General features: G+C 45.2%; 1 long non-coding RNA gene across 1 annotated transcript; it reads right to left on the bottom strand.

Moving 5' to 3' along the window:
- Positions 1–31,401: 31,401 nt before the first annotated feature.
- LOC137524896 (uncharacterized) lies at positions 31,402–37,556 on the bottom strand. The gene is made up of 4 exons (XR_011022803.1): positions 37,475–37,556; positions 36,920–37,289; positions 31,704–31,813; positions 31,402–31,518 (listed from the first exon to the last, which is right to left on the bottom strand). It is a non-coding gene; the product is annotated as an uncharacterized lncRNA (long non-coding RNA).
- Between the last annotated feature and the right edge of the window lie 34,533 nt (positions 37,557–72,089).

Raw genomic sequence — 72,089 nt, forward strand, 5'->3', positions numbered from 1 at the left:
GCTTAAAATTCTTACTACATTTGTTTTGAAAAGGAAAATGATTTTTACTTCCTGGCAGTATGAGAAACAGAGTGGCCTGTTTCTTAGTATATGTCCTATTCCACGTGTGATTATTTAGCTTTAGATTGTAAGCCCTTGGTAAGGGCCCTCCCTCCTTATCTATCCTACTCTATCACGCACTCTGTCCACAGAATAGTGTAAACTTGTACTTTTGGGACTACTACTCCAGTGTATGATCTGGCATTCTGTGTTTTACTGCTGATTACTAGAGTTGGGCCGAACCTCCGATTTTAGGTTCGCGAACCGGGTTCGCGAACTTCCGCGGAAGGTTCGGTTCGCGTTAAAGTTTGCGAACCGCATGGGGCGTGGCCTGAAGCTCATGGCGTGAGGACGTGTGGTGGCAGAGCTCCCGTCCAGCGGCACATCTACAAGCATCCTGACCATCTCTAAGTGCACCGTTTTGGCCCCCAAAGTGACCGTTTTCCCTCCCGAAGCACTGAGCCTGGATATGGCAGCCTCTCGCAGGCAGCAGCCAAACTGGAAAAGTTCCCCCGAGACCACGACAGCAAGAGCCAAGATGGCGTCACAGCATCAGATCCACAGGCCTCAGCTGACAATACCCCTCCAGAACAACCCGAACCCACTCTCGCACAAGTCCTGCGGGCAATCTCCGACTGCCAATCGTCCCTGACCTCCATCACTTCCACCTTGGAGTCTGTGAAGACAGACGTCACTTTCCTCCGCCAAGACCTACGTGCTTTGAAAGACCGGGTAGGTCAAACAGAGCACCGCATCAGTGAACTGGAAGACTCTGTACGACCCCTACAAAAGGAAATGGGACAGAACCAAAAAGGTATAAAGTCCATTGCCAATAGGCAGGAAGACCAAGAAAACCGCCAACGCCGCTCCAATGTACGGATCGTGGGCCTCCCCGAAAAGACCGAAGGCACCGCACCGGAGCAATTCACAGAGAACCTACTTAAGACTCTGTTCGGTGAGCATACCTTTTCCCGCGTCTTCGTTATTGAACGCGCACACCGAATCTCTCCTAATGTCCCCTCACCAGGTCAACCGCCACGCACTTTCATCTTCAAACTTTTGAATTACAGGGATCGAGATGCCGTGCTCCGTGCAGCGCGCGAAAAAGGCCCCATCTCCTACGAAAACACCACCATTTCCTTCTACCCAGACTTCACTGCGGAGGTGCAGAAACAGCGTGCCAAGTTTATTAATGTCAAGCGTAAACTTCATGATGCACACCTCAAGTATGCAATGCTATACCCCGCACGCCTCAAGATACTAACCGATGAAAAATCCTTTTTTTTCACTGAACCTGAGGACATTAGCACCTGGCTTGAAACCCGCGCCCGGAGATCTGTTCGCTCCTCACCTCAACACTGAACTCCCACCTGGTCCGTCTGGTAACTATTACTTTAAACAACGACATACATACATCCCCCACAGTATGTCTGAGTTACTTTTTCCACTACTACCACCCTATACTGCAGGTATACTGGTGCAAGTTTTATCACGCACTATGGGGAAAACTACTAGATGGGCTGATCTGCTCATCTCTGAACCGTGAACAGTTATGCTTCTGCTCCATACCTATTGATAACCCCCTGCAACACGTTTGTAGACTCTGAGCCATGTTTCTAGCCTTTTCAAGGCTCGACTGGGGGAGTTTCTTTTACTTATATACCCCTGTTTAGTACAGCTACGTTATATGCTTTGTGGGTTTTATGTTGTTCTATGCTTATTTTCATAATACGAACTTGTCTGCTGACACTTGTATTTGAAATACCACTCTGAATGCACGCCAAGCTTGATTCTTGGTCTCCCCTGTAACTATACCAGCTTTAATTTACGGATCTGCCCTGCAGCGCCCTTCTATTTCCCCTAATGTATACCCTGATTAGATATCAACGTACCCGTGCTCTGTAAAATACCACTCTATATGACGGCTGCCATATATGCTAATTTGACTTCAGGTCACAAGTGTAAGGTCTTTTTACTCCCCTTAACATGCTGGACGGCGCTGCCTCCTATCGTCCTGTCACCACCCCACCCACACTCTCCAACGTTTCTTAGAGTTTGTCCCCGCACCGACTAGTCTGCTTTTGAGTGTTCTGGATGAGCCTTAGGCCCTAGATCACTTACCTGTTTACTATGTGTTTTGATTGGGTAAAGGCTTCACTTATCTGTTACAGTGAAGCAGGGTGTTTACTGGGTTTTTTGTTGTTACATTTTACGTTACTCATTGACCATACTGCTTACTGTACAATCCTTTTACATGTACCCAATACCTTACCCCCCCCCCCCCTGGGACATGTGCACAAACCAACCTCCTCTGCACTTTTTGATCTATATACTCCCAAATGGCATCCACAGTTGCTGCTCTTAAAATAATCTGTTGGAACGTAAGGGGACTTAATGACACGATAAAGAGATCAATCATTCTCAACCATATGAACAAGCATAAACCAGATATACTGGTACTGCTTGAAACTCACATCACTGGCAGTAAATCCAAGTCTCTTATGCGTCACTGGGTAGGCAAAGCTTTTCATTCAGACTTCACCCAATACTCCCGGGGTGTTTCCGTACTTATCAGGAAATCTATCCCATTTCACCTAATCAACTCCCAAATTGACCAATTTGGTCGCTATATCTTCTTGCACGGCCTTCTATACGATAAGCCAATCTCTATGCTGGCTTTCTACATCCCTCCCCCCTACTCCTCATCCCTCCTTAAAGAGGGCCTACGTTTTATCTCTATTCTCCCTCGGTGGCCAGGCATATGGATGGGAGACTTCAATATGGTATGTAACCCCTCTTTAGATCGCCACCCCGCGGCCATTAATAAACCCACTGCCTTCTCCCTCCTGATGACTGAGATGTCACTACATGACACCTGGCGTCTCCTTAATCCATATGCCCAACAATTTACCTGCTTTTCAGCAACTTACAACTCCCTCTCCAGACTGGATCACTTTTTTGTGACTAGTAATTTACTGCCACTGCTGAATAACGTTGCATTTCTACCCCGAATTGTCTCGGATCACTCCCCAATATGTCTGTCCCTGGCAGCTGATAATTTTCCGACGTGTTCTGTCCCAAGGCAGCTGATAAATTGCCCCCACATCGTCCTTTTGATTGTCCCATTGATCTCCGTTCAGGTTGTGTTCCCCCCCGGGGTCACTTGTACAATCTATCAGGGCCCAAAAAATTGGCCATGCAGGAGTACATCCGTGAAAATTTGGCCAAGGGTTTCATTCGCCCGTCCCGGTCACCTGCTAGAGCAGGGTTCTTTTTTGTCAAAAAGAAAGATGGAGGCCTGCGACCCTGCATCGATTATCGCGGTCTCAACAAGATTACTATAAAGAATCGCTATCCGTTGCCACTGATAGATGATTTGTTCACTCAGGTTACTGACGCTTAGAAGGGAGTCGGATAGATTTTTTTCTAAGCTAGATTTGCGGGGCGCGTACAATCTGATACGTATAAGAAGGGGCGATGAGTGGAAGACGGCCTTTAATACACCAGACGGGCATTATGAGTACCTGGTGATGCCCTTCGGGTTATGTAATGCTCCGGCCGTTTTTCAGGAACTCATTAACGAGGTATTCCAGGAGGTGTTGGGGAAATTTGTACTAGTTTATCTTGATGATATTCTTATCTTCTCCAACAACCTCACTGAACATAGAAACCATGTGAGGTTTGTGTTAAATCAGTTAAGGCAGAACTCGTTATACGCAAAGCTTAAGAAGTGCATCTTCGAAGTAACATCTGTCGCGTTCTTGGGGTACATAATTTCCACCACAGGCCTGTCTATGGATCCTGCCAAGGTCTCCGCTGTTCTGGAGTGGCCACAGCCGGTTGGGTTGAAATCCCTTCAGCGCTTTCTTGGCTTCGCCAACTACTATAGACGGTTTATAAAGGGGTACTCCACGGTCATTGCTCCCCTTACCTGCCTCACTAAGAAGGGGGCAGATACCACTCACTGGTCTCCTGAGGCTTTACATGCTTTTGCCACCCTGAAGGGCCTATTCTGTTCAGCACCCATCCTCAGACATGTGGATGCCTCTTTCCCGTTCATTGTGGAGGTGGATGCCTCGGAGGTTGGGGTGGGGGCTGTGCTGTCTCAGCGGTCAGGCTTGCAGGGTAGAATGCACCCGTGTGCGTATTTCTCTCGCAGGTTCTCCCCTGCAGAGAGGAATTACGATATTGGCAACAGAGAGCTCTTGGCCATCAAATTGGCTTTCGAGGAATGGCGACACTGGTTAGAGGGAGCTGAGCATACCATCACGGTTTACACCGATCACAAAAACCTAGAGTACATCGAGGGGGCTAAGAGGTTGAGCCCTCGCCAGGCTCGATGGTCGTTGTTCTTCTCCAGGTTTAGTTTCATTATTACGTACACCCCAGGGAGCAAGAATGTTAAGGCGGATGCTCTATCCAGATGTTTTGAGTCAGAGACAGCACAGCCCTCCATTCCAGAGACCATTATTCCCCAGAAATTATTACTGGCAGCCACTGGAACTTGGGAGGATTGGAGGGAGACGTTGGCTCCCTTTCAGCAAGACATTCCGGAAGGGAAGCCCGCAGGGGTCCTGTTCGTTCCTCTGCCTTTTCGCCTGCAGGTTCTTGAGATGTTCCATGCACATAAGAACGCAGGGCATCCTGGGGCATCCAGAACACAGGATCTGATAGCCAGATGCGCCTGGTGGCCTTCCTTGGCAGCGGATTGTAAGGAATACGTAAAAGAGTGTTTGATATGTGCCAAGAGTAAACCCTCGGTACGTTGCAGCCTTTGCCCACCCCGAATGAGCCGTGGACCCACCTGTCCATGGATTTTGTGGGCGAGCTTCCCAGGTCTGAAGGTATGGCGGTCATTTGGGTGATAGTCGACCGCTTTAGTAAGATGGCCCACTTTGTGCCTTTGAAAGGACTCCCCTCGGCTCAGGAATTGGCCGAGTTGTTTATCACTCATGTATTCCGTTTACACGGCATTCCCGAAGACATAGTTTCAGACAGGGGAGTCCAATTCGTCTCACGGTTTTGGAAAGCTTTTTGCCACCTCATGGGCATAAAGCTGTCTTTTTCATCGGGCTATCACCCACAGACCAATGGCCAGACTGAGAGAATAAATCAGTCTTTAGAGCAATTTTTAAGGTGTTATGTGGCAGAGGCGCAGGACAATTGGGTCAGATTTCTGCCCTTCGCAGAGTTTGCCCAGAATAATTTAAAAAACTCGTCCTCCGGATTCTCTCCCTTTCAGGTGGTGACGGGGAGATCACCCAAATTTTCCCCATTACCTATAGCCTCCACTCCTTTCCCAGCCCTGGAGGCCTGGCAAAAGTCATTGAAGGACCTTTGGGGGACGGTTAGAAGTAACCTGGAGAAGGCCTTTTTGAGTCAGAAGGGTCAAGCTGACAAAAGACGGTCGCTGGAGTGGAAGTTCCGACCAGGAGACTTGGTCTGGGTGTCCACACGTCACTTGACCCTAAGACAACCTTCGAATAAGCTTGGTCCCAGGTTTGTGGGTCCATTCCCGGTTGTCAGGAAAGTCAATGATGTTACTTACACCGTTGATCTTCCCTCTAGCATGCGGGGGGTGAGGTCTTTCCACGTGTCCCTTCTTAAGCCAGCAGTCCAGGTGGGTCCCACTCCTCCTCCTCCTGTCTTGGTAGATGCCCAACACGAATATGAGGTGGAGAAGATTCTAGATTCACGCTCTGTACAAAACTCGGTACAATACCTTGTGCACTGGAAAGGGTACGGCATTGAGGAGAGGCAATGGGTACCAGGGACGCGCATGCAAGCAGACGAATTAAAAAGGGAGTTTCATGCCTTACACCCCGAGAAACCTGGTGGGAGTTGTCCGGAGTCCACTCCTCGGGGGGGGGGTACTGTAAGGAAACGTGGAAAAGCCGCCGTCTCTCGAAGTGAGGCGGCTGTTTCCGCGTCCAGCATGGCGTCACAACGTGGAAAAAACGCCGCATGCCGCACGCGCGCGAGCACAGAGGCAGTGTTTAAATAGCAGTTAGAAGGGAGTCGGCTGACCAGCTGGGTCAGCTGACAAATTCCGCTGCTCCCATTGGACCAGCAATTAGGGAGGTCCTGGAAAGGTCCTAGAGTATATATACTGCTGGTTGTTCACTTGCTCTTTGTCTGGCGTGCGATCACATACGTGGGAGCACCCAGATCCGTAGTCAGATCCGTTAGTGTGGCGGGACCAGCTGGAGCTGTAATCCTACACTAAGCTAGATTCTGTTGATAGCTTAAAGTACTAGTTTGATTGTGATTATCTGTTATGACCTTTGCCTGCCTTGACTATCCTTCTGAACTCTGATCTTGTACCTCGATATTCCTGACACTCTGTTGCCGACCCCCGGCTCGTTTCTAGACTCCGCCTCAGCCTCCTGATTCTGTACCTAGATATTTCTGATACCCCGTTGCCGAACCCTGCTTGTACTTAGACTCCGCCTTTGTCTCCTGATCTTGTACTTTATCTGTCTGTGTGTGTACGACCTGGCTTGTCCGACCTCGAGAACCGACCTTACCGTTAGAGGCGGTTCCTCGCTCTGTTAGCGACCCTTCCTCCTGAGGGTCACTTCCAGACATCCTTCCTACTGTCAGTCTGACTCCTCCCGTCTTGGAGAGCTCAGGTCTGCGGAAGGAATCTGTGCAGTACTCCTTGCTGCACTGAGGCCTAATCCTCAAAGTGTTACTGTTACACCAAACACTACACTCTACTCAGGTGAACAGAGGTTAGCTAGTATATCGGATTATTGGTGAGACTGCAGATCACTTATAATCTGGTATTTAGCTGTATTCCCAGTGATACTGCAGATCACCGGTAATCAGATACTCTCTGTGCTCACCGATCGTTACAAGAGGATATGGAAATGTTAGATGCTCCCATCACCTTGGATGAAATAGACCTGGCTGTCCACTCTCTTCCCAATAAGAAGGCACCAGGTCTGGATGGTATCCCTAGTGAAGTACTTAAAAGATTTTCTGAAATTATCTCACCCCCCCTCCTGCAAACTTTCCAATATGCATTTGAACAAGGTACCCTCCCCTCCTCCATGCGAACGGCTTTGATCGTACTGATTCCCAAACCTGGAAAAGATCTATCACTCTGCGATTCATATCGCCCGATTTCCCTACTCCCCACAGATGTCAAAGTTCTTGCTAAAATTCTTGCCACAAGGCTAAACAAAGCTATTTTGTCTCTCGTACACGGAGACCAGACTGGCTTTATGCCAGGGAAAAAAACATCACTTAATATTCGTCGACTGTTCGCTAATATTCAAGCCCCCCACGATAACCGTGGTAATCGTATAGTTGTCTCTCTAGATGCTGCTAAAGCATTCGATGCAGTTGAATGGCCCTTCCTATTTGCTACTCTTTCCAGGTTTGGATTCGGAGATAACTTTATCCGTTGGGTACAAATCCTTTATAAAAACCCTTTAGCCCAAGTCTGCACGAACTCTAACATTTCTGACCCATTCCCTATAGGAAGAGGGACAAGGCAAGGCTGTCCCCTTTCTCCCCTACTGTATGCACTCTCTGCTGAACCGCTCACTTGTAAAATACGTCAACACCCCAATATTATTGGATTTAAAATTGGAGATCTAGAAGAGAAAATAAGTCAATATGCTGATGATACCATCCTATACTTAGCAGATCCGCATAGCTCCCTAACCACCGCATTTAATCTTATTTCGGAAATGGGCGAATACTCAGGCCTATCCATTAACTGGAACAAGTCTGCTATCTTATGCTTGGATGGGCTTGAGATCTCGGCGTCCTCACTTCCCTGACCTTTGCAATCTGTAACTTCTTTTAAATATCTTGGTGTTGTGGTTCGGGCCTCCCCTTCTAATTACTACCTAGATAATGTGGCTCCTCTTATCCAATACACCCGAGACAAACTCTCTTCCTGGTCAAAACTCCCCCTTTCGGTTATGGGGCGTGTTAACTTAATTAAAATGGTTTTAATGCCCAAAATTCTTTATATACTCCACAACTCCCCTATATACCTGCCCACCGCCTTCTTTAAGCAGTTAAGATCTTTGATGCTTTCTATTGTTTGGATTAAATCCCGCGCTAAACTCAAATACACTATATTACAATGCCCCACTACGCTGGGAGGCGTGGCTTTACCCTCTCCCTTCCTATACTATTTGGCATCCCAACTAGAGCAAATTTCCCATTGGTTTACATCCAACTCACTACAATCCCCCGAACTGTTGGGGTTCTCTGCCACAGAACTAGCAAATAACTTACCATTTGCCCTTCTTAAAGGCACCCTCACTCACAAAAATCCCACTAACACTATCTTGATCCAAGCCATGCGTGTTTGGCATGCAATAAACAAACTACTCAGTTTGTCCACATGGGAACATTTCACGCCCCTATGGCAAAACCCTAAACTACCAGAACTATCCAAACTTACCAACACCTCACGCTGGACTGACAAAGGGATACAATACCTTGGCCAAATTCTCCACAATAGACGTCTCCTCCCCTTTGAAGTTCTATCCACTAAATTCTCCCTCCCCCACCACTTCCAATACATGTACTTTCAATTACAGCACGCCTTACAGGCCCAATTTCCCTTAGGCTTCCCTCTAACAGGTACCTCCCTTATTATGGAAGCTATTAAGGACGGACCACTAAATCACCACATTGGTACTCTATACTCTATACTATCAGAACACCTGGCTAGCCTAATGGTAGAACAATCTAAAAATAAATGGGTACAACAGGGAATTCAAATAGATGATGAGGAATGGGAGGACAGTCTTTTAGCTGTTAAGCAAGTATCTCCATGTATTAAAGATCGCCTTACCCAACTGTACATTACTCACCAAAGCTACCTTACCCCTAGCCGCATCTCTAAATTTATGTAGTACATATGAGGCGGTCCGTGCACTGCGTCTTTAAATCACATTTATTATCCAAGGTTATCACCAGCAGACATTGACATTGTATACGTGTTCACAACGTGCATGAAGCGGAACAATCTGACCTGTGTCCAAGACGGATGCGGGGGTGTGACCAGGGGATGAGAGGACGGCACAACAGCCGTTTCACGCCGGTGTGGCGCTTGCTCACGTGCGTGTGTCCTTGGGCAATGGCGGCGCGTTCGGACCTCTGTGATGTAGACAAGAGGCCCCGCCCACCGCGTTCGCCATTGGTCCGCGGAACTGTGATGCGATAGTGACTGGGCTAAAGGGGAGGGGCCGTGTCATGTGACGTGTCATGTGTGTCCTGTGAGTGACAGGGGAAACTCTTCTACTTTGGACCAATGGTTGTGCAGGGGGGAGGATCGCCTTAATACGGCGAATACAACAGGACTGCGTTACGTAAACACCATTGTGCACACTGCAATAAACATTTGCCAAGGAACATTGGCGTGTTAAAAACTGTGCTAACACATTATTAACTTAAAATAAAGCTTTAAACCATGTGATATTGAGAAAAGTGATCCATTATAAAAGGGTAAAGTCCATCCCATCTATACACATTCCTATGATTGCACCTATACCCCATGATTCTTTTGATGCCTGCTGACATAAGAACCCTCTTTGTTTACCTTTATTAAATACTATAGATTAAAAAGGAACAAGACCACCTCAATTCCCATTCTAAAATCAACATGCAGTTTGGGAGGCACATGGAGAGAAGGACACAAAAAATCAGGGGGGGACCCCCGAAAACAAAAGGGCTGCCTAAAACCCACCCAAACCTAAAAGCCCTATCAAGGGCTATTTTGTCCCCTACCCTTGTGTTTAATCCTACTCTAACCCCGGTACCCTGGTAGGATTAAACACAAGGGTAGGGGACAAAATAGCCCTTGATAGGGCTTTTAGGTTTGGGTGGGTTTTAGGCAGCCCTTTTGTTTTCGGGGGTCCCCCCCTGATTTTTTGTGTCCTTCTCTCCATGTGCCTCCCAAACTGCATGTTGATTTTAGAATGGGAATTGAGGTGGTCTTGTTCCTTTTTAATCTATAGTATTTAATAAAGGTAAACAAAGAGGGTTCTTATGTCAGCAGGCATCAAAAGAATCATGGGGTATAGGTGCAATCATAGGAATGTGTATAGATGGGATGGACTTTACCCTTTTATAATGGATCACTTTTCTCAATATCACATGGTTTAAAGCTTTATTTTAAGTTAATAATGTGTTAGCACAGTTTTTAACACGCCAATGTTCCTTGGCAAATGTTTATTGCAGTGTGCACAATGGTGTTTACGTAACGCAGTCCTGTTGTATTCGCCGTATTAAGGCGATCCTCCCCCCTGCACAACCATTGGTCCAAAGTAGAAGAGTTTCCCCTGTCACTCACAGGACACACATGACACGTCACATGACACGGCCCCTCCCCTTTAGCCCAGTCACTATCGCATCACAGTTCCGCGGACCAATGGCGAACGCGGTGGGCGGGGCCTCTTGTCTACATCACAGAGGTCCGAACGCGCCGCCATTGCCCAAGGACACACGCACGTGAGCAAGCGCCACACCGGCGTGAAACGGCTGTTGTGCCGTCCTCTCATCCCCTGGTCACACCCCCGCATCCGTCTTGGACACAGGTCAGATTGTTCCGCTTCATGCACGTTGTGAACACGTATACAATGTCAATGTCTGCTGGTGATAACCTTGGATAATAAATGTGATTTAAAGACGCAGTGCACGGACCGCCTCATATGTACTACATATCTTCAGTTGCCCATGTTGGCCCGGATGCACGCCTCTACACATATTGCTGAGCAGTGAAGCTTAATAGACGGAGTTACTTTTTAAAAGGTGCAGGGACCAATTTCCACCCCCACTACTGAGTGCCAGGCACATCTACTTCTGTTGTGCATCTCTAAATTTAACCCTAATACCTCTAACCATTGTCCTAAATGTAACACCCTTAACCCCACCTTTATGCATCTTCTGTGGCAGTGCCCCCCAGTAGCGGATCTCTGGAAACAGGTGATCGACGTTCTTCACGATGTGATGGGATCACCAATCGCTCTAGATATTAAGAGATGTATACTCAATATCTATGACGAGGATATTAATACATTTGATAAGACCTTTCTAATAGAAACTACCTTTATGCTTAAACAATGTATAGCGTTCAGGTGGCTCTCCCCAACCTCGCCCACATTCACTGATTGGCGTAGCAGGGTCAAAAACTCCTTACCTCTTAAAAAATTGTTATACCACCACAGAGGTTGCCCCTCGAAATTTAACAAGATCTGGGACCGCTGGACCGACAATCCAGGCACCTAACACAGTGTAATTCACAAACGTTTAGGCCATTGCTTGCTTTCTTATTATTATGATCTCTAATTACTTGGATATCTTTCCCCTGTCCCCTTCCTCATCCTCCCCCCTCTCTTTCCACGCTTATACCTATGTTTGGATGCCCTTTCCTAACGTTCTTTATCCTTTTCCTTACCTCCCTTGCCCCTTCCATATTCTCTACAAATGTCATGGATATAATGGTACTAATGTATAAATACTACTCTTATACTGCCTGTAATACATATTTACTGTCCAATTCTATACAAAGACTTAACACTGTACCCTTTTGTACCACCCTTGTTTTATATTTCAATAAAACTTTTGGTCAATGAAAAAAAAAAAGTTCGCGAACCGCAATAGACTTCAATGGGGATGCGAACTTTTAAAAAAAAAATGTATGCTGGCCACAAAAGTGATGGAAAAGATGTTTCAAGGGGTCTAACACCTGGAGGGGGGCATGGCGGAGTGGGATACATGCCAAAAGTCCCCGGGAAAAATCTGGATTTGACGCAAAGCAGCGTTTTAAGGGCAGAAATCATATTGAATGCTAAATGACAGGCCTAAAGTGCTTTAAAACATCTTGCATGTGTATACATCAATCAGGTAGTGTAATTAAGGTACTGCTTCACACTGACACACCAAACTGTTCACTGAACAGAACAGGTATGCAGTGGCGGGTTCACTGAACAGAACAGGTATACAGTGGCGGGTTCACTGAACAGAACAGGTATGCAGTGCCGGGTTCACTGAACAGAACAGGTATGCAGTGGCGGGTTCACTGAACAGAACAGGTATGCAGTGGTGGGTTCACAGTACAGGTATGCAGTGGTGGGTTTACAGTACAGGTATGCAGTGGTGGGTTCACAGAACAGGTATGCAGTGGTGGGTTCACAGAACAGGTATGCAGTGGTGGGTTCACAGAACAGGTATGCAGTGGCGGGTTCACTGAACATGTATGCAGTGGTGGGTTCACAGAACAGGTATGCAGTGGTGGGTTCACAGAACAGGTATGCAGTGGTGGGTTCACTGAACAGGTATGCAGTGGTGGGTTCACAGTACAGGTATGCAGTGGTGGGTTTACAGAACAGGTATACAGTGGTGGGTTCACTGAACAGGTATGCAGTGGTGGGTTCACAGTACAGGTATGCAGTGGTGGGTTCACAGAACAGGTATGCAGTGGTGGGTTCACAGAACAGGTATGCAGCCAGGGACAAGCTAAGCCTAACTAATCTTTCCCTATGAGAGAGAGTGTGCAGCAGCTCGCCCTACTCTCACTAATGCAGGCACACGAGTGACCGTAATGGTCGCCGCTGCCTGCCTTTTAGTAGGGGGGAGTGGCTCCAGGGGCTAGTGTAGCCTAATTGGCTACACTGTGCCTGCTGACTGTGATGTAGAGGGTCAAAGTTGACCCTACACGGTGCATTATGGGGTGAACCGAACTTCCGCAAAGGTTCGCCTGCGGGACGCGAACGCGAACCACGGAAGTTCGCATGGAACCGTTCGCAGGCGAACCGTTCGGCCCAACTCTACTGATTACCTGTATGTTGTCTGTCACCACTATTATCATTGTTTGTAAACGTATTTATTGTAAAGCGATACGTAATATGTTGGTACTATATAAATACAATAAATAATAACAATATAAACAGTGGAAACTTTGGTATACTCCTAAACAGAGATTTTTTTTCTTTCTTGATGTATCTTTATGGCAGCCTAACTCATTGGTGCTATCTAGCAAAAGAAAGAGAATCCCAGGAAATCTGAAAAACCTATGCTAGTTTGACCTTGCACACAGTGGCGTAGCTAAGGAGCTGTGGGCCCCGATGCAAGTTTTACAATGGGGCCCCCCAAGTACTCTATACATAACAATTGATACGGCGCACCAAAACCTGCCAATGGCAACTACAGTGTCAGAGGTGCAAGAAGTGGATGGGGAACAGTTTGTTAATGATTATCACTATTCAAAGTATCTAAACTGTAGTTGAGGGAGGGCCATTCAGGGCCCCGATGCGGTCGTAACCTCTGCACTCCCTATTGTGACTCCCCTGCTTGCACAGTAATGGCTTGTTCTAAATCCTGATAAAACCATCAAACCATAAACCCTAACCCCTTATAACTCTGTTCTCAATCCTGATAGGACCATCAAACCATAAACCCTAACTCCTTATAAGCCCCACTAGTTCTTGTAATTATGTATTAAACTCCTGAAGGGACAAAAGGTAGGTATTCATGCTGCAATGGAGATGCATGTATAAGTGAGCATTTAGTTTTTCTGTTTCCTGGTGCCTTCATGGCAGCCTAACTAACAGATGTAAACTAGCAAAAAAAAAAAAAAGGAGAATGTCATGAAATCAAAAAGAACCTATCATATTCTTACCATGCATAGTTTACTAGAGCACATTCAAATTGTGTACTGGAAAAATACATTGGATCAGTTTTGTAGTAATAAATAAAGGTATTTTTGGAAGTCCAGTTTTCAGTTTTGCAGATAGCTGCTGAAGACACACCAGCATATGCCACCCAGGAAGCTGAGATGCTGTTGGTAGAATGATTTAGGATCTGAAAAAGAGGCTCCTAAGGGAAATTGCTAGAATGCAAAGCTCACCCTAATAAAGAAGGCCACAATGTACGATTCCTATTCCTAACACGCCTCGCCAGCTTTATCGGGTGACATCCTATCACCACTATTTAAGGTCTCCTCTTTAAAACTTTTAGATAGGATACCAAACTACCTAGGTGTTGTCTGATCCATTACTTTCAAAAACATGCTGTGCACAAATGATCAGTCCAGAACATTCTATCCCTTAAAGAGACTCTGAAGCGAGAATAAATCTCGCTTCAGAGCTCAAAGTTAGCAGGGGCACGTGTGCCCCTGCTAAACCGCCGCTATCGCGCCGCACAAAGGGGGTCCCTTCACCCCCAAACCCACCCCAGCATGACTTGGTCGTGCATTTGGTTGCTCCTGGAGGCAGGGCTAACGGCTGCAGCCCTGCGTCCAGTCGCGTCTATCAGCGGCGCATCGCCGCCTCTCCCCCGCCCCTCTCAGTGAAGGAAGACTGAGAGGGGCGGGGGAGAGGCGGAGATACGCGCTGACAGACGCGCGTAGGGGAAGGGCTGCAGCGGTTAGCCCTGTCCCAATGCGGAAGCGCTCCCCCGCATTACGGAGGGGATTTGGGGGGACAGGGACCCTTGTGCAGCCGCGGGATAGCGGCGTTTTAGCAGGGGCACAAATGCCCCTGCTATTTAGGAGGTCTGAAGCGAGATTTATTCTCGCTTCAGACTCTCTTTAAAGGGAATATAAGCAATAAGAAAAAAAAGACAGTTCAACTACCTTTCCTTCAACTGAAGGTCACCCCACTTCCTCCTTCTGTGAGACACCACCACCACACCCCAAGCATTGGGCACTCACCGTTATTCAATGACCCTCAGCTAGATGGGTGCACAGTGCCTATGGGGTTGTATGATTCATTGTCCTCGTGTCTGTGGGTCCAGATGTGATCACCATGGAGAGAAAATTGCCAACAGCTGATGCTGTGATAGTGGGTCAGCATGATTCCAGTACTGTAGACGCGTACATGAAAAGGGCACAAGGAAATTTGGGTGCCCAATTTTGGCTAGTAAAATATCTGTAAAATTTACAGATATTCTATGTTTTAAAAGTGTAAATTACCGTAGTAAAATATTGGAAAATAATACCAATGTTTAACTACAATTAACCTAACATTGATGCCTAACCTTAACCGTCCCTGCTCCCCACGCCTACCCATTAAAAACCTCCACCTCATGCCTAAGATGTACCCCACTCCCACGCCTAACCACTAAAAATAAGTACATATTATCCCAGCGACAGGCAGATTGGCGAAGGGCGAGCCAAATGATGGCTTCGACGCTCAGCGACGCACCAAAATGAACTGCTATGATTAAAAACACGCCCCTACACACCTAATCTTAAGTAGTACCCCCTCCTCACACCTAACCTTAACTGACCCCTGCAGTAATTACAATAATGTTGGTGTGCTGCCATAGGCGCCTATATAAATTACAGCTATAGTTTGAAATTTGGGCACCCGGACACCCAAAATTCACACTATAGCAACAATTTATAATGACACCTATGGCGGAGCCCAAGTTTATCCCAATAGAGGGCCCCCAAATTTCCTGCTTTGCTGTAGACATCAGGATACAGGCAGCCTGTTCAGTGTTTATAGTCACAAAAATTGAGTAACCAATAGGAGAGAATGGAGGGGGCTTTGGGGATTAAAGGGAACATTATTTTAGGTTAGGTAAGGAAAGTGGAAGGGGTTTGTTTAAAAATAAAAAAGTTGTTATCCTCATATCTATTGATGCCATCTTTGCACTTCTTCAATGGTGTTTTTTTTATAATTTTAAAACTATATTTTTAGTACTGCCTGAAATGACTTATGTCATGTTACTGTTATGTTACTGGAACTGTAAAGTGTTTACCGACTACTACTGAAAGCTGTCAGCGCATGGTAAGTCATATTCACACTAATAGTCAGCACGGTGGCGTAGTGGTTAGCTCTCTCGCATTGCAGCGCTGGGTCCCTGGTTCGAATCCCAGCCAGGGCACTATCTGCAAAGAGTTTGTATGTTCTCTCCGTGTCTGCGTGGGTTTCCTCCGGGCACTCCGGTTTCCTCCCACATTCCAAAAACATACAGATAAGTTAATTGGCTCCCCCTAAAAATTGGCCCTAGACTACAGTACTTACACTACATAATATAGACATATGGCAATGGTAGGGATTAGATTGTGAGCTCCTTTGAGGGACAGTTAGTGACAAGACAATATATATATATATATATATATATATACATACATTGTACAGCGCTGCGTAATATGTTGGCGCTATATAAATACTTAATAATAATAATAATAATAATAAAAATAGTCGTTTAACCTGCTGCTATCTTCAATTACTGCTTCGCTCGGAATGTGTCAAGGTGCTAAATGTTAACTAATGAATGTCATTACTTTTTTTTTTTTTTTTTTATACTAAAGTTGTGTCTTATAGTACACATTGTAAAAGATCAAAGAAAGTTGTCTGCTGTTTGTGTGTTTTTCCTCTGTCACAACGAACTGAACGGTTGAAACAAATGCAATGTTTTTTTAAAGAGAGAGAGAGAGAAGGGGAAAGTACACCACAAATGTTTACGCTTGTGTCTATGGACATTTACCATACTCTCTCACTTTAGTTTGTGACTTCACATTTCATGAGTGTCTTCTCTTTTAAGAGCTGCAGGAATCAATAAATGTCAAACCTCAAATTTGTGGTTTTGTCCTCACTCTCTTTGAGGAGGAAGAAAAAAGTTAGACAACTTCTCGTACAGCCACGATGTGTGAGACAGATAGTTGTCTAACTTATCGTCGGTTAACAGGCCAGGCAATAGAGATGGTATCTTTATTTATGAAATTTTTTGTCTTTATAGTTTTTTCCATCATAGGTACACTACTACTATTTTACCCTTTATGTATAATGTGCCAGAGTGCTGCATAGCTCTGTATGTTAAAGGGGCACTATGGCGAAAAATAGTACAATTTTAAATAAGTGCAAACATATACAAATAAGAAGTACGTTTTTCGAGAGTAAAATGAGCCATAAATTACTTTGCTCCTATGTTGCTGTCACTTACAGTAGGTAGTAGAAATCTGACAGAAGGGACAGGTTTTGGACTAGTTTGGACAGGTTTGCACATATTTTTCACCATTGTGCCCCTTTAAATAATATAAATGAGTATACTTCTGAATTTCATTATAAAAAGTGTAAATAAAAGTTTTAGTTTATCAAAAAGGTTCTTCAGTGAGCTACTGTACATCTCCATTAGACCACCAGTATGAGAAAAGGGATCTCTTGTAATGTACCAGTCCTATGGATACTGCGCTTTCATTAAGGATATATTTCCAATTTTCAAACTTCTGTGTCTTTATTCACTCCACCCAACATAAAAATAAAGAGAAAACAAACATAGCGTGACTCTGTAAAATTATTTTGCACAACACCACATGTCTTTTTATCTTGTGTGATCTCCCCACACAGACGAGAATCACAGATCCTCACCCTTTATAGTGACTGTCTAATCACCGACAGCACACACATTTTATAACCAGTGACCGAATTCCTTCACTCCACACTGCCTCCACCAAGATGCTGCATCACACATACTGGAGCCTAAAGACGTGGACTGCTGTCGGCAAATGTATTTTATATATATAAGTGGATCATGTGGGTGCACTATTTTTCATTTTGTATTAAAGTAATTGGTTTACACCATTTTTTTTAAATAAATAACTTCTTTAACTGTTAATAGTATTTGAAGTTCAACTTTTTTTGTGAAGAAACCCTGATTATTACTTAATTCCTGACAGTGTTTAAAATGAAGGGCTGGTTCACACAGACGATTTCCCGGGTTTTAACGCATACATGTCAAACTCCGACCTGTGGGCCAAATCTGGCTCTCAGAGCCATCAGATTTGGCCCTCAGATGAATTCCCAACTTTGCATCATGTTTGGTGCACTCTAGACCACCAGAGAAGCTATATTGAAGGTGAAGCCCTAGAACACCAGGAAAGCCATATAAGGAGGGGGACAGCACTAGATACCAGGGAACTGTATAGGACAGGGAAGGGCAGTACTAGACACCAGGGAACTGTATAGGGAAAGGAGGGGCCACTTAACACCAGGAAACTGTATAGGGGAGGAAGGGCCACTAAACATCAGGGAACTGTATAGGGGAGGGAGGACCACTAAACATCAGGGAACTTTATAAGCGAGGGAGAAGGGGCACTAGACATTGAGGTCAGCCCGCGATTTGGTCCCAGAGCTCAATTTGGTCCCACTTTGTATTTGAGTTTGACACCCCTGTTTTTCGGAATCTACCACAGTCCCATTCAAGTGAATGGGAGCATTCGGAACAAGCTTTCATAATAGCCTGGTGATGGATCCCGACATCGCGTCTCATCTCGAAAGCAACATGCAGCTTTCAGAGGCGGTAAACTATGGGGAACCAGTGTAGGGACCCGATCCGCTAGCCTTGAAGGCTTCCCAAAAGCCTTCAAAAGCTAGCGTCTAAACGCAGCGCCGAGAAAAAGCTAGTCAGACTTCCGTCTGAACCAGCTCTTAACCCTCTGGAGGCTAATCCCGAGCTGAGCTCGGGGTAAGCCGCCACAGAGGATTTCTCAGGCCCTGGTGGGCCGATTTGCATAATTTTTTTTTGTTGCACGCAGCTAGCACTTTGCTAGCTGCGTGTATATACCGATCGCCGCCGCTCCGCGCTGATTCGCCGCTACCCGCCGTGCCGAGCCGCTCCCCACCCCCAAGACCCCGTGCGCAGCCTGGCCAATCAGTGCCAGGCAGCGCTGAGGGGTGGATCGAGACTCCCTCTGACGTCACGACATCGTTGACGTCGATGACGTCATCCCGATCGTCACCATGGCGACGGGGGAAGCCAAACAGGAAATCCCGTTCTGAACGGGATTTCCTGTTTGCTTTGATTGCCGGAGGCGATCGGAGGGGGTGGGGGGATGCCGCTGCACAGCGGCTATAATGTAGCGAGCCCTGGGCTCGCTACATGATTTAAAAATAAAAAAAATTAAAAAATAGTGCTGCGCCACCTCCTGGGCGATATAATTGTAACCCCCAGGAGGTTAATCCAGAGATTCATTTTATGGATTTATCTGCTCGCATGTATTTCTACAAAGCCATGAATATATATATATGTGTGTGTGTGTGTGTGTGTATATATATATATATATATACATATACAGTGGGTTGAACTTTTCCACATTTTGTCATATTACTGCCACAAACATGGATCAATTTTATTGGAATTCCACCTGAAAGACCAATGCAAAGTGGTGTACACGTGAGAAGTGGAACAAAAATCATACATGATTCCAAACATTGTTTACAAATAAATAACTGCAACGTGGTGTGTGCATAATTATTCGGCCCCCTTTGATCTGAGTGCAGTCAGTTGCCTATAGGCATTGCCTGATGAGTGCTAATGACTAAATAGAGTGCACCTGTGTGTAATCTAATGTCAGTACAAATACAGCTCCTCTGTGAGGGCCACAGAGGTTGTCTAAGAGAATATTGGGAGCAACAACACCGTGAAGTCCAAAGAACACACAAGACAGGTCAGGGGATCAAGGTATTTAGAAATTTAAAGCAGGCTTAGGCTACAAAAAGATTTCCAAAGCCTTGAACATTCCACTGAGCACTGTTCAAGCCATCATTCAGAAATGGAAGGAGTATGGCACAACTGTAAACCTACCAAGACAAGGCCATCCACCTAAACTCACAGGCCGAACAAGGAGAGCGCTGATCAGAAATGCAGTCAAGAGGCCCATGGTGACTCTGGACGAGCTGCAGAGATCTACAGCTCAGGTGGGAGACTCTGTCCATAGGATAACTATTAGTCATGCACTGTACAAAGTTGGCCTTTATGGAGGAGTGGCAAGAAGAAAGGCATTGTTAACAGAAAGCATAAGAAGTCCCGTTTGTAGTTTGCCACAAGCCATGTGGGGGACACAGCAACCATGTGGAAGAAGGTGCTCTGGTCAGATGAGACCAAAATGGAGCTTTTTGGCCAAAATGCAAAACGCTGTGTGTGGCGGAAAACTAACACTGCACATCACTCTGAACACACCATCCCCACTGTCAAATATGGTGGTGGCAGCATCATGCTTGGGGGGTGCATCTCTTCAGCAGGGACAGGGAAGCTGGTCAGAGTTGATGGGAAGATGGATGGAGCCAAATACAGGGCAAACTTGGAAGAAAACCTCTTGGAGACTGCAAAAGACTTGAGCCTGGGGCGGAGGTTCACCTTCCAGCAGGACAATGACCCTAAACATAAAGCCAGGGCAACAATGGAATGGTTTAAAAAAAGCATATCCATGTGTTAGAATGGCCCAGTCAAAGTCCAGATCTAAATCCAATCGAGAATCTGTGGCAAGATCTTAAAACTGCTGTCTACAAACGCTGTCCATCTAATCTGACTGAGCTGGAGCTGTTTTGCAAAGAAGAATGGGCAAGGATTTCAGTCTCTAGATGTGCAAAGCTGGTAGAGACATACCCTAAAAGACTGGCAGCTGTAATTGCAGCAAAAGGTGGTTCTACAAAGTATTGACTCAGGGGGCCGAATAATTACGCACACCCCACTTTGCAGTTATTTATTTGTAAAAAAATGTTTGGAATGATGTATGATTTTCAATCCACTTCTCACATGTACACCACTTTGTATTGGTATTTCATGTGGAATTCCAATAAAATTGATGCATACAGTATTTGTGGCAGTAATGTGACAAAATGTGGAAAACTTCAAGGGGGCCGAATACTTTTGCAACCCATTGTATATGCAGTGAGATGCGAAACTTTGGGCGACCTTGTTAATTGTCAGGATTTACCTGTATAAATCGTTGGTTGTTACGATAATACATGTCAGTTAAATATATCATATAGGAGACACACACAGTGATATTTGAGAAGTGAAATGAAGTTTATTGGATTTACAGAAAGTGTGCAATAATTGTTTAAACAAAATTAGGCAGGTGCATAACTTTGGGCACCACAAAAAAGAAATAAAATCAATATTTAGTAGATCTCCTTTTGCACTTTTGCAAAAATTACAGCCTCTAAACGCTTCCTCTAGGTTCCAATGAGAGTCTGGATTCTGGTTGAAGGTATTTTGGACCATTCCTCCTTGAAAAACATCTCGGGCTTGATTCACAAAGCGGTGCAAACTGTTAGCACGCCTGTGAAAACTCCCTTAGCACGTCTAAACGAGCTTTTAGCGCACAAAACTTTACGCGTGCAAAACTTTATGCATGTAAAACTTTACGCGCGCAGTGCACAGAGCGCAGGGCGCTCCGCGCGAAGTGCCCATTAAAGCCTATGGGACTTCGTGCGCACAGGACTTTGCACGCGCAAAACTTTGCACACGGTACTTAGCGCGCGATCTGATTGATAAAACCGGTGCTAACCTACTTAGCACCCTGGTTAGCGTGCCTAAAGACTTTAGACGTGCTAAGTAGATTAGCACCGCATAGTGAATCAAGCCCCTCTAGTTTATTCAGGTTTGATGGCTTACGAACATAGACAGCTCTCTTTAACTCACACAACAGATTTTCAATTATATTCAGGTCTGGGGACTGAGATGGCTATTCCAGAACGTTGTACTTGTTCCTCTGCAAGAAAACCTTAGTGCGTTTTGAGCAGTGTTTAGGGTCGTTGCCTTGTTGAAAGATCCAGCCCCGGTGCAGCTTCAGCTTTGTCACTGATTCCTGGACATTGGTCTCCAGAAATTGCTGATACTGTGTGGAATCCATGCGTCTTTGAACTTTGACTAAATTCCCAGTCCCTGCATTGGCCACACAACCCCACAGCACCATATTAGCCACCATATTTTACTGTAGGTAGCAGGTGTTTTTCTTGGAATGCGGTGTTGTTTTTCCTCTATGCATAACGCCCCATTGTTATGCCCAAATAACTCAATTTTAGTTTCATCAGACCTTATTCCAAAATAAAGCTGGCTTGTCCAAATGTGCTTTAGCATACCTTGAGTGGCTGTGTTTGTGCTGCGGCTTCCTCTGCAACACTCGCACATACAGCATCTCCTTGTGTAAAGTGTGCCAAATGGTTGAACCATGCACAGTGACTCAATCTGCAGCAAGATGATGTTGTAGGTCTTTGGTGCTGGTCTGTGTGGGTTGACTCTCACCATTCGTCGCTTCTGTAATTTTTCTTGGTCTGCCACTTCGAGCCTTAACTTGAACTGAGTCTGTGGTCTTCCATTTCCTCAATGTTCCTAACTGTGAAAACAGACAACTGAAATCTCTGAGACAGCTTTCTGTACCCTTCCCCTAAACCATGATGGTGAATAAACTTTGTCTTCAGGTCATTTGAGAGTTGTTTTGAGACCCCCATGTTGCTACTCTTCAGAGAAAATTAAAAGAGGAGGGAAACTTACATTTGACCCCCTTAAATATTTATAATTAGATTAACCTGTGTATGCAGGTCAGGGGTCACTGAGCTTACCAAGCCAATCTGAGTTCCAATAATTAGTTCTAAAAGTTTTGGAATCAATAACATGACAACAGTGCCCAAATTTATGCACCTGCCTAATTTTATTGCAACTATTGCGCACTTTCTGTCAATCTTTTCAATATAGGTGGGCAGCAGTGGTGGGTAGCAGTGGTGGGTAGTTGGGCAGCAGTGGTGGGTAGGTGGTGGGTAGGTGGGCAGCAGCGGTGGGTAGGTGGGCAGCAGCGGTGGGTAGGTGGGCCGGTGCACCTGTAAAAGAAAAAAAAAACATTCACTTACCTGCAGATGAAACCTCTCTTCCGAATCCCAGGCAGCCTCTCTCTCCGCAGCTCCTCTTGAATGTCCCGCGCCGTCTCCCGCTGCGTCATCAGTGCAGGGCTACGGGAAGATGGCCGCCGAAGCCCACACTGGAGACAAAAATAGACGGCAAGATGGCGTCGGCGGCCATCTTGCCGTCTATTTTTGTCTCCAGTGCGGGCGTCGGCGGCCATCTTCCCGTAGCCCTGCTCGGGTAAACTGAGGGCGGCTATCAGCCGCCCTGTCAGTGCCCGTTGCCGGCGCCTGTGGAGGGGAAGCGCCGAAGGAGGGGACCCAGGTGAGGGAGATGTGGGGGGGTATTTTCCCCCTCCCCGCCGACGCTGCCACCCCTCCTTCAGCGCTGCTTCCCCTCCTGTGTCATCAAGGCTTCTGGGGAGGCCCCTGGAGCTGACACCCGGAGCGGAGCGCTCCTGGCCGCCCCATGGTAGCGACGCCACTGGTGTAACCAGTATAGATAGTCAGGAAAAGGTGTAGCCAGTACAGATAGTCAGGAATAGGTAGCCAGGAATAGGTGTAGCTAGTATAGATAGTCAGGAATAGGTGCAGCCCAGAAATAGGTAGTCAGGAATAGGTGTAGCCAGTATAGATAGCCAGGAATAGGTGCAGCCAGGAACAGGTAGTCAGGAATAGGTTTAGCCAGTATAGTAAGCCAGGAATAGGTGCAGTCAGCAATAGGAAGTTAGGAATAGGTGTAGCCAATATAGATAGTCAAGAATAGGTGCAGCCAAGTATAGGTAGCCAGGAATCAGTAGTCAGGACTCAGGAATAGGTGTAGCCAGTCTAGATAGTCAGGAATGGGTAGCCAGGAATAGGTAGTCAGGAATACTTACTGGCTGGCCTGGAATAGCGGCAGGCTGCAGGCAATGTGGTATTTGGCGAAGGTGGCGGCGGGGTTATGCAGGAAGGCAGCGCAGATCCACATTCCCTCACAGAATGACATGGCCGGCCATGAAGAGGAAGGACTGGAAAGCAAAAATCGGCCACGGAGTACCATGCGGCTCTGTTATGGGATGATTTCGGCCTGAACCGTGCCGAACTGCGCATGCGCAGGACTCTCATGCCGGCCGGCATGATGACGCGTAGCCCGCTGGCGTGATGTCGCAAAGTGACAAAGGGGGAAGTCGTCCCATAACGGAGCTGCCAGCTGGGACTGGGAGAGGAGCCAGGAGGATGCCAGGGGACCTTGCGGCCTACGTTGGGCTGAAGGAAGCCCCAGGTAAGTCACTATTTCATTTTTAGCAAGTGCTCAGTGTTACTTTAATTTCCCCCTCCCTCCCACCCACCATCGCCCAAAGGGGGCGGCCTGTCTTCATTTCCCCCCTCGCTCTGTTTAATTCTTTGCAGAGATTCCTACAGCAAAGGCCAGTACTCACAATCAGCGGGCGCAGCGTTCCCCGATCCATCTGGCCAAATCTGCAAGAGTCGTTTGCAGCGTCGGAAACGAACAATCATGTAAACGATTGTTTACAGAATTGCGGCAAAACCCGTTCAAGTCAATGAGGATCTGAACGATCCTCCTCAACTTAATCAAACATGGTGGTTGTTCAAAAGCACAGATCGCTGCAGGTGCCGGTTACATACAGACTATGGGCTTGATTCACAAAGCGGTGCTAACTGTTAGCACGCCTGTGAAAACCCCCTTAGCACGTCTAAACAAGCTTTTCGCGTATAAAACTTTATGCCCGCAAAACTTTATGCGCATAAAACTTTACGCGCGAAGTGCCCATTAAAGCCTATAGGACTTAGCGCGCGTAAAACTTTGCGCGCATAAAGTTAGCGCGCGATCTGATTGAGAAATCCGGTGCTAACCTACTTAGCACCCTGGTTAGCGCGTCTAAAGACTTTAGACGTGCTAAGTAGGTTAGCACCCCTTTGTGAATCAAGCCCAATGTAGTCAGCAAATAAACATTGTTTAACTAATAAGCAGAATTGTATTTTGAAGTTCAGGTTTGCTTTGACATGCAAAATTTTGACTAGAGTTCTACACTTCACTTGCCACATTAAAATGGAGAAACAACACCAAGTAAGTGTAAAACTGGAACTATTATGTTCTAAACTATTGCTGGCAAATGTCAGCAATTGAAAAAGTTTTGTTTTTCACTTGAAGTTATTTATTTATTTATTTATTTAGTTTTGAGCAACCTAGCAACAAGGTTTGTTAGTGCTCTGATAAATGCATATGAATTATTAAAACTGCTATCACAATCTTTTTTGGATCATTATAAAGCTAATCTGAATTCGTAGCCGGTATTCAGAACATTGTTTTTTGTTGTTGTTTTGGTCTTCTAAATTAATCAATGTACAATTTGCTGAATTTATTTTTTGTGGCAGTAAAAATTTCAGCTGGAGAGCAGTAAAGAAAAAATATGTCTCTGGCACTATTTGGGTGGGGGAAAAATATTTATTTATTTATTTCGGTATTGTGCTGATGCATTAAAATGCTTCAGTAGTTTAGTTTTAACAATTGCTGTTTGTCGCTCAACTCCTTGCAGAACTTCAGTTGTGATTTTGTTACATTTTTTTATGGTATTTGTTAAAGGAAGGGAACAGAACAAAAAAAAAAAAAGAAAGAAAATTAAAATGTTAAGCATAGTACTACATTGCCATCTGCTGTTATTAACGGAGACTGCAGACACTGGAAGTCAGAGAAGAAAAGCAAGCAATTCAATTTCATTTTGTTTTCCTCAGTTCTCTTGAATTGACATGGTGGTGTAATATTAAGCTGGTGGTAACATACTGGCATTATCTTTTAACGCTAAACTGAAGTAAGAAGATTCCATCTTCTCGCTGGAACATTCCAGTTGTCTGCCTGTCATATCACAGGAGTAAAAATATTTTTGTTTTGTAAAGTTTTAGCAAAAGTAAGGCATTTTCTCTTTTGAATGCTATTTCAATCATTTTAACAAAACACATTAGAGTCAAAGAAAGTTAACCCACTGAACCAGTGGGCCATTTGATTTTTTTTTAATTTCAGATTGGTAGAGGTCCCCTATATGTATGTGAGACCTGGTTTAATTATACATTATGCTATTTTTGTTAAATGGTTTGACAAAATATTCATTAACCACTTCTGGGCGTTGGTAATTGAAATCGATGCCCCGCTTGGGACCTGTTATCTCTGCCAGGGCATAGAGTTAAATTACCGCGCTGTACAGTGCACTACCACTGCTACCGCCGATCATGTCGTGCATGACGTCATTCTGCAAGGGCCTGTTGCTCTCGCAGTTTGCGTCGCACTTCTGTCACTGCAGCCCACTCCCTCTGCCGTCGCTATGACAGCAGAGCCCCGTGAGCTGGTCAGGAGACGATTTAATTGGCTCCTAATTCTGTGATTACTGTGAGCCAATCACACTGGCTCACAGTGATCACAGGGTCAGGAGCCAATGAAATTGGCTTCTGACTGGCTCACGGAGCTCTGCTGTCATAGTGATGACAGAGCAAGTGAGCTTAAGTGACAGGAGAGCAGCGCAAACTGCTAGAGTGCCGGGTCCGTGCAGCTCAACGTCAGTTAACTCAGTTTTTGTACCAGAAAATGTCTGGTCCTTAAAGAGAAACTCCGACCAAGAATTGAACTTTATCCCAATCGGTAGCTGATACCCCCTTATACATGAGAAATCTATTCCTTTTCACAAACAGACCATCAGGGGGAGCTGTATGAATGATATTGTGGTGAAACCCCTCCCACAAGAAACTCTGAGGACCGTGGTACTCCTGGCAGTTTCCTGTCTGTTTACAGCTGTTTCCAACTGCCAAAAAAGCATGCAGCAGCTACATCACCTGCCAACAGTAAAAATGTCACCGTGTAATAAATGTCAGAATGTAAATCAGGGGTTTAAAATATTTTACAATGGGCAATGAAGCACTTTTTTTATTACATTATTTTTATTGTTACATTATTTTCACTGGAGTTCCTTTTTAAGGGCCCAGAGACTTCTGGTACTTAAAGGGATACTGTAGGTGGGTCGGGAGAAAATGAGCTGAACTTACCCGGGGCTTCTAATGGTCCCCCGCAGACATCCTGTGTTGGCGCAGCCACTCACCGATGCTCTGGCCCCGCCTCCAGTTCACTTCTGGAATTTCTGACTTTAAAGTCAGAAAACCACTGCGCCTGCACGCCCGTGTCCTCGCTCCCGCTGATGTCACCAGGAGTGTACTGCGCAGACACAGACCATACTGGGCCTGCGCTGGGCGCTCTTGATGACATCAGCGGGATCGAGGACACGACAACGCAGGCGCAGTGGTTTTCAGACTTTAAAGTCTGAAATTCCAGAAGTGAACCGGAGGTGGGGCCGGAGCATCGGTGAGTGGCTGCGCCAACACAGGATGTCTGCGGGGGACCATTAGAAGCCCCGGGTAAGTTCAACTCATTTTCCCCTGACCCCCCTACAGTATCCCTTTAAAGAGACATTCCGACCAAGAATTGAACTTTATCCCAATCAGTAGCTGATACCCCCTTTTACATGAGAAATCTATTCCTTTTCACAAACAAACCATCACGGGGCGCTGTATGGCTGATATTGTGATGAAACCCCTCCCACAAAGAAATTCTGAGTACTACTCTTGGCAGTTTCCTGTCTGTGAACCTTGCTGCATTGTGGGAAATAGCTGTTTACAGCTGTTTACAACTGCCAAAAAAGCATGCAGCAGCTACATCACCTGCCAACAGTAAAAATGGCACCATGTAATAAATGTCAGAATTTAAATCAGGAATTTAAAAGATTTTACAATGGGCAAACACTGACTAAATCATTTATACATAATTATTGTAAAATGAAGCACTTTTTTTATTACATTTTTTCACTGGAGTTCCTCTTTAAGTGTTTAGGGACCCAGGAAAATACACCAAATCATAGCCCATACATCTCTGAAGTAATTATTATCACATTTGTGACCTTACAGACTACTCATGACTTGAAATGAGAATCTTGACTTGCTCAGCCCAAGTGAGTGGAGCTTCAGAAAATTAGCTTATCATAAGTGGCTCTAATTTTAGCATATAACTGGTGGGAGGAGGCGCCCAGAAAAATAAAATGAATTAAAAACACTACAAAGAAAAACCAAGAGGTTAGCCTACTTCTCCTGATGAATGAGCCAGTGGCCGGCCGACTATTGAAAAGGATTTTCATTGCAGATTGCACAAAGGGAAGAAAACGCGTTTTGCAAGTTGACCCTGCTTCCTCGTGTCAGCAGTGGATTGTGCCAGGGGGAGTCTATGATCTAACGAGCACCTCTGTTTATTGTAGTACATCTCCTTTGAAACATTTCGATCACACCATGGTACTTCAAGAGATCCACAAGGTACAAAAATCCAATAGCACAATCAGTTTGAATGTAATGCATACAGCATTAGCTCCCTGTTGTCATCAGCACCAGTCAGACTGAGAACTAGGAGGAGTGTTGCTGCTGTCACCCAGCGACAGCTTTAAGCATTACAGCAAGTTTACCTGGTTCTCACTTAGCTAATTATTTACCAGGTAAGTCTGCTTTGCAGCCAAGTTTACCTAGAGCACTCTAGAGTAATGAATTAATGGCCTGGTGAGTCTGGTTTGCATCTGCGCTCTGATTGGCTGCCTGTGTTATATAAGTCTTTCCTGCCTGAGCTCCATGGTGGTTATGTTGTTCAGCTTCCTGTTCAGCAAAGGGTGTGCTTTTGTATTGCTCTGTGTGCTAACTGACCTCTGCTTTGGTTTGACTACATTACTGTCTCATTCCCTGGTTCATCTGCCTGTCTGCTAGATCCTCTGACTGGTTCCTGACTTAGAGTTTGTTTGACCCTTGGATTATGAAGTCATCTGACCTCCTGGGTATGATCTTTGGCTCTGTTCCTGGACTCTGTATTAGCTGGGTTTTTGGGTGTCGCATTTGTTACCTTGGCCTCAAATCCAATATTTATGCACAAATAAGTCCTTGGAGCAACCAAGTCGGGTAGAAATAATCACCCGTAGAAATAGTCTCCCGTTCATAGCTTGGCTATAGGTGGAGATCATGATGAAGATTGGATCTGAAAGGTAATTGGTGATCATCTGGATACATGACAGTTGCTAACCGCTAACACACAGTATGTGACAGGCATACCGGTTACATACAGACTGTAGTCAGCAAATAAGGGACTTAAAATCATATTTTGGACTTGATCAACCCAGACGACCATATGCAATTTGAGATGATAAGACGCTCAAAACCTCCAAACTTTTTATCACTTCACATTGCTAAGGATTTACCTGCAAAATCAATTGCCGGCTTAAGTTCAATTGCTGGCTGAGTGATGTCCAAGCATAAAGAGGATAACTTAGGTAAGTAGTAGCTGTTCACCTGTGTGATGCTCATGTATACCGAGCAATGGGGAGTGAGGTATTTGTGCCATGGAGCTGCCCTTCAGTACTATGGCACTGCTGCTACACTCCCCTAGGAGATGCATGTGCACATGCCTCTTTCACCTGACATCCGTCACTAGAGCCAGCAGGCTTTCTGGCACTTACCCGACTTACCCAGGGTCAGCTGTCACTCTGTGCCACCCACTGGACCTGCTGTGACCACTGCTGATACTGTCCTCTTTTCTTTACTGGAGCCCCAGTGAAAGCATCTACATAGCTCCTGATGGGGCTCCACATTAATCTACTAGGTGGACGACTGAGAATCTTCCTGATGATTCTCATTGGTCCACCCAGTGGACGAATGGGGAGCCCCGGCAGAAGCTTCAAATATGCTTTTCCCGGGGCTCCAGTGAAAAAGGAGATTAGGACAGCATCATTTGTGGTCACAGTGGATCCAGCAGATGGCGCAGAGTGACAATGCCAGCAGAGCATGGCTTGCTGCAGCGGACATCAGGTGAGCAGCAAGCAGTGGGAACCAGTGGCCAAAGGAGATTCTCAAAGTTTAAAAGAGAAGATAAAAGATATAAATAAAATACATGACAGATGAAAAACAGAAGAATACAGAAGTATTTTTTCCCCTAATAAAGTTTACTAGCTGACCCGCGGCGTAGCATACGCCGCATAAGAGGGTAGAGGGCAGGAAGGGGGTATTGGGCACAGCGGCGGGGAGGGGGGTTGGACCCCCCCCTCAACTGGGTCCCCCATGTGTGCTTTACCTCCAGCTTAAGCTCAGCAGGAACCCCCCCCCCCTCACCTGGGTCCCCCATGTGCACTCCCCCTCCAGCTTAAGCTCAGCAGGAACCCCCCCCTCACCTGGGTCCCCATGTGTGCTCTACCTCCAGCTTAAGCTCAGCAGGAACCCCCCCCTCACCTGGGTCCCCCATGTGCGCTCTCCCTTCTGCTTAAGCACAGTAGCAGCCGCCACTATTAGTAAGAGGCAGCGGGCGTGAATGAGCGGGCTCTTCCGTGTTCCATCGTGCACATTTGTCACTTCCTGCAATGCCGCACACTGTATTGGTGTAATTTGCCTTTTTAAAACAGAAGAAAATCTGCAATAATTCAGCTAGGAATAGGTAGGTGTCCCAGTAGTTAGCTAGGCATAGGTAGTAGTCCCAGTATAGGTAGGTAGGCATAGGTAGGTGCCTCAGTAGTTAGCTAGACATAGGTAGGAGACCCAGTAGTTAGCTAGGCATAGGTAGGAGACCCAGTAGAGGTAGGTAGGCATAGGTAGGTCCCCTAGTATAGGTAGGTAGGTAGGTGTGCCCGTATAGGTAAGTAGGTGCCCCAGTAGTTAGGTAGGCATAGGTAGGTGTCCCAGTATAGATAGTTAGGCAGGGCCCGGCTGGCACAGTAATAACAATTACCAAGGTCCAGCTGCAACAGATAGGGCTGTATAAATCAGTGAGCAACACACACACAAAAAAAAAACACATCAGGAAAACATTAGAGCTCTCAAAAGGGGTGCTATTTTAGCAATAACAATCAGCCAGGAGGAAGCCAAGAGCCTAACTAATCTTTCCCTAGGAGAACAAGTCTGCAGGAGCTGTCCCTAGTCTGTCTCTAGCAGGCACACGAGTGGGTGTAATGGCCGGTAAACCTGCCTTATATAAGGGGGGGTGGGGCTCCAGGGCTTAGTGTAGCCTGAATGGCTACAATGTGCTTGCTGACTGTGATGCAGAAGGTCAAAGTTGACCCTCATAGTGCATTATGGGGCAAATCGAACTTCCGCAAAAGTTCGCTTGGTCCAGGCGAACGCGAACCCCCAAAGTTCACCTGGAACCGTTCGCCGGCGAACCGTTCGCTACATCTCTAGTACCAGGCATTAAAAAACAGCTGTCAAGCAGGGCTGGGGCAAGGTTCTCCAGCACTAGAGGTGGAGAACCCACAGTGCTCCCCATCCCTCTAAACTGCCCGTCCCAGTATAGGTAGCAAACGTGCCCCAGTATTGGCTCCCTCCCCAGTACAATAGCCATCTGTGCCCCTATTCAGTATTAGGCAGCGACCCCATCAGTACAATAGCCAGATGTGCATCCATACAGTATTAGGCAACCACTCTCCCCAGTATAATAGCCACATGTGCCCCTTCCTTTCTCCACCCCCAGTATTGTAGTCAGATGCCCCCCCCCCCCCCAGTATTGTAGACAGATGTTCCTCTTCCTCCCTCTGTACTGTAGTCAGATTATACCCCTCCTTCCCACCCCCCACCCCCAGTATCGAAGTCAAATGTCCCCCCTCCCTCACCCCAGTATTGTAGTAATATATGCTCCCCTCCTGTAACTACCGCTGGTCACAAAACGAGTCCACGCTTCATACTGATGTTACAAGTTGTTAATTTATTCTTTATCATGGGTCACCATGAAATATAGTGGAACTTTGAAGCACCAAACACCTTGACATATCAGATTTAACTTCATATACTGTGGTACATCTTCAATCTTGTCACACCGTGAAAACTGCATATAAACAATAAAGGCTTTTAGTTTCAGCCATTAGATTGCTTGCTTACACTTTTAGCATGGCATTCTATCATACATGTGCAGACATCATATGCATTATGAATATATCTAAACATTTCACATTGTTCATACTTCTTTACACAGATATTTGCATCAAAACAGGAATAAAATGTGTTCTGTACCGTGTTTGCCTCTCTGACCAGCTGTAGAATAAGGGCTATCTCTGTCCAGTCTCCATTAGCATGTGCTCTCTCCTCTATGCTGACACCAGAATGAGGCTTGGCTCTATAAGCTCAAGGGATATGCAGAGATATCAGAGTGAGGCTTGGCTCTGTGGTTCACATGAGACTTGGGGAATCAACTTAGCATTAAAGGGCCCATCCACAATAAGAAGTATGGATAACTTTAGCAAACATAATACAACTCTTTTAACATACTGGAAACTGTACAATACTGCTGAACACTGCTCTAAATAAAATAATACACTGCATTGTCATAGTAGTACACGTACTGAATGTCAGCGTCAGCTACACTCCCACCAAATTACCTTGATTTATGACCCATATCTGTATACATTTGACATCAAAGGTAAAACCTCAGAAAAATAAATCAATGGTGATTTCCACTTGGTAAATATGGATTGGAGCCTACAAGAACTTTTAAACTCAAATTGGCATATTAATTATACTACCTGAATCCTGAATATAAGCTAATATTTTAACCTATATCTTAGAGATTAGTTAGCACTTTGCAATAACTATCTTATCTAGAGGTCCTTCCTAAAGCTTTAAAGAACGCTATTGATTATTTTCAACAAGAACCACCAACTTATGCATAGGACACTCTAGAATTGATGATCTCTTCAGGTGTTCACCTCTTTTGTCTATAACCCAGACTCTTGGCATATGGGAAGTGATGAATTTCAATTATCTGGATCCTTCCAAAGTCTTAAGGTGCAAGGCATTTTGGGATCCGGACTTCCTGGAGGCTTTGTAAGTCATTGAGCCACTTCTCCCACCTTGACTTCAGTTCACTTGGCAATGGTTCATACCAACTGAGGCTTATTTGGCACGTCTCTTGGAACACCTTCTTCCTCTTCAGGAAAACTGAGGCTAAAGGTCTGCATGGATCTTCCATAGACGCTATGGTTGGGGGAATTTTCTGCCTGATAGCTGGCCTCTCGTGGATCATAACTTTAAAGGAGAATGCGTCACTTTCCATGTTCCATCTTGGAACTAGAACATTCTGTACAGGAAGGTCATCATTGTTGAGATTTACATCGTTCATTGCAGGTGCACACTCCAAATCACTGATAGACTGCAACACTTGTTGATTATTTGAGACAAATTTGTGAAGGCAAAAGTTTCTTTTACTACATAATGCTTGGGCTTCTTTCATCAGTTCAATAGCTGCATCTGCAGATTCCAGGCGTATGTGGCCATCATCAACATAGCATTTTTTCCTGATGAAGTTTTCTGCAGAAGGATGCTCACTTTCATTCTGACTGGTTAGATATTTCATTCCATAGTTGGCACAGCCTGGGGATAATGTTGCACCAAAGAGATGGGCCTTCATACAATACTCTGTGGGCTCCAAGTTAGTGTCTCCTTTTCTCCACAACAACAACCTTAGGAAATTCCTATCTTCTTCATGAACAGGAAATCTGTGAAATATTTTCTCGATGTCACATTTGACTGCAATGGGGTGTTTATGGAATCTACAAAGCACTCCAGTCAATCCATTTGTAAGATCTGATCCTGTCAGCAGATGGTCATTTAGAGCAACACCCTCATACTTTGCAGAACAATCAAACACCACCCTGATTTTATCTGGCTTGTTGGGGCGATAGACTACCTGATGTGGAATGTACCACACCTTCCCTACTTCTGGTTGGTGGTCAACTTTCTTTGCATTACCATCTTGGAGGATACCTTCCATAAACCTCACATAGTCATTCTTGAGCTTTGGGTCGCTTTCTAGTTTTCTTTTTAAGTGCTTCAGTCTCACCAAGGCCAGCTTCTCGTTGTCTGGCAAATGAGGACGTACTTTGAAGGGAGGTGGCATCTCCAGGTGGCCATTCTCATTTTGCTTGATTCCTTCTTTCAGAATGTGTAGGAATGTTATATCTTCTAGGGATATAGTCTTTTCTCCCGGACTAGTATTTGCACAGTCAGACTCTCGTACTTTAATTACAGTTATTGGGGTCACAGGCGGTATTTCTTTAACAGATACACGATGGCACAAACCTTTCACTTGTTTTGGATACAAACTCTGAGAGCTTCCAATGATACTCCAACCCAGGTCTGTCTTAATAGCATATGGCTCATAGTCGTTTCCCGTGATTATCTGTCGTGGTACAAAGGCTCTGGAGCAATCATATCCAATTAGGAGCCCAACACCACAGTCCATCAGTGGGGGTACTTCATGTGATATGACTGCAAGATGATTCCACTTGTTCGCTGTTTCACAGGTAGGAATATGTGCACGTTCAAGAGGAATACAATCTTTTGAATAAGCTGGAGGTAGGTCAAAAAGAATGTCTGAGGAGAACCCTCTAACTCTTAGTCCAGTAACTCTTTGACTCTTCACAATGGAGTCTCTTCCCATCATTGTGGATAGTTTGAGCTTCACTGGCTCCATTGTGGCTTGTAACTTCTCACAGACCTCCAGGTCGACAAACGTATTGCTGCTCTGCGTGTCTAATAGTGCGTATGCAAGTGTTTCCTTTCCTGCCGTGTTATGTGAGGAGATCCATACTGGTACAATCATTGAAGTGCTGCTACTTTCACTTCCATCCACACAGCATGACAATGCAGATGCATTTTCTTCTGATTGGGGAGCTCCGTGTCTTGTAACTTTGCCCACTGAGGAACGATCTTCATGCAATGGGGTTGGGTGATGCCTTTTACATATTGCACACGTGGCTTTTCTTTTACAGTCTTTGGAATTGTGTCCTTTTCTCAGGCAAGCAAAGCACAGTTGGTTATCATACACAAACCTTTTCTTTTCTTCGACTGACTTTTCTGTTAATCTCTGACATTGGTATAAGGAGTGGTCTTCTCCACAGAAGATGCATTTTACAGGACTTGTGTTGTTTACATGCATGTTCTCTTTCTCTGGTTTATCAGAGTCTTTTGGCCTGGTTTCATTTACATCATTGCACTTGGCCATTACATCAATCACGAATGTATCTGCCTTTGCATGCCTTGTGTCTCTTGTTGGCTTTTCTTCCAAGGGCTTTATTGCATGAAGAGATGATACTGGATTGCATGCTATCTTCGCTTCTTTTGAGACAAACGCAGCAAACTCTTTAAAACTAGGATAATCTTTGTCTTGGTCTAGTTGATCTGTGACGTAACGATTCCACCTTGAAGTCACCCAATCAGGGAGTTTGAGTAGCATTTTCTGGTTTTCCTCGCAATCGTTTAGTACTTGCAGACCCTTGATGTGAGGCATAGCATTGTCACATGCTTGTAGAAAGTCGCCATACTCTCTAAGCTTAATGTACTCCTTGGAGCCTATCTTTGGCCATTTATTAAGCTTTTCTCTAAATGCACGCTGCAACACAAATGAGTGACCATACCTTGAATTCAGTTTATCCCAAGCTTGTTTGTAAGCTTCTTCATCCTTCCTATAGAAGCATCCTTCCAGAGCAAGCTTTGCTTCTCCAGTAATGTACTTTTGCAGGTAAAACAGTTTATCAGCTGGGCTTGAGCATCGACGTTCTATAAGTGATTTAAAGCTTGTACTCCACTCTACAAACTTCAGAGGATCTCCTGAAAATACTGTCGGTTCTGGAGCCGGAAGTCGAGTTAGGACCATTGTGTCATGTATTGCTTGAGCTAGAGCTGTAATACTTTGTTGATCACTCTGACCAGTGAGGGATGCAGGAGGACAGGGATCAGTCTTTCCACTGTACACAGATCGACATCTATCTTTATTTTCTTTTGTTTCCTCTTCAGCATACACTCTAAGCTTGGCCTCCATGACCTCAATGTCTCTTTGATTCTCTAGTCTTTTTAGCTGTTGTCGTTGTGCATCAATGGCAGCTTCCATTTCAATTTCAGCCTTTTTTGCAGCAAGTTGTGCTGCTGCTTCTGCTCTCTTAGCTGAAATACTTGAAGACCCCGAGTTGTGGCTGCAGCATTTGCTAGGAACTGTGGAAATTGTGGATCCATATATAGATTTAGCGTAATCCTTGTCATAAAGCATGTGTAGCCTCATCTTCTCAGTCTCTGCATTAAAGTCATCTTCAGTTAAACGTATCCTCATAAGTCCTAATAAATCTGCTGTCACTGCTATACATGCATCAATTTTTCTTCGGACGTCTTGGGAGGGTGCTGCATGCAAACGTAAATCATCATATGTTATCTTTAACTCTGACTCAAACGTCTCAATAGAATCCATCATTTCACACAAGTCATCTTCTGAGCACTCATACTTTAGCTTTGTGCGAACCTCTCTGATTAGGATTTTCCATTTTTCATACATGGAGCTGAACTTCTTTTCTTTTTGAGCAGATTCTTGTTGTTTTAGTTCCTGCATCTTTGGTGTAAATCGTTTCTCACAACTAGATTTTCTTAACTGATCTACCCCTGTCATGACTGCCTGAGACTTCTTCAGCAATGACTCTAGTTTCTCAATTCTAGAATACTGACCTTTTATAGCACACTCTATTCTTTCTATTTCTTGCTGATTGGTTTCTGTCTTTAAGATTTCTTTTAGCTCTACTACCTTTTGCTGCAGAGACTCAATCTGTCTAGTCACCTCCCCACACTGTAACATTGGATCACTATGAACTGACATTTCACTTCTAGGCATCAGATATCTAGTGACAAACAAGAAATAGAACACTTTGCATAAATGCAGAAACAATATCTTATAACTTTAAACTCTTAAGTCTCTATTACTTAAATTATTTCTTTACTTATTGTAGTAAGATCCATCCTTTGTCTGAGACCACACAAATACGATAAAACTCTTATTTTTACACTCTCGAAGTTGCACAACAGACTGTTGTACCTGAAGTCTGTTTGCAGAAAGCAAAGCAGCGCTGCATGCAGAATCAAAGGCCTTTGTAGCAGGACACTGAATTGAAAGCTTTGTAGGAAAGATTGCAGTACTGCATGCTGAATCTGTCTATCTCTGGATGAAGCACACTTTCAATAAAGCAGGGCTGCACGCTGAATCTGTAGCACACTTTCAGTAAAGCAGGGCTGCACGCTGACTCTGTAGCACACCTTCAGTAAAGCAGGCTGCACGCTGACTCTGTAGCACACTTTCTGTAAAGCAGGCTGCACGCTGACTCTGTAGCACACTTTCAGTAAAGCAGGGCTGCACGCTGACTCTGTAGCACACTTTCAGTAAAGCAGGGCTGCACGCTGACTCTGTAGCACACCTTCAGTAAAGCAGGGCTGCACGCTGACTCTGTAGCACACCTTCAGTAAAGCAGGGCTGCACGCTGACTCTGTAGCACACCTTCAGTAAAGCAGGGCTGCACGCTGACTCTGTAGCACACTTTCTGTAAAGCAGGGCTGCACGCTGCATAATGATCTCTCATCAGGATGGATTTAGCACACGTTTTCACTGTAACTACCGCTGGTCACAAAACGAGTCCACGCTTCATACTGATGTTACAAGTTGTTAATTTATTCTTTATCATGGGTCACCATGAAATATAGTGGAACTTTGAAGCACCAAACACCTTGACATATCAGATTTAACTTCATATACTGTGGTACATCTTCAATCTTGTCACACCGTGAAAACTGCATATAAACAATAAAGGCTTTTAGTTTCAGCCATTAGATTGCTTGCTTACACTTTTAGCATGGCATTCTATCATACATGTGCAGACATCATATGCATTATGAATATATCTAAACATTTCACATTGTTCATACTTCTTTACACAGATATTTGCATCAAAACAGGAATAAAATGTGTTCTGTACCGTGTTTGCCTCTCTGACCAGCTGTAGAATAAGGGCTATCTCTGTCCAGTCTCCATTAGCATGTGCTCTCTCCTCTATGCTGTAGTGTTGTCCGGATCATGAACGATTCGGATCTTTGATCCGAATCTATTTAATGAGTCGATCATCCGAATCATCAAAATGAACGATTCGGATCGCAAAAGGGGCGGGGCCAGGAGCGACACGCCCCCTCTCAGCGGGCAGCGGGGTCCTGGAAGCAGAGCTGAGATGGATCGCTCTGTTGGGTGGAAGCCAGCCGTGCAGGGAGACAGGTAGAGAGGACATGGGTGCCAATGCCAGATATGTGTAGAGCACACATACTGGCTATAACGTGCTGCTCATTACAGGCTGTCTGTTCCGTAGTGCTGCACAGTGATCACATGGGAAGCTTTTGGCTCAGCACAGCTCAGTAACTTTGCAGCCACTGTGATTGCAAGCGCAATATGATCCTCCTCCACTCGGCACTAAACAGCTGCACTTATCTTCTGGGAATGCTTTCCTTCACTGTGTGACGTTTGCATGGAAAGTACACAGATGAACATGCAGGTGAAATACATGTAGCATATGATTGCAGCATGTAGGTATTGTGTGCACAAACACTTCTGCTCTCTGCTCGTCCCTCCTCCCTTCTCTGTCCACTCCCTGCCCTCTGTCCATCTTCTCCCCTTCTCTCTGTGTGTCCACCCCCCTCCCCTTCTCCTGTCCACAGCAGGGAAAGACCTGTCCTGCTAGTCATCTCACCCCGAATGCTTCGGTAGTAAAATGATCCGAGATTCGGATCAAAGATCCGGATCTTTTCAATGATCCGATTCGAATCATCCGGATCATTGAAAAGATCCGAACTTCCCATCTCCACTATGCTGACACCAGAATGAGGCTTGGCTCTATAAGCTCAAGGGATATGCAGAGATATCAGAGTGAGGCTTGGCTCTGTGGTTCACATGAGACTTGGGGAATCAACTTAGCATTAAAGGGCCCATCCACAATAAGAAGTATGGATAACTTTAGCAAACATAATACAACTCTTTTAACATACTGGAAACTGTACAATACTGCTGAACACTGCTCTAAATAAAATAATACACTGCATTGTCATAGTAGTACACGTACTGAATGTCAGCGTCAGCTACACCTCCCTCCTTACCCCTTTCCCAGTATTGTAGTCAGATGTCCCCCCAGTATTGTAGTAAGATCTGCTTCCCTCTCCTACCCCCCCCCCCCTCTCACCCAGTAGTAGTTAGAAGTGCTGGAGGGAGGGCATCTGGCTACAATACTGGGGGAGAGGTAGGAAGGGGGTTCCTACCTATCCCCCAGTATTGTAGCCAGATGCCCTCCCCCAGTATTGTAGCCAGGTGTCCCCCTCCCTCCCCCCCAGTATTGCAGTCAGATTTCCCCCCTCCCTCACCCCCAGTTTGGTAGTGAGATGTGCCCCTCCAGAATTGTAGTAAGATGTGCCCCACTCCATCTTTCTCCTAATATTGTAGTAAGATCTGCCCCCCCCCGAGTATTGTAGTTAGATGCCCCCTCCCTCCCCCCCCCAGTATTGTAGTTAGATGTCCCCCCTCCCCCCAGTATTGTAATCAAATGACCCCCCCCCCCCCCCAGTATTGTACTAAGATGTGCTCCCCCCAGTATTGTTGTCAAATGCCTCACCCCATTTCTCCCTTCCTGTATTCTAGTTAGATAAGCCCCCCCCCCCCCCCATATTGTAGTCAGACCTCCAACTTCATCCACTCAGTATTGTAGTCAGATTTCCTATTTTTCCTCCCTTTTCCCAAGTATTGAAGTCAGGTGTGCCCTCCTACCCACCAGTATTGTAGTCAGGTGACCCCCCCCCCCCCCCCAGCATTGTAGTTAGATGTGTCTGTGGCGAACATTATGGAAAGTCGTGTGCGTAATCGCCAACGATTTTCGTATGGTCCTGCACCATCACTGTCAGTGCTGTGTGTAACTGTACAAAAAATGCCTTTCCTTTCTCTTTTCCCCCCTCTGAGAGCATTGCAGAGAGTACAGTAACCTTCCCCCCCACATCCTGTGTCAGGTCAGGAAAGAATTTCACACGTGGCTAACCCCCCTGGGCAGAGCCATTTGGCTACAGAGCTCATGTCCCAGAAGCCAGCTCGAACCAGTAAGATAAGAAGATTCCCTCCAAACTCATAGATTCAAACAAAGAGAACTTTAATTTATTAATAATTCAAAATAGGTTTGGCACAGCAAGACAAAAATTACATTTCCTGATACCTAGAAATCAGTTCTATCATTCACCTGAATTGCAATTTTCTAGCAATCAGGAATCAGTAGAGAAACCACTGTATCCGGCCTGCGTAGAGCGAATGCGATAGACTAGGCAAGTATAGCCTCGTTTTATACAGGGCCGCAGGCCGCTTATGAATATAGTCTCGGATTTGCGATGCGCCAATCTGGGGCGGAGTCAGACAGATTATTAATAAATTGGTACATTTCTTGCTCTGAGTCTGAGGGTGGCAACCTTGCTGCCAGGAGATAACCCTGCCTTAAACACACCTACTTTCCAGGTAGTGACAGCCCCAAAACTCAGGTCCTATAAAAGTGGGGCGGGACCAAACCTGCCCAGTTCTCCAAATTCCATCGACCAGGAAAGGTCCAGGCATGTGTTCCAAGGAGAACCGACGCATGCTGTGCTTAATAACTCTTAACCTGAATGCCTACTTGTAAACTGGACTCTGTTTCTTCATTCTCCAAAGGGACTGCAGCCATAACTAAGTAAGAATTTTCTGATTTAATTCCCTTTTATTTTTAAGTTCTGTGTGTATATGTTAATTGGTGTATATAACTGTATGTAATGCATTTTTGTTATTAAACGTTTTAAAAATCGTTTAGCGGTTATGACCTGATGCTGAACATACACAATCGTACCTATTCTCCTGAAATCGCTACCCTGTGTTTAATAGAAGTGTACATTTATAACCCATATGCGAGAACCCGGCCCAGATATAACGATCTTACCCAGGTTCCTGCATACTGCTAGGGGTTAATAGAGCGTTCTCCAATCCTAGTATAATTACAGTAGCGGGCTGTGTAACTTGCTTGGGGGTAGATCTTTGAATTGCATGTGTGAGGTAAATCCGTTGGCATCCGAACGCTCCCTTCGCGAGTCAGTTCATCAAATTGCGAACTCGGGTTACCCTTCGTGATGAACAAATGACCGTGTGAGAGGATTTCTGACGCTGATCGATTGACCCCATCCGCAGACCGGCCTTGCGGTCCGTGACAGTGTCCCCCCCAGTATTGTAGTTGGACGTGTCCCTCTCTTTCTACTCCAGTTTTGTAAAAAAACAGATAAGCAATTTTATTCATTACATTATTTTCAATATAGTTCCTCTTTAACTCTGCTGAGATCAGCTAACATCGATTTTTGACAACAAAGACCTTTTGTTTCTCTATATACTTGTATATGCTCTAACTCCCTAATAAAAGGAGATACCTAATCTGTGTGGGAGTGGGAAAAGCCAAAAAAGCACTTTTGAGAAGTGTGAATTCCCTTTAAGGCTGAAGGTAGTAGCCTGCTATTGCTTAACAAAGGCGATGGAGAGGTAGCCTCCCTATGGAGTCACATTTGAGTGCGGAGACAACTTGTTGCGGTTGTCTGCCGCCATGTGATACCACCACATGTCAAACAAAGACATGCATGGGGTTACAAAAGCTGTCATTAGGCACTCGTGTCTGGCTGCCAGGCTCAGTTACTCCAGAACCATGCAGGCATTAAAGAGTCTATTCAGTCTATTTAGACATTCTATGGATCCTCTTCTCATAAAAAGTTATTCTAACCGTATTTTTGGGAATATAAGTCACACTTTTTCTACCCCAAAAAGTTACTGCTCACCTATATGAACCTCTAAATAGATGAAAGCAGTGGTAGCGCGTCTCTCGCCCAATCCACCGGGGCCCTTGGTGATCAGACCTCTGTTATCTCTCATTGCTCCACTAGTGCCAGGTTCCGCTAATGACGCGATCAGCAGAAGCCGGCACTAGGAGAATAGTAATAGATAAGAGAGGTCTCTGATCGCCGTGGGCTCAGATGGATTGGGTGAGACTTGCTGCTTCCATCTATTTCATCAGAGGAGGACACAGGGGAGCGAAGGAGAAAACGGGGGGAGCGGATAACAAAGGGAGATGGGTAACAAAGGGGACAGAGGAGGAGACATGGGGACAGAAGAGAAGACATGGGGGACAGAGGAGGACTAATGGGGAAAGAGGAGAAGACATTGGGGGGCAGATAATGAGACATGGGGGACACAGGAGGACACATGGGGCACACAGGAGGACACATGGGGGACACAGGAGTTCACATGGGAGACACAAAAGGTACAAGGGTGAAACAATAATTGGGGGAGAACATCTACAAGACGCTCCAGGACCCTGGACGCACCAGTCTTATTATATTTTCCTTGGTTTTTGCCTTCTAAACCTGGGTGTATCTTATAGTCCGGAGCATCTCACTCCTTTCACCGGGATCCAGTACACATCCCTGCCCCCTTGTAGAGAACTACCATGGCACTCTCTCTGTCCAAGATAGAGTGTACCACAGAAGTGCCGCAGCATTTCTCTGCAAGGAGGCAGGGCTACATGCCAGAGACTGCGGAGTACCGTAAGTTTGAGGAAAACTACATGGCAAGTAATTATAACTTTTTAAGAATTATGAGAAGAGGATCCATAGATTTTTTTTTACACTGAATATGCCCCCTAAAGTAGTTCTCTTGTTAATTCCCACAAAATTCTATGAAGCTGAATAGAAATTGTCTATGTTCTCATAGAAATGAACAGTCTTATAGTGCTTATTCTTTAAACTGAACTAGAGGAATAGGAATTGGAAAACATTTGGTTGCTAATCAGCAATGTCTCCATTGTGTGAATGTCCATGAGCTCATTCTGATTGCATGTGAATCCAGAATGCCCATGTATATAACTGTCATAGCTCTGTAGACTATCTATCAATTAGGACAGTTGAAGCTGCATGCCAGTCAGTTTTGACACCTTTGATCAGAGCTTCAAAGGAAACATTTTTCTTTTTTTGCATGTTTTTGATTCCTTTAAGGAGCCTCCCTCAGGTTCATCTGTGCACTTAAACATCTTTACCGGCAGGAAAATGTTTTCTTGTGAAGCTAGAAGGACTGGAATTTCAGGAAGCCTGAAGAATTGTTTGTGATGGCTAAATATAATATACGTGCTGTCGGCAGTAATAGACCTTTCTTACACTTCAGAATGCAGAATGCGGTGACTTTTAACAATTTCACCACACATAAATATTCGGCAAACTAAATTTACAAACTTCTCTTTCACTTTTGCGTGGAGCGAGCCAGAAGTTACTGTTTTTTGTGTTCCTGGTAGGGGGTTACCATCCCCCATCAGACATTGAGTATGAAGTTTCAGTCAGATATTACCTTTTGTGAATTGACTATATATTTTATGCAGTGTATTAGCTGTATAACATCTATTTTATTAAGAGGAACTTTAGCCCAGGATTAAACTTTATCCCAGTCAGGAGTCGACAACCCCTTTCCCATGAGAAATCTTCACCTTTTTTCAAACTGATGATCACGTACATCTGTGTGGCTGATATTGTGGTGAAAGTCCTCCTTCAAAGTGAGGACAGGGCCATGGCCATGGCCCTGACAGTTTCCTGTCTATGAATCTCATTGCATTGTGGAAAAAATGGTTGTTTCAAACTGCCAAGCAAGCTTATATTAAAAAACAAACAATCTATCACATTGTTAGTGGGTGTGTTTCTAAATCATGGCAGTTGGGGCTGTCTTTTTTTTCAGGTCTCCCAGCAGTAAACATGATCACCTGTAGGCTCATCGAGGATCAAACAACATGAACAAACTACATGGCCAGTATCAATCATTTCTTGATATATCTTCTATTTTTTAACTTCTCACTTTGCAAAGCATTGATTTCTTTTTTTCCCATACTACTATCTTTTGGTAAATCCGACCCCAAAAATCAACACAACACTCAAAAACTTCATTAACATCGCTATTTAAACAATATCATCACAAAGAATGAGAGACATTTTATAATCAACCCTCACCCCAAAACCACTTTGTTTCTTATCTTCCAAAAATTCACAAAAACATCAATAAACCACCAGGAAAACCCATCATTTCCTGCATAGATTCAGTTACCAGCAACCTTTCTCGATTCATTGATACACACCTGCAGACATACGTACAAACATTACCTTCTTTTCTTAAAGACTCCCAACATCTCATAGAACTCCTACAGCCCATCTCCTGGCAGCCAGATTATGTCTGGCTCACCTGCGACGTCACATCTCTATAAATTTTCTCAGCTCCCAATCCCTTATGCCATCATTACAACAAACTTTCATTATACAATGCACAGAATTTAACAATAAAAATATTTTCATTTTTCAAGATAAAATTTATCATCAGAAGAGCGGAGTTGCCATGGGCAGTTCGTTCTCGCCATCCTACGCAAATCTGGCCATGGGATATCTCGAACAACTCAAAATGACCCAAGATAATCCGTTCACCAATAACATTCTGTTCTATAAAAGGTACATAGACGATCTTATCTTTATCTGGAAAGGAGACACTGCCACCATCCCCAGATTGCTAGAATTCCTCAACTCCAACGCAGCTGGTGTACAATTCACATCACACCACGATCCCACCTCCATAGAATTTTTAGACCTCACATTGTTCATAGACCCCAACCAAATAAAAACCAGGACCTACTTCAAACCTGTCGATGCAAATAATTACATTCATTTCAAAAGTTTCAACCACCGCCCTTGGACCAAAAACACACCATATAGCCAATACAGGGAAATTTACAAAAACTGCACCGACACCGAAGATTATAAAAGTCAATCCAATATCTTAACTCAAAAATTTCTCGACAGAAAGTATCTAAAAAAACTACTTAAAGATGCCAACTACAAAGCCAAAACAGTAAACAATCCCCCAATCACCGACAAGTCCAAAAATAATGAAACCCTACCCAGATTCATTACAAAATAAAGCTCACAACATCAAAACATATGAAAAATCCACACCAACAGATGGGAAATCCACTTACAGGACCCACATCTCCGGTCCATCATTCCCACCACACCAGCCATCACCTATCGACGGGCACCAAACCTCCGTAGTATTCTGGCCCCCAGTCGCTTACGAATTACCCCCCAAAATGCTAATCCTGATCCAGTCAGCAATACACTAGGTTGCCCGGCTTGCAATCACTCTAGATGTCTAGCTTGTAAGTTCATCACTCACACCAATACATTCCACTCTCATACCACACAACTTACCTACCCTATCAAGGACACCATCACATGTGATTCCAGGTTCGTTATATATATCATCTCCTGCCATCTTCAGTATGTGGGTAAAACCACCCAGCTGGCAAGAAGCAGAATCAGCCAACATAAACACAATATTCTCAATAAATACCCATTACACAGCGTATCACGACACTTCACCACGGTACACAACAGTGACCCAGACTTATTCCAGATCACCCTCATTGAAACCATACCACAAAACCGTTCAAACTCCTTTGATCTGCTAAAAAAGCGAGAAATGTTCTGGATACAGATGTTGAAAACTTTAGTTCCAGAAGGTCTGAATGAACAGCTGGAAAAATCCACTAATATCCTACTATTAACAGTGTCTTTTAATTGTCCTCTCTTTTTAGCAGGTTTTATCATTTTTTTAGAATATTCCTATAATTTCTTGTCATTTTTATAATTTTTATGATGTTTTTACATTTATGTATTTATATATTTATACATCGTACATATTTCTGTGTCTACTCTTATTTAGCCAGAACAATGTGTTTCCATACGATCTCAAACGTGTACCAAGATACTGTAAATAATATTACTACATACACTGTTTGTAAAACATGTAAATAGCCATACAAATGCTTTTTTCCAGCGATTTGCTAAGTAGACACTAGATGGCAGCACTATGCGCACTAAATGTAACACGAATGGTTTTTGCTATGTATTTATATTTATTTATATATATCATTAATAATTTTATCTTTTAGGCTTGAAACTTTTAATAATAACTAGCGGACCCGTGGCATAGCATACGCCGCATAAGAGGGTAGCAGGCAGGAAGGGGGTATTGGGCACAGCGGCAGGGAGGGGGGTCGGACCCCATCCCTCCCTCGCCTGGGTCCCCCATCTGCGCTCCCCCTCCAGCTTAAGCGGCGGGGAGGGGGTCGGACCCCCCCTCCCTCACCTGGGTCCCCATCTGCGCTCCCCCTCTAGCTTAACTTTAGCCATATCTACCTATCTAAGAAGTAGTCCCCTGCACCCAAAGCCGGTGCTAGACTTTTTTGCCGCCCCCCCCCCCCCGCCCAGCCATGGGTGGGGGACCACCGAGCTGGAGGGGGTAGCGTGCAGGAAGGGGGTATTGGGCAGAGTGGCGGGTAGGGGGTCAGACCCCCCTCCCTCACCTCGGTCCCCCATCTGCGTTCCCCCTCTAGCTTAACTTCAGCTGCAGCCGCTGCTATTACTAAGTGGTAATGGGTGAGGATGACTCACCTCTTCCGCGTTCCAGCGTGCGGTCCACTGTCGTCACTTTCTGTAATGCCGCCCACTGTATTGTAAGTGGACGGCATTGCAGGAAGTGATGACAGTGGAACGTGGAAGAGGTGAGTCATCCCCGCCCACTGCCTCTTAGTAATAGTGACAGCTGCAGCTAAAGTTAAGCTAGAGGGGGAGCGCAGATGGGGGACCCAGGTGAGGGAGCGGACCCCCCTCCCCGCTGCTATGCCCAATACCCCCTTCCTGCCCGCTACCCCCTTCAGCTCGGTCGGCAAGTGTAGGACCGCCCCTGGGGGCAGGTCGCTACTTCTTCTTCTTTCTTGGACCGGCCCCTTCTTCTGGCTTGGACCGGCCCTGGGGGCGGGGCGATACTTCTTCATCTTGCTCTAAGATTGAGGCACGTAGCCTATTATATATATATAGATTATTGTATTTATGTTTGTACCTTATGTCATATTTCATGTCCCAACGTGCAATACGGACATTTTCACCCTTGCAATATACCTATCAACTTTTTTCCCTGATTCCCAATACAAAAATGACCACACCCATCCATAGTTTTAGACGGCGCATGTGCCGGCGGCACTCCCCCCTCTCCCATCTGCGCGAGACGCATCACACGCGTCCGCGCATGCGCAGAATTTCATGCGTCGCTCTGGGCGCTTTGCCCATACTGTGACGCTCAGGTAGTGCGATGTTATCGTCGCACTGCCCTTACTAAGACGTACTAGTGGTGCGACGTTAAGGCCCGTTCCTATTGGTCAACAGACACGCCCCCTCTTTCCCAAATTCCATTACCCACATTACATAGCCACCTGCCCATCACATGGTCCACACCCCCCACACTGGCCTGGTAATTGGACAGTATACACCCACACAGGTATTTAAACAACCATTCTAAGACTGACCAGACAAAGTCCAAATACTACTTAATGTTTATTTGACAGTTTGTTTCCCATGATATGTTAGTTTGTTTCCTTTCACCCCCCCCCCTTTTTTTAAACAAACCCCCCCTCCCTCAACCCACAAAAAAACCCTCTTTTTTCAACTTCATTCCCACTACCCCTGGCCCCCATATAACCCTTTCACCACATCCATATCAACCTCATTGCCACCCCTACTAGAATTCCTGACAGGCACTTATCCACAAAAATTAGCTCCTTATACATAGAACAATTTCTGCCACTCATTTTATATATATATGTATGTATATATATATATATATATATATATATATATATATATATATATATATATATAAATATATACTTGCCTCTGTCTTTTCAGTGTACTCCTTTCTGTTTATGGCCTGAGGCAGCAGTAATATACCCGTGAAACGCGTTGCACTGTTTTGTTTGGAGTATATAAATAAACCTGTTGTTATAAAACCTGACAGTATCCTGTCTGCTATGGGGAGGCGAGTCCACCACCACCTCCTGAGGAATTTTAAGCTTATCACCTTTTATCCTGCTGGCGCCTCTGTTCACCTTTACATTACCAATATCCACCCCCTGGTGGAGGGGTTGATCCCCATCTTGTTTTCCTTATGTACAGAGAGCGACGTTTAATCCTGAGTGAGGACAGGTCTAATCTCCTCACCTGCCTGTATAGTGGTTGCCTATGCGGTAACCCACACTTGTGAGTATATACAGTACATACTTTTCATTATTACTTTATTTGTTTTGCATACTACACCATATTGGGCTCTCGGTGTTCCCTTTCTTTATCGTATCTTTTGGTAAAGTTCCTCTTTAGAAAATGCATGTCAATAAATGGACATCTTACACAATGAGCTTTGTTGTAAGATAGAGGCGCTCCACAAGGATGTGCACCCAACACTCCTCTTCCTTTCTCTTTCTATAGCAACCACCTTTGCAGCTGTGTTGAGGGTAGGACCCTTTCTCCTCCACAGATATGCTGATGTATTCAGTCACAGCGCCAGGAATTACGTTGTATATACACCGAACTCCAATCCACCTCCAGAGGCCCCTCCTGTATTATGGGTGCTGTAAGATATAATCTCAGCAACCCAGTGGACAGAAAGGAGAAGAGGTACTCTCAGTGGATATATTTCAGCGCCGACACTAGATGGCTCTATGGAATATTATGGATTTTAACTTAGATCACTTCGTATCTAATTTGCTTTTATGAATGGATTAATTTATATGTTGTTATGAAGTTTTATATACTCGTATTATTTATGTACAAAACCAGATCAAATTTTGTGAAGTATTTAAGTAATGTTTATTGTGTAACAATATTCTCTTAACGAGAGTTCCACTACTACTACGTTCACGCATGCAGCTTAGTGGACAGATTGCCTGCCAGTGCGCAAGGTGCTGCAGTGCGACGCTTCTATTGTGTACAAATGACCTGTTTCCGCGTGGTGGAGCGCATGATGCGCTCCATCCACGCCACAGGAACCAGTATGGCCGCCGACCGGAAGTAGTCAACTTCCGGGTCGGCGCTTGGTGCAGAGACGTGGAACTTCAGTGTAAGAGGTAATGACCTATTATTTTTTAATGTATAAATATGGAACACAGCCCGCCCGCTCTCGTATCCCCTGATGACGGCGAGAGGCCGAAACTAGTCGGGACGAGAGCGGGCTATGCATCTTGGTCGTATATTTTGCTGAGTACCACAAGGGTGGGAAGCGAATGAACCGCAGAGGGTCCTAATTGGGATAGGACCCTCATTATGTGAGTGTCTTTTATGTTTACCATCTATCCAATAAAATTTTGCCTGAAATATATCCACTGAGAGTACCTCTTCTCCTTTCTGTCCACTGGGTTGCTGAGATTATATCTTACAGCACCCATAATACAGGAGGGGCCTCTGGAGGTGGATTGGAGTTCGGTGTATATACAACGTAATTCCTGGCGCTGTGACTGAATACATCATCTTACACAATGAAAGTGGTGGCATGGTAAAAATAGCTATTCTTTTGACAGGTATGCAGAACATGGAAAGAGTGTCCCTGTTGGAGTTTCGGACATGAGAAAATATTAATTAGAGGCAAAATGCAGAAATAATGACTCCTTCCACTGAGAAATCAGAGTAATAATAATAATAATAATCTGAACATTTGTATAGTGCTTTTCTCCAGTCGGACTCAAAGCGCTCAAGAGCTGCAGCCACTGGGACATGCTCAAGACGCCACCCTGCAGAGTAGGCTAGTATTCCCTTTTAGGTTTAATGTGCTGTATATGTTATATGTGTATGCCTCTAACTGGTAAACTGCGGTAAAGTTGCTATGCACAGGGAGCACCACCCATTAATCCCTTAGCACCACAAGCACCACTAAGACGCACGTTGCTATTGTTAATGTGCGAAAACCTGCCCAGCGCTGATGGGTTAATGGGCGGTCCCTATGTTAATCGTCAGCAGATATTGACAAGGAGGAAATACCCAGTGTTGGAGAACCTTCTTATTCTCCTCCCCAGACATCATATAGTGTTGACAAAGCAGTTGTTTTTAGTGTGAATCTCTGGCCAATCTCCACAGTCAATACACTCATCATGATAGGTAAGTATACTAGTTTACAGCAATTAACCATATAGCTTTATATAAGTGTTGTAATTAAGGGTGGAATGAATGTTGGAATGAAGCAAGTGAGGTATAGTCTTTTGTTAGTAGGAGAGCAGATGTGCTGGCATCAAACCAACACATGTTGATTCAGTTAGTGTTTTTAATGGCTAACGGTATGGGTATGGTTTGGTTTGGGTACTGAAAGAGTAAGGGCTGGTTCAGACGGACGCTTGTGCAGCGTTTACCACCAGCGTTCTGGGCTTGGCGTTAAACGCTCACATTCAAGTGAATGGGAGCGTTTGTACCAAGCTTTCATACGCGTTTACACAAACGCGGCGTTCGTGTCCCGATTTTCCCTGGCGTTCAAGGAGCCCCTGGAAGCTACATGTAGCTTCCAGAGGCGGTTAACCTCGACGGGTAATGTCCCCCTAGGGGAAGAAAAAACGCGACCGCATCTGAACGCAATGCGAACGCTGCTGAAAGCCCGAACGCATCACCACCGCGACGCCAACGAACGCAACACCTCCGAACGTCCGTCTGAACCAGCCCTTAAGCGTTAAAGTGGACCTTAATTATGTTACTAAAAAAAGTCCCAAAAGTCAGTACGGTTGCATTACCTGCAGACTTGCTTGCCACCGTGATTTCAATTTTTTGACAATAATCCCTTTTTTTTAGCTCTGGTGGATCCCCGATAAACTATGGAGTTAAAGGGCCTGATGCACGAAAACGCAGTAATATGCTGTACACAGACATCGCATGGCAATATTACCCTTACTACAGGCACTGTGTACTCTGAGTTATGATATTAGCACGACCCGCGGTACTCGACTAGCATGACCATTGCTAAGGTAATGCTCGCTACTGACGGTAACACTCATTAGTAACATGCGTTACGATAGCAATGGTCACGCTAGTCAAGTACCTCGGGTCACGCTCACACTAATAGCGTAACTCATGGTACACAGTGCCTGTAGTAAGTGTTATATTGCCCTGTGATGTCTATGCATGGCAATATTACCGTGTTTTTGTGCATCAGGCCCCTACATGTTTATGTTTTGTGGTCTACCTCCTCTTACCATATGACCTGTTTTGACCTCCATGCTATTGAAGAGGATGGAGTAAAGTGCATGTCTTTGCCCTGTGTCGTTTCAAAAACAATTATAGAGTCTACAGAGCTTTATTCATCAAACCATGCAACAGCGGTACATGATACAATTGTTGTGTTGGTGGCAAACTCAACTATCAATGCACACTTCTATGCTCATGGAGGTAAATTAGCATTATCTTGTTGCCATACTTAGTCAAATCATCCCCATCCTGATAGATAGGTCTTGAGTAAAGGTAGGTTAGATTAAGAAGGGGAGTTAGGGATTGGGAGTGGTGTCTGAAGACACGATTAAGAGGAATTCATTTGTTATTCCAATTTTCAGTGCTTAGATCAAATGGCATCAGGCAAATTGTACCAAAAATGTATAAGCTAGAGGAGTTTAGTTTGTACATAGACTTCCTTTACACCTGGGATCACAGAGCTTATCTGTAAGAGCAACATAAACTTCATGTGGCTCCTGCAGGACTTTGAAACAATTCAACCTGATTTATTGCATAAGGACTCTCAGACCACAATAATCCATGTAGGGGTGCACATCCGGCTTCCTTGTTCATGTGCTGAAACCAGGAAATGTGTGAAGACAGGCCTGCTTCAACTGAACTATGCAGTTTCACAGTAAATCACTGCAGCGTTACTACTATCCAAATGTGAGGGTGTCCTTCCAAATTGCCCTATGTTGTACCATCTAGAGACCTGTATTCTATATCTTCTATAGGGTTGCTCATTTCCGATCAGAAATTGGATTTCTGCGGAAATACCACATTACTGGTAGTTACTGGTAATTTTAGCCCAATCACAGAACTCGGAAGCATTGGACCAATCAGAGAATGCAGAGTCAACCCAGAAGTATTTGGCCAATCAGGGAATTCAAAAAATGGACAAAAAGACTCCACCGAAATCAGAAATTGGATTTCTGCAGAAATACGGCATTACTGCAACTTGACAATTTAGCCAATCACAGAACTTGGAAGCATTGGACCAATCAGAGAATGCAGAGTTAACTAGGAAGTATTTGGCCAATGAGAATGCAAAAAAAATACTCCCAAAATACAGACTATGGATCTATTTTATTTGTTGATGAATTGAGATGTTCAAGGAAGTTTTTATTTCACAAAAATTGATTTTGCTGCAAAATAAATAATTTCACTGAAAACTGACTGCTACACAGGATGCATCTGTGAAGTGGTGTTCTTCTTGATGTTTGTGTGGCACCATTTACTGCAGGCAGTGATATTTGAGAGAGACTGGACCATAAAAAATATACAATCCTTTGGCTGGCCACCCTGATGACAACAAAGGTGTTGATTGGCCAAAAAGTTCTCATCAATCAGCACCTTGTTATCACCAGCGTGGCCATTTATAGATTTGTTTACATCTAATAAATCATCATTTTAAAATATAAACACGCTAGATAGCAGTAATATATGTCACCGAGAGAGCAGACGATAGTAAATTTCAATTAATCGCATATGTGAGCTTTGTTGAAATCTTAATAGCTTTATTCCAAGGGGCAGTGAGAAGCCATGATTACCAGACATCCCATAGTGCCTCTTTCTGTCCCCCCTTTGCGACTCCTTCTGTCTCCCGGTGCCTCCTTCTGTCTACACTTGTGCCACCTTCAGCCCCCCTGTGCCACCTCTGCCCCCCTGTGCATCCCTTGTGCCTCCATCTGCCCCCCTGTGCCTCCTTCTTGTCTGGGGTGACAAAAATGGCCCTGCTGACCACCCTCCTTGTGCTTCCACACCTGGTGCTAGGCAAATTCCTACAAAAAAAGCTGGATAGAAAATGCCAGAAGGAAAAGTTATTTGTTACAACCCTTCTCAGTTTTTTGGGCTTTTACGCTGGAATTTGGCAAGTTCTGCAAAATATTGGCTCACAATAAAAGATTATTTCGTCTTAGATGTAATTGCTGCCCTATCTCTCACTCCATCTGTTCCTTCCTCAGTGGCTGGCATGACTTCCTGATTGATATCTGGTTGATTTAATCATTTGATGGATTTTGCTAGAAAATGATGTCCCAACTTGCAGGCCCAATTGATCGATTTTCACCTGAAATTGATCAAATTGGTTGATTGATTGTGCTGGCAGGAAGCTATTGATTGCTGGCAGGTCAGGAACTGCGGCAGAACGATTGCCCATAACTTGAAACAGCGCGTTGCTGTGGTTAGATCAATTTTTAATAGATTTCATGCTGATATCTAATAAAAATCTATGTGCAATCTGTCCAAAAATAGCGGGCACTAATTGTAGCCACACCCTGGCACCCATTATTTTATCCAGTGCCTCCAGTACCCAAATGCCCTATTATTTCCTGCTATTAAAATGGAAGCCTAGGACGGTGTCCAAGTTTCCTGCTTTGCTAAAGGGCCTCAAGGGATGTGGCCTCCCACACAGTATGTTTTGTACATAACAGACGACAATGATGAGCTCACAAACTGGCCTTAGACAAAATAAACGTGTTTTTATTTACCCTTCACAAGAAGACTACACTTCTTATTGCATCTAATCTTTTCAACACATGGTAAATGCAGGTAGATGGTCCAGAACACAGCAGCAAAATGAGACAGTTCTTTAACGTTAATGGAAATATTTTACTTTCAGAGTTGTCTAGTCCAGACACCTAATAATTACGGTATTAAACATTTTAGCCTTGTGGCTATGGGTCCTAGCCTCGGGGTGTCTTGTTGCTCTCTCCTGTGTCATGTGCAGTAGGCAAAATGTAAAACTTGATTTTAGCCATGTAAATAAAGGATATGCACAATGTACACCTTTTGGAAATACTTTTTGCTAGGGTAACAACTTGCTATCCTCCTGCCCATTGTCATTTTCCTTTGTATACTTCCTTCCACGTTGCTGTCCATACCTATTATTGATGTTTCTGCGCAGGCTGTTTAGGAAAGAGAAATCACAGAAATGATAACAACTTTAACACCTAGGCCCACATGCAATTACATTTTTCTGCTGAGTTTCTTACAAGGTGATATGTTCACACCTAATCAGTAAGGTGCCTTTTAAACCACTGGCAATCGGCAAACAAGAAAATACTCAAAATAATTTTGACAGTACTTTTTCGCCTACCTGTTGGTACTTTTTCATTTGCAAAATGCTGAAAAGTTACTTTAAAGCAAAGAATTAAAAAAATGATCTCTTAAAAACTTAAAGGGGAACTTCAGCCTATACAAACATACTGTAATTAAGTTATATTAGTTATGTTAATTAAAATAGATAGGTAATATAATCTATCCCCCCCCCCCCCCCCCCCATTTTAAAAGAACAGGCAAATGTTTGTGATTTCTCGGGGGCAGCCATCATTTTCATGGGGGCAACCATCTTTTTGGTTGAAAGGAGGTGGCAGCCAGGGAGCATGAGAGTCAGTTCCAACTGTCCTTTGTCCTGATCACCCCTCTCAGCTGCACGCGCTAGGCTTCAAATCTCAAATAAAAAAAAAAAAAAAGAATTTACGCCAAAACAGCAGAATGAGAACAACAACATCAGAAATCATGCTTTGCACAGCATCAGGGGAAAATGCCCTGGCAGTTTTCTTCTGTGCAGCAAAAAATGAGTCTTGGGTAAGAAAAACTAAATTCTGATGCTGTGAAACTGTTGAAGAAACACCAAGCCTTTTCAGTGCTGCTGAGTAGATTTTTAGTCTGGAGGTTCACTTTAAGAGTTAATTGTATATGGATTCTAATCTCTTTATGATGTACAATTCTTAAAAATACAAGTTATGTTACAAGAAACCAAATGCACTACTCCCTTTTGGCAATGACACTGATTCAGTCATCTATTCTCATGAATTTTTACTTTTCTTCTCTGCACCTACCGGTAGTACTCGAAATACTTAAAATAAGTTGGGAAAATGCTGGTTTCCTTATTTTACTTACAGTGTTTGTTACCAGCTAGATACTTATTTGAATAAGGTGATAAAAATCTAAGCGTTAACATTTATAAATTGATACTTGCCCGTTTTAAAGGACATACTGGAGATGGCATAGGGAGGTAAGGCCCAGTTCACATTAGCATTCCCTGTCCGGATTTTCCTGATCTGATCCGGACCGTATACTGTACAAACGGAACGTACGTTCCGCATAGCAATGCAAAGTCTATGCGGACGTTCACACGTGTCCGTTCCGTACAGTACGGAACGGACACATGTGACACTTTTCCAACATATTTTTTGGGTCCGGATCTCCGGCCCACGCACCCGGACCGGAGCCGGACCTGAGCCTGACAGCACCATCCGGAACACAGAAACCAATGGGGAATGGAAGGCACAGAACACACTGCCTACAAAAACCTGACGTTCTACCCCACTTCCTATGCATATCCAAGCGGCCATTTCGGATGGGGACACATGGGCCAAGCATGTCTGGAGTGGAGCAGCAGTGACAGACGTGCTGGAGCTGTTTGGCAGAATGTCGGAGGTGGAGGTGAGGCCTACAGCGGAGGAACCTGATTCTACAGGTGCACCAGGTGCACCTTCTGCTGACCCCAACATTTTTTAATTTAAATTTCACTATTTTTTGCCCACGGATCCAGATGGCAGCCTGATGCATGCCTGATACAAACGGACCAGATCCGGATCGGAACCGTACGGTTCTGATCAGGATCAGGTCCTGATCCGATCAGGATCCGATCAGGATCTGGTCCGTTTACTTGCCAAAATGCAAGTGTGAACGGGGCCTTACTCTTACGGGTAGGAATAAATGTGGTGTTCATGATTTTTATAGGAATCTATTATTTAGAATTAAAACTGCACTGTTATATTCTGTAGGGGCCATGGACCATATGCAATTATCTTTTTCTCTTGAATTTTCTCCTAAGAGATCATTTTTCATTGTCTCTTTAACCTCCCTGGAATTCTAATAAGATCGCCAGGGCGGCTGCGGGAGGGTTTTTTTTAAATAAAAAAAAAACTATTCCATGCAGCCAACTGAAAGTTGGCTGCATGAAAGCCCACTAGAGGGCGCTCCGGATCCGTAATTCTGATCGCCTCCGGCGACCAGAATAAACAAGGAAGGCCGCAATGAGCAGCCTTCCTTGTTTTGATTACCTCGTCGCCATGGCGACGAGCGGAGTGACGTCATGGACGTCAGCCGACGTCCTGACGTCAGCCGCCTCCAATCTAGCCCTTAGCGCTGGCCGGAACTGTTTGTTCCGGCTACGCTGGGCTCGGGCGGCTGGGGGGACCCTCTTTCGCCGCTGCACGCGGCGGATCGCCGCGCTGCGGTGGCGATCAGGTAGCACACGCGGCTGGCAAAGTGCCGGCTGCGTGTGCTGCTTTTTATTTGGAGAAAATCAGCCCAGCAGGGCCTGAGTGGCAGCCTCCGGCGGTGATGGACGAGCTGAGCTCATCCAGACCGCTCAGGAGGTTAAACTAACTTTACAGCATTCTGCAATTGAAAATGAGCCAACAAGTAGGTGAGTGACAAAGTACTATTAAAATTATTTTTAGTATTTTTTTGTTTTCTGATGGTTTAAAAGGCAATTTATTGACAAGATGTGACCATATCCCCTAGGAGAAAAAGTAAATTACATATGGGCAAATTCCTTGTTCTATCCCTTCTTTGTCATTACAAACTGAATGCAGGCAGATAGCCCAGGAAACAGCTGTTCAATATTGCAGGGAAGCGTAGTGGAAGTCTAAACCTCTGAAGAACAAGTTCTTCAAGTTTAAAGGAGTTTAGCCATTTTCCAGACAAAACTCATTATACTTTGATGTTACAACCTCCCCCACTCCCAGCTTCAGGACACCCCACTACCCATTACTTATAAATACACTGCTAAAAAAAATAAAGGTAACGCTTAAACAACACTATGTAACTCAAAGTGAATCACACTTCTGTGAAATCAAACTGTCCACTTAGGTAGCAACACTGATTGACAATCAATTTCACATGCTGTTGTACAAATGGAATAGACAACAAGTCTGACTGCCATTAGGTACCAAGATGAGAACCTCAGACTCCCTGTGAGACCATATGCTGGTGCGGTTGGAACTAGGTTTCTCCTAATGCAAGACAATGCTAGACCTCATGTGGCTGGAGTGTGTCAGCAGTTCCTGAAAGATAAGGGGCGTTGATACCATGGACTAGCCCGCCCATTCCCCAGACATGAATCCAATTGAGCACATCTGGGACATCATGTCTCCATCCATCCACAAATGCCACGTTGCACCACAGACTGGCCTGGAATTGGTGGATGCTTTAGTCAAAGTCTGGGAGGAGATCCCTCAGGAGACCATCCGCCACCCCATCAGAAGCATGTCCAGGTGTTGTAGGGAGGCCTGTAGTGTTTTTCTCCACTTTAATTTTGAGTGTGACTTCAAATCCAGAATGATAAATTTGATTTCCATTGATAATTTTTGTGTGATCACATTCAGCACATTCAGCTATGTAAAGAACAAAGTATTTAATAAGAATATTTCATTCATTCAGATCTAGAATGTCTTATTTTTGTGTTCTGTGGAAAGAATTATTAAGATTTATAATTAATCTCATGGTATATTTTTTATAGTCTCACGTGGCTATAAGAATCACATTTATATAATCAGACCAGTGTGCTAGAATGACACTTTAAATAAAGAGTTATCACAATATTACTGAATATATGTTATATATGTTTTTGAACTATTTACTGTGCACAGTTTATTATGTCCTTTGCAGTGGAATTCCAGTTTTCCAGAGAACAAAGGGGCAATCTGAAAGGGCAGTTTGAACCAGTTCTCCGAGGGCAGGTCTGACTTTGAGAAACGAAACAAGGAACTGACTTCAGAAGACTTCCTCCAAAGTTGACTTTCACTTTCATGGAGGACAGAGAGAAGTCAAGTAACCCCGCCCAAGAAAGGAGGACTGAGTCACCTTGATATGATGCTGATTGGACACTTACCAGAAAGAACTGCCTGAAAGGAGGAATATTTTATCATATTAATTAGGGTTTAAAAGACTCTGCACACCAGGAAAAAAACACTTTCTCCTGCTCAGCTGAGCTGTGTTAGCTGCGGTTTTTCTATGCTGGCATGTGAGAAAGTCCTCAGCTGAGTAAATAAAGATTTCATTTTCATTGGCACGAATTGGAGAAGCCTCATGTTGTAGTTTAATTCCTTTAACAGTTCCCTTTATTTTTGTTGAGCAGCCAGTGTATTTATTGTAGACAAAACGAAAAAAAAAATCAATTTTAGGTATCCTAGTACACAAAGGACATGATCACATTGCTGATGTTAGTGATGACGATTATAATGCATACAATAAGTTTTTTTTTTGGACAGATGCATTACACTATTGAACGTTTACATACTAAAAATATATAGGTCATCACAGGACAACTGTAATGAAACATTGAAAAATTTGAAATACAGACATATAAAAAGTAGATTTCTTTCAGAGTTAAAGGCACTACTTTTTCTTTCTATTTTGCTGTCGCTTACAGACGATAGTAAAAAAATCATACAGATCTGACAAGTTTTGGACAAGTCCATTTCCTCACGGGGGATTTTCAGTTATTTTTTTAATTTAATAATAGCACTTACTGAATTGCAGTTGATCAGTCCAACTGCCAACATATTGTGCAGATAAGTAGGAAGGCTGGTCAGCATCTTTGATTAGATCCTTAGCAGGCATTGTTTTGTAAAGAAGGTAATACTGAGAATACAACATGAGGAGGTGATCTTGTCTAATTTTTGTCAGATCTGTCAGCTTTCTACTATGTACTGAAAGCGACAGCAGAATGGGAGAAAAAAGAAATGCAATGTGCAATTTACTGTAGTAGAAATGTACATTTTATATGTATGTCATTTAAGTTTTACAATTTTTTGTGATAGTGGTCATTTAAATGTAGACCTGGTATTTTATATTACCTTCCTGCTGTAATATACTGTTATATTGCTGCGCAGACAGAAGTTTCTTCAGCACAGCAACAGCATACGTTCAAAATGAGTTTATTTTCCAACCTGGTTTTAGTAAAAGGAAATGTAACTGACTGGTTACTGCACTTTGTGCTGCTTTATTGAGTAAAGCCATCTGTCGTATTTGCAGAGAACACATCTTACACTTAGGGGCATATGTAGAAAACAGCAAAATTATTTCTTCATAGTGTTACTAACCCTGTAACACACAGCAGTGATTTCAAGGCATCTATAACACTTCAAACATTCTGTGATGTGTCATTTCCATATGACATTTAGCTTCTGTGCAGTTTTTCTATATTAATGCAGTGGAGTCACATAAGTTAAACAGAATCTTCTATTTATAAAAGTGTGAAGTGGCTCTTACCTCTTTAGTTTGTAAACATAACATATCTGAGAGCCTTCTTATCTCTAATTGTGATGATCCCAACATTCTGTGCACCTGAAGACATTGCTTGTATCTAAGTCTAAGCAAGGCTTACTTACCGTATCTTCAGAATCGTTTATTTCGCCAAGCATGACTAAATCACGCCAGGAATTGGGATTGGCACAATACATAGCTCAAGAAGAAAGCATAGAAATATAGATTCACAAGCATTCAGGCTACTGCAGGAAAACCGATCGATTAGCCATGTTGGATGGCTGTGACACAGCCTGGGCCGCAGCTCGTTGGAGGGGGCTGAGTTGATAGGAGTATATGGAGGGAGTTTAGAAGGCTGACAGCTGGGGGAAAGAAAAAGTCTCTGGCCCATATGCAATTCACCTTTTCACCTGAGTTTTCTCCTAGGTGATATTTTTAAACTTGTCAATAAAATACATTTTAAGCCCCCAGAAGGTAAGAAAATGCTCAAAATAATTTTGATAGTACTTTTTCACCAACTTTTTGATGCTTTTTTGTTGAAAAGTACTGGAAAGTTATTTAAAATCAAAGATGAAATATTATCTCCTAGGAGAAAACTTAGGGGAAAAAGAGAATTGCATATGGATCCCTCTGTGTCTTGCTGTCTTAGTGGAGATCACCCGAAGCCTCAGTGGAAGGAGACTGAAGTAGCGCTTGTCTGGATGGGAGGGATCATTGGCGATCCTCAGTACCCTAAATCGCAGTCTCGTGTTGTGTAAAAGGGCAAGTGAGGGGAGGGGCCTCCCAATGATCCTCTCCGCTGACCTGATGACCCTCTGTAGTGTTTTCCTGTCACTGGCGTTGCTGCCAGCATACCAGACCAAGATGGAAGAGCAGAGGATTGATTCAGTTGTGGCAGAGTAGAAGCTTGTCAAAATTCCTCAATTGGCGAAGGAAGTAAAGTCTCTGATGGGCTTTCTGCTGGGTGGCAGTGATGTTGGGCTTCCAGCTGAGATCGCTGGAGATGGTAGTGTCCAGAAGACAGGCGCAGGGTACTCTAGCCACCTCCGTACCGTCAATGTAGATTGGAGGTGGGAGCAGACTTCCTGAAGTCGACGATTAGCTCAACATTTTTTGCCGAGTTAAGCACCAGCCTCAGAGCCGGCCTTTGGGGGGGGGGCAAGTGGGACCATTGCCCCAGGCCCCACGCCTGAAATGGCCCCGCACCCTCTGCATGGTCGGGCAGAGAGGGCATAGTAGTTAAAACTCACCTTTCTTCCGCCGATCCCCTGAAGCCTCCATCTTCTTCCTGTCCCAACATCTGTCGTATTGGTAACAGTGCCCCCTGTGATGACGTGACCGCATGTCATCACAGGGGGCGCTATTACCAAAACGACAGATGCCGGGACAGGAGAGAGATGGAGGCTGCGGGGATCGGCAAAAGAAAGGTGAGTCTTAACTACTATGCCTGCTCTACCTGCCGCTGCGGCCGCCTACCTATCTAACCTTTACTCGGGGATCCTACCTATCTAATCTATGCAGAAGGCAACTACCTATCTAACCTATACTGTGGCCACCTACTCATCTAACCTACACTGGAGGCAACTACCTATCTAACCTATACTGCAGGCACATACCTATCTAACCTATACTGCAGGCCCCTACCTAACCTATACTGCGGCCACCTACTTATCTAACCTACACTGGAGGCAACTACCTATCTAACCTATACTGCAGGCACCTACCTGTCTTACCTATACTGCAGCCACCTACTTATCTAACCTACACTGGAGGCAACTACCTATCTAACCTATACTGCGGGCCCCTACCTAACCTATACTGCGGCCACCTACTTATCTAACCTACACTGGAGGCAACTACCTATCTAACCTATACTGCAGGCACCTACCTGTCTTACCTATACTGCAGCCACCTACTTATCTAACCTACACTGGAGGCAACTACCTATCTAACCTATACTGCGGGCACTTACCTATCTAACCTATACTGGTGGCACCTACCTATCTAACCTATACTGCTGCCACCTACCTGTCTAACCTATACTGGAGGCAACTTCCTATTTAACCTATACTGCGGCCACTTACTTATCTAACCTACACTGGAGGCAACTACCTATCTAACCTATACTGCGTGCACCTACCTATCTAACCTACACTGGAGTCACCTACCTCTCTAACCTATACTGCTGCCACCTACCTATCTAACCTATACTGTGGCCACCTACCTATCTAACCTACACTGGAGGCAACTACTTATCTAACCTATACTGTGGCCACCTACTTATCTAACCTATACTAGAGGCAACTACCTATCTAACCTATACTGTGGGCACCTACCTATCTAACCTACACTGGAGGCACCTATCTATCTAACCGATACTGCAGGCACCTACCTATCTAACCTATACAGCGAGCACCTACCTATCTAACCTATACAGTGTGTGCTTCTAGTGTGTGCGTGTTTCCGCAGCGTGTGTGTGTGTGTGTGTGTGTGTGTGTGTATCCACAGAATATGTCCCTAGGCCCCGCATATGACACTCGCCCCAGGCCCCGCATACTCTAAGGCTTCCTCTGACCAGCCTGTTCTTGCACCAATGGCAAATTCTCTCCACCTGCTGATAGTTAGCCTTGCTCTCAATGGATTAATCATGAGTAACCACGGTGGTTACTCATGATTCAAATGAGCTCTAATTACCGCAGCTGAGCGGCTAGATGCGGCAGGATTAATTACCCCTAATGCCGCTCTCCGCTCAGCGTTTCAATGAGGTGCAAGCGTCCAAATGGACGCGTTGCAAGCCTCGCTATGGAGCACTTCCTCTCCCATAGTGAGGCTTGCAACGCTTCCAATAGACGCTTGCACCTCATTGAAACGCTGAGCGGAGAGCAGCATTATGGGTAATTAACCCTGCGGCATCTAGCTGTTCAGCTGCGGTAATTAGAGCTAATTTGAATACCGAGTAACCACCGTGGTGACTCGTGGTTAATCCGTGGAGAGCAAGGCAACTGATAGTACGCCTGGACATTGTGCTTAGTGATCCCAGGGGCGTTGCTAGGATCTTAAGAGATCCGGGGCACTTCTGGGCACTCCAGCCAGAAAATGTGGCCATGCAACAGAGTGTGGGTGTGGTCATGGGTGGAGCCAAACTTAAATGAACATAACAGCTGTCTAAGTAGTCATGACCAGCAAGATGTTGGATGAAGCCCCCTCTCCATTAATGCAAAAATAACCCCCAAAAGTGCATCAAATCACTTAAATAGGCAGTTTAATTTGACCGTTTGCCGACCGCGTTACACCGTCATGGGCATGGCTGCGGCAGCCCCAGGACCACCTAATGCCAATCGGCGTAAGTTCCTTGGGATGGGTATTGCAGGAGATCGCGTGCATCTCCGCCACCATTCTCCCAGTGGCAACCACCGCTGGGAGACTGTTAGACGGTGAAACGCCGTCTAATCAACCTGTACAGTGCTGTGATGATCTAAGGCACGACTGTCCCCTCCAATGGCTCAGGGGTGATCCGCTGTCATGGGCTGAAGCCTATGATAGCTGATCGCAGTGCTGTCATAGGCGGGGGAGGGAGGGGCCACTGCAAAAAAATAAAAAAAAAACACAATTTTATTTAAAAATAAAACAAGTAAATATTTATGAAAAAACAAACAAACATTGGGGGAGAAAGCTCATTTAATCTAATTTTGTACTTTTGGCGCCTCTGTTCATTGTATACAATGATTTTTTTTTTTTGGTCTGGGCTTTTAAAGAGACTCTGAAGTCTCAAAAAAGCCATCTTTTTATATAACAAATATGTTTAACATATTAGCCCTAACTAAACCGCCGTATTCCCGCCGCTATAAACTATCTAAATCCCCCCTAACTCGCCCTCCCTCTCCCCTGCAAAATCCACAACTTTCTTGGTCGTGGATTTTGCTGCCCTAAGCGCTTCCGTGTGAGGCAGAGCTATGAGCTGCGGCCCTGCCTTACACACGTCTGTCCCCGGCGGATCTCCGCCTCTCCCCCGCCCCTCTCAGTGAGGGAAGACTGAGAGGGGTGGGGTGAGGCAGAGATACAGGCTGACAGACGCGCTGAGAGGCAAAGCTGCGGTTCATAGCCCTGCCTCACACGGAAGTGCTGCCCGGATTGCCCCCGGGGAGTTTGGGGGGTTTAGATAGTGTAATGGTTAAGGGCGCTGCCTCTGACAGAGGAGACTTGGGGTCAAATCTTGGCTCTTCCTCCTGTTCAGTTAGCCAGCACCTATTCAGTGAGGAGTCCTTGGGCTAGACTCCCTAACACTGCTACTGCCTACTGAGCCCTATTGGCTGCAGTTCAAGTGCTTTGAGTCTGCCAAAGAGCAATATAAATGTTATTTGTCTTGTCTACAGCAATGTATACCTATAGGAAGTGTTTCTGATGCTGAAACCAGGAAATTTAACATAAAAGAGGGTATCCAGAATAACTTACTGCATTCTACTATATGTCAGTGTCTTTAAATAGCAATAAGAGTTTTCACAGTAATTAAATGCAAACTATTTACAAGTTGTGTTCAAAATTATTCAACCCCCACTGAAATTTAGTGTTTTGGCCAGTTTGACATTGATTTTGATCATTTCAGTCATCTTGTTTACAATTAAATCAGAGGCACTTGTAAGTCAGACAAATATAACATAACATTTATAATGAAATAACTACAAATGTCTTTTCTGTGCTCACATAATTATCAGTTTTATTCAACCCCCAAGTGACATTCATTCTTAGTACGTAGTACAACATCCTTTTCTAACAGCTTTTAAAAGTGAAGCATAGCTTGACACAAATGTCTTGCAGCGATCTACGGGTATCTTAGCCCATTCTTCATGGGCAAAAGCCTCCAGTTCAGTCACATTCTTAGGCTTGCGCGCTGCAACTGCTTTCTTTAAGTCCCACCAGAGGTTCTCAATCGAATTTAAGTCTGGAGAGTGCGATCGCTAGTCCAAAATGGTCCAGCCTTTAATCTGCAACCATGCTCTAGTGGACTTGGAGGCATGCTTGGGATCATTGTCCTGTTGAAAGGTCCAACATCTCCCAAGCCTCAGGTTTGTGACGGACTGCATCACATTTTCATCCAATATCTCCTGGTACTGAAGAGAATTCATGGTATCTTACACACGCTGAAGCTTCCCTGTACCTGCAGAAGCAAAACAGCCCCAAAGCATGATTGACCCCCGCCATGCTTCACAGTAGGCAAGGTATTCTTTTCTTCATAGGCCTTGTTCTTCCTTCTCCAAACATAGCGTTGATCCATGGGCCCAAACAGTTCTAATTTTGTTTCATCAGTCGTCAATAAGCTGACAACATGAACGTTCCGGAACCCCACTGCGGGTAATTCACTACTCCACGCTGCGAGCCATCATCCGGGGTCCCTGATCAGGGGGATCCCCATGGGACAGTTCTTAAGAATTCAGCGAAACTGTCAGATATAGAGCAGTTTAAGCGCGAGGAAAAGGAAATGTACAGACGGTTCCGTGAAAGGGGATACTCACATAGAACACTTCGTCAGAGTTATAATCCTGCTCTCCGCACTGATCATGAATCCTTGCTCCACCCCCGTGCTTGTTCCATGACTGGTAGTGGTAGTAAGGGATGCACCAGAATTGTAACTCATTTCAGTGCACATTGGTGTGATCTGAATAAGGCCCTGAAGGGATGTTGGAAGGAGTTACATTTAGATCCTAGAATCAGTGAAATCGTAGGCCCAAGACCTTCGGGCCAAGAATCTATGTGACACCCTGGTCCAATCTGAACTACCTAGAAGGGAGGTGGGCACATGGCTTGACCGTATTCCCCCCCCCCCTCCCTGTTGGAATGTTTAGGTGTGGGTCATGCAAGGCCTGTCCATTTGTTATGAGAGCTAACAAATTCCTGTCCCAGGACCATTCCAGAGAATATAAATTGATGAAGTTCCTTAACTGCAATTCAACATGGATTGTACTATTAATTATATGTCCATGTAATAAATATTATGTGGGCATGACGACGCGAGCATTTAAGGCAAGACTCCTCGAGCACCTTGGGAATATCACTAGCGGGGAGAAAAAGTCGTCGATTGCTGAACACTTTCAGGAAGTACATAATGGCTCAATTGTTGGACTTCGGGCAATGTGCATTGATAACCTGGAGGTTTTAATACGTAAAGAGCGAACGGAAGCAATGTTATTGCAACGGGAAGAGATGTGGATGTATCGACTGAGGTTGCGACATCCGCGCGGTTTAAATGTGGATTTTCCCTCAGGAGCTGCCGTATACACTAAATATACTTAAGATCATGAGTTAGGATGTTGAGGCTGAATGTTCTGTGTATGAGCTAGGCAGTCAATGAAAAAAGAAAAAAGAAAGAGAAATGGATGAATACTAATTTATTAACTATTTGGGTCCCTTATGCTAAACAACATAATTTGTGAGTAGTGTTCTTCTGATCTCCTAAAAAGGCTTGGTTCATTGTGTTAGGTGAGAAGCCCCTGTGAGATACATGTATACAGTGGTTTGCAAAAGTATTTGGCCCCCTTGAAGTTTTCCACATTTTATCATATTACTGCCACAAACATGAATCAATTTTATTGGAATTCAGTATGAAAGACCAATTCAAAGTGGTGTACACGTGAGAAGTGGAATGAAAATCATACATGATTCCAAACATTTAGAAAAAAAAACCCTGCAAAGTGGGGTGTGCATAATTATTCAGTCCCTGAGTCAATACTTTGTAGAACCACCTTTTGCTGCAATTACTGCTGCCAGTCTTTTAGGGTATGTCTCTACCAGCTTTGCACATCTAGAGGCTGAAATCCTTGCCCATTATTCTTTGCAAAACAGCTCCAGCTCAGTCAGATTAGATGGACTGCGTTTGTGAACAGCAGTTTTCAGATCTTGCCTCAGATTCTCAATTGGATTTAGATCTGGACTGTGACTGGGCCATTCTAACACATGGATAGGTTTTGTTTTAAACCATTCCATTGTTGCCCTGGCTTTATGTTTAGAGTCATTGTCCTGCTGGAAGGTGAACCTCCGCCTCAGTCTCAAGTCTTTTGCAGACTCCAAGAGGTTTTCTTCCAAGATTGCCCTGTATTTGGCTCCATCCATCTTTCCATCAACTCTGACTAGCTTCCCTGTCCCTGATGAGAAGCACCCCCAGAGCATGATGCTGCCTCCACCATATTTGACAGTGGGGATGGTGTGTTTAGAGGTCTGTGTCTATCCCCTCCTTCCCCCTGTTGTACTTTGTTTCATCAGTCCACAGAACACTATCGCAAAACTTTTGTGGTTTGTCCACATGACTTTTGGCATACTGCAGTGGACTCTTCTTATTCTTTGGAGACAGCAAGAGTGCGCCTGGGAGTTCTGGCATGGAGGCCTTCATCACGCAGTGTGTGCCTTATTGTCTGAGCTGAAACTTCAGTACCCGCATCTGACAATTTTTTTTCAGTTCCTCAGCAGTCACACGGGAACTCTTTGCGCTTCAGGTAGCGCACAGCAGTCGAAGTCAGCATCTTCTTTCTGCCACGACCAGGTAGCGTTTCAACAGTGCCCTTTGCCTTGAATTTGCGAATGATGCTTCCTATGGTGTGTCTTGGCATGTTTAACATCTTTGCAATCTTCTTATAGCCATTGCCCTTCCTGTGAAGAAAAATCACCTCTTCTCTTGTCTTCCTGGACTATTCACTTGACTTCACCATGTTTGTAAACACACCAGTAAATGTCTAGAAGGAGTGGAATATCACAGTCATTTTAAATCTTCTTAATTGGTGCTTATTATGCTTGATTGCTGCTCGTTAACATCCACAGGTGTTTTCAATACCTGATCGAAAACACTTGAATGAACCTCTGTTCCAGGGGCGTAGCAATAGGGGGTGCAGCGGTAGCGACCGCATCGGGGCCCTTGGGCCAGAGGGGCCCCGAATGGCCCTCCCTCAACTACAGTATTAGCTCTATATTGGTCCTGTGCTCATAATAATCATTTATATATATACACATTGAATAGTGGTAATCATTAACAAACTGCTCCCCATCCCCTTCTTGCACCTCTGACATTGTAGTTGCCATTGGCAGCTTTTAGTGCGCCGTTTCAATTGCTATGTATAGAGTGCATCGGGGGCCCCATTGTAAAACTTGCATCGGGGCCCACAGCTCCTTAGCTACCCCACTGCTCTGTTCTTAACAGTGGTAGTCTTTAAGGGGTTGAATAAGTGTAAATGAAGAAATCACACAAAAAACATTTAATACTGTATTACAAAAACCATTGATGTCATTTTAGTTGCATTTGGTTCTTTAAAAAGTCCTTGTACGATTTCATTCTGAACACAATTACAAATGTACACTAAATTCCCTAAAACCCTTTACAGAATTGGGGGTTGAATAATTTTGAACACAACTGTAATACTCTCAAATATACTGTATTTCTCTAGTGAGGGTATTGTGCCTCCAACATGCCTGAAAAACATACATTTTTCTCCCACACTAAGGAATTGATGTACTAACTTGCAGTAATACTGCCATGCACAGATAGCCCACGGCAATATTACCACTACTTCTGGCAGCAAGTACCACAAGTTACGCTATTAGTGTGACCTGCAATACTCAAGTAGTGCAACCATTTCTATGGTTACTAAAGATAACTCTTATTAGTAACGCGCATTACCGTAGGAATGGTCGCAATACTTGAGCATCGCAGGTCACACTAATACCGTAACTTGCGTTACTTGTTGCCACAAGTATGGGTAATATTGCCGTGGGCTGTCTGTGCATGGCAGTATTACTGCAAGTTAGTACATCAATTCCTTAGTGTGGGAGAAAAATTACTGCAATTATGTGCATCAACCCATCAATCTCCTGAGCATGAAACAATTGTCTCTCTCATGGACCATCCTGTGCACCAGTAGGTGTGTTTGTCTTTGCACCAAATATAGTCCAGTCGCTGCCAACACTCACAAATTTCACCTGTCCACAGTCATTTAGCCCAACTCACTTCCTCCATTGTCCCAATCTTACTGGCAATTTATGTATGATGGCAAATTATGAATATTGGTAGTCTTGAGCCGAAATTTGCGTAATTTTGGCAAATTTGGCTGCTACAATGCGAATGCATAATTTTGTAATTTCCATACAAACCGTAATTTGTTATTCCATAATCGTAATTTCCGTCCCCTAATTTTGTGTTTCACCACAAATTTGCGTGTAATGCAAAATTTCTTAATTTTGTGTTTTCTTTAGAGACAAAGTTATTCGAGTCCTCACAAGCGAATCAGAGGGCTCCCAGCCCTCTGACAGCCCTCTGACTGCAGCCAATTACAGAGGGGGAGCCTGGCCAAGCCCCCCTCTATAAATAGCGGACGCCATCTTGCCTCACTCGTCCTGCTTGCGACTTACTGACTGAATGTACTGAGAGACTGCTCCAGTGCTTTTTGTCTGTGTGCAAGTGCATTTCTATTGTTCTAAACCTAGTGTTTTTACACTCCAACACTTGATATTCAACTGTATTGCTTTGTATTGTAGATATATTGTATTTTAGGCAGTTTAGGTTGTGTGATTAGGGACTAGGGAGGGAGACTGTCACTGGTGCTGCTGCAGGCCTGCAGCCAGCAGCTAGGCCCTGTGCCTAGGCAAGGCAGCCTGCCCTGCTCTGAGCTCTAGTCTCTACCTTACCTGTGCTCTCACCTGTCCTACTCTACTCCTGTACTACTACTTCTGTGTTAGATAGATTATTGTACTATAGTATTTTGTAGTTAGCAAGACCCAGCTTTACTGCTATACCTGTCCTGCTGTATCTGCTCTCTGTAATCTAGTCACACCTGTTGTATTGTTTAGCTAGATTCTTCTATTGTTTAGTTAGTAGTACTGTAGTGTACTCTAGTCTGTGTATAGGGACCGTCCGTCATCGCGTTACCTAGGGTCTTTGTGTGCGCAGTGCACGTCTGCGCTGTCCGCACCCTCACGTTAGTGCTACAACCGTCCTATTGTTTATATTACTTCTATTGTGTATTAGCTGACTATACTGTACTGTAGTCTGTGTATAGGGACACCGTCAGTCAGCGTCAGCTAGGGTCTTTGTGTGCGCACTGCGCACTCTCTCGTTGGCGCTACACCGATCTCTGCTGTAGAGTACAACACCTGTCTGTCACCTCACACACCCACCACCACCAGTTCCACCCCATTAAAGTACACCACTTGTCCCACCCGCCTTTACATACATAAGTTTTTTGTTTTTCATTTGTATAATATTAAAAATATACGATGTCTGGCACTGGCAGCCGCGGTTTGGGCAGGGGCAGCAAGGGCATCGCCAAGAGAGGAGGTCGTGGGAGTGGCAGCCACGCCACCACCACCATGCGCAGTTCTGCGTCTGCACCAGTGGCTATTCCGCCATTAGCCACTGGCCGTGGACGCCTTGGCCGCCCAACAGCTGGGAGTCACACTGCAGAGACACAGCAGCAGCAGCAGCGTGTGGCGCAGATGTTCCTCCCACCGCCAGGTCGTAGCCGTCCTATTGAGGAGAAGGAAGCAGACGCTGTGGTGGAACTGATGGTGGATGAGCAGGCCACCATTAGCTCTGGAACCGAGTCCTTCACCCCCGCCACCACTCCTGTTCGCAAGAGCAGCAGCAGCCGACCAGCACTGCCTGGGGAGGAGGAGGAGTGCAGTTCTCCAGCCCCAGCGGGCGACACCAGCACCCTGTCACTCAGCACCTTCTTATCCCCAAGCACAGCGGGGTTATGGAGTGCTGTTGTGGCAGCATTGGAGGAGGAAGGAATGCTGATGGGCACTTTGGGGGATGATGTTTTGGACAGTCAGAAAGTGGTGACTGTCCATCCGCCCATGCATGCAGAAGGGGAGTTTGGGGGATCCCAGCAGGACATGTTTGCGGAGGGGAGGATGATGATGACAGGGTGAAGGACAGAGACTGGGTGCCAGGTCCTGGGAGTGGGGATGTCATCAGCTCCGAGGAGGAGGATGCATCTGTGGGCCTTGCTAGAAGGATCAGCATCGCAGGCATGGGCAGGATCACAAGTGGGCAGGCCAGATAGCGTGCTGATCAGGAGACGAGTTCTGCCAGTGCCACCACCAGCCGCACCAAGAACCCCCCCAACCACCACAGGGAGACCAGCGACAGCAGCACCTTCCAGCCGAAGGGGCAACTTCACCTCCCCAATATGGAATTTTTTCACCCTGCCATATTTGGAGTGCAAGTATGCCACCTGCAACCAGTGCCGCAAGCAGCTCAGCAGAGGGAAGGAGCCCTCTGCGTTTGGCACCACCTCTCTGGTCAACCATCTTGCAGGGAAACACTTTCATGAGCATGAGGAGTTTGTGAAGTTGAAGGAAGCTGGCAGTGGCAGTGGCAGACCCGCCACCACTGCGAAGCCGTCGGCAGCAGCCACCCGCCCTCCTCCACCTCCTCCAGCAGCACCAGCAGGAGTTTTTTCAGAGACGCACTGCTCCTCCTCCCTCTGCAACTCCTGCCGCCGACACTGAGGCCTGTTCTGGCAGCCAGTCCTCAGTGGCCTCCTCTGCTCCCTCCAGTGATTCCCGTGCCAGCAAAAGGCGTCGCCAGACCCTGCTCAGCGACACCTTCCAGGGGGTGGTTAGGGTTCTGCCTCCCAGCAGCCGTCGCGTGCGTCAGCTGAACGGCTTGCTGGCACGGGCCATGTGCTCCCAACTCCTGCCTTATTCCCTTGTGCAGGAGGGGAGTGACATGCGTGCGCTCCTGATGTGCGCAGCCCCCGATTGGCCAATCCCCAGCCGACATTATTTTTCGCGCACGACCATCCCTGCACTTCACCGCTCTGTGATGGCCAATGTCGGGAGAGGGATGGATCACGCGGTGGGTCAACGGGTCCACGTCACCATGGACTTGTGGAGCAGCCGGTTTGAGACAGGCCGCTATCTGTCCTTCACCGCGCATTGGGTCAGCTTGGTGGAAGGGGGTGAGGAGGGGAAGCAGCATCGGGCACTGTCAGAGCAGCAGCAGCAACAACGCAGTGGGTGGTGCCACCATGCAGGGTCAGTGGAATTGCAGCAGATTCCTCTGATCCACTTCCATCCTCCGCCACACCAGCCCAAACCCCCCGCCTCAGCAGCAGCGTGAAGCCCCGCCACTGCCAAGCGCTGCTGGAATTGGTCAGCCTGGGGAAGACCAAACTGACGGCGAACCATGTCCTGGCCAAACTCTGAGAGCAGGAGAGGAGTTGGCTGACCCCATGCAATGGTGTGCGAGTGGGTGCCCATGGTGTGTGTGCTGGACAGGGCCCTGTATGTGCTGCTGGAAGAGGGAGCGGCAGCCTTGGAACAGCAGGAGCTGCAGGCAGCTTCACAGGCCACCTCTGAGGAGGAGGGCTCGGAGTTGGTGGAGGTCCCTGACCTTGCTGCTGATGAGGGGGAGCAGCAGAGCGCAGCTGGACTGGTGCGGGGGTGGAGAGAGGATGATGTGAAGGAGGCAGAGGAAGAGGACAGCACTGTCGGCTCTGGGGCTGCCGATGATGTGCCAGCAGACGTGGCCAGACTCTTCCCAATGGCAGCGCACATGCTGAGGTGCCTGCGCAAGGACCCAAGGGTGATCCAGATGAAGAAGAGGGAGGACATCTGGATCTGCATGATGCTGGACCCACGTCTGAAGGGGAAGCTCAGCCAGTTCCTGCCTGCAGGAGGAGACCGTGCGCAACAAATGAGGGATTTGCAGCTGTCCCTTGTTGAGCGCTTGGAGGAAGCCTTCCCTCAGCCATCCACCCCCACTGTCCAGCCAGCACAGAGGCAGCAGCAGGTGCCTGCATCCACCAGCAGCAAGCGCACGCGCACCACAGACCTGCTGTCTTTGACCCAAGAGCTCTACATGAGTGTAGAGCTGCCAAGGACTAGAGAGGAGGTGCCTGCAGCAGCATCCTTCTCCAGTCACAGGCAGCGCTTGACCCGCATGGTGGCTGACTACATGGGGTCCTTCAGTGGGCTTGACAGCGTGGCCCCTGTTGATCCCATGGAGTATTGGGTCAAGCACCTGCCGATCTGGAGCGAGCTTGCGCAGTACGCCCTGAAAGTGCTCTCCTGCCCCCCTTCCAGCGTACTGTCAGAGCGTTGCTTCAGTGCAGCCGATGGAGTCGTCACTGAGAAGCGATCTCGTCTGTC

The sequence above is a fragment of the Hyperolius riggenbachi genome, chromosome 7 (assembly GCF_040937935.1).
Source record: "Hyperolius riggenbachi isolate aHypRig1 chromosome 7, aHypRig1.pri, whole genome shotgun sequence".
Classification (NCBI taxonomy): Eukaryota; Metazoa; Chordata; class Amphibia; order Anura; family Hyperoliidae; genus Hyperolius; species Hyperolius riggenbachi.